Raw genomic sequence first — 72089 nt, 5'->3', positions numbered from 1 at the left:
GCTGAAGGAAATAGCTTCTAATTGGCGGCGCCCCATCAGCTCTGGATTCATCCATGCATACAGCGCCATTTACTGTCTGTTGGACAACGTGATAAAATTTTCCAGTACTAAACTTTTTCTGGACGATGAATATGAACATGTATGTGCAAATGGAGTTTCTGGTTTGGCTTCTTATCCTAAGTCATGTGGCAAGGGTCGATATCCACTGTTAGGATTGTCACATCCAATAGGAAAAAGTCTGTGTTTCGCTGTGTTGTCCAGGCTGCTCTACACTGGTTATTCACAGGCGCAGTCCCACTACTGATCTGCACGGGAGGTTTGACCTGCTCCGTTTCCGACCTGGGCCGATTCACCCCTCCTTAAGACAACCTGGTAGCTCTAAGCTCCCTCAAAGTCACCATATTGACACAGAACTTAGTGTGGACACCCGATCTACATAGCACAGGGTAGCCCAGAACTCCTGGACTCAAGCAATCCACCAGCCTCAGCCTCCCAGGAAGTTGGGATCACAGGTGTGCGCCACTACACCCAGCAATTGTCTGGTGCTCCACCTATTTACTTGATGCTGCAGAAGCTGGGATGTCATCGAGATTCGCAGCCCCATCTGGTGTCTGCTGAAGGAAATAGCTTCTAATTGGCGGCGCCCCATCAGCTCTGGATTCATCCATGCATACAGCGCCATTTACTGTCTGTTGGACAACGTGATAAAATTTTCCAGTACTAAACTTTTTCTGGACGATGAATATGAACATGTATGTGCAAATGGTGTTTCTGGTTTGGCTTCTTATCCTAAGTCATGTGGCAAGGGTCGATATCCACTGTTAGGATTGTCACATCCAATAAGAAAAAGTCTGTGTTTCGCTGTGTTGTCCAGGCTGCTCTACACTGGTTATTCACAGGCGCAGTCCCACTACTGATCTGCACGGGAGTTTTGACCTGCTCCGTTTCCGACCTGGGCCGATTCACCCCTCCTTAAGACAACCTGGTAGCTCTGAGCTCCCTCAAACTCACCATATTGACACGGAACTTAGTGTGGACACCCAATCTACATAGCACAGGGTAGCCCAGAACTCCTGGACTCAAGCAATCCACCAGCCTCAGCCTCCCAGGAAGCTGGGATCACAGGTGTGCGCCACTACACCCAGCAATTGTCTGGTGCTCCACCTATTTACTTGATGCTGCAGAAGCGGGGATGTCATCGAGATTCGCAGCCCCATCTGGTGTCTGCTGAAGGAAATAGCTTCTAATTGGCGGCGCCCCATCAGCTCTGGATTCATCCATGCATACAGCGCCATTTACTGTCTGTTGGACAACGTGATAAAATTTTCCAGTACTAAACTTTTTCTGGACGATGAATATGAACATGTATGTGCAAATGGAGTTTCTGGTTTGGCTTCTTATCCTAAGTCATGTGGCAAGGGTCGATATCCACTGTTAGGATTGTCACATCCAATAAGAAAAAGTCTGTGTTTCGCTGTGTTGTCCAGGCTGCTCTACACTGGTTATTCACAGGCGCAGTCCCACTACTGATCTGCACGGGAGTTTTGACCTGCTCCGTTTCCGACCTGGGCCGATTCACCCCTCCTTAAGACAACCTGGTAGCTCTGAGCTCCCTCAAAGTCACCATATTGACACAGAACTTAGTGTGGACACATGATCTACATAGCACAGGGTAGCCCAGAACTCCTGGACTCAAGCAATCCACCAGCCTCAGCCTCCCAGGAAGCTGGGATCACAGGTGTGCGCCACTACACCCAGCAATTGTCTTGTGCTCCACCTATTTACTTGATGCTGCAGAAGCGGGGATGTCATCGAGATTCGCAGCCCCATCTGGTGTCTGCTGAAGGAAATAGCTTCTAATTGGCGGCGCCCCATCAGCTCTGGATTCATCCATGCATACAGCGCCATTTACTGTCTGTTGGACAACGTGATAAAATTTTCCAGTACTAAACTTTTTCTGGACGATGAATATGAACATGTATGTGCAAATGGAGTTTCTGGTTTGGCTTCTTATCCTAAGTCATGTGGCAAGGGTCGATATCCACTGTTAGGATTGTCACATCCAATAGGAAAAAGTCTGTGTTTCGCTGTGTTGTCCAGGCTGCTCTACACTGGTTATTCACAGGCGCAGTCCCACTACTGATCTGCACGGGAGGTTTGACCTGCTCCGTTTCCGACCTGGGCCGATTCACCCCTCCTTAAGACAACCTGGTAGCTCTAAGCTCCCTCAAAGTCACCATATTGACACAGAACTTAGTGTGGACACCCGATCTACATAGCACAGGGTAGCCCAGAACTCCTGGACTCAAGCAATCCACCAGCCTCAGCCTCCCAGGAAGCTGGGATCACAGGTGTGCGCCACTACACCCAGCAATTGTCTGGTGCTCCACCTATTTACTTGATGCTGCAGAAGCGGGGATGTCATCGAGATTCGCAGCCCCATCTGGTGTCTGCTGAAGGAAATAGCTTCTAATTGGCGGCGCCCCATCAGCTCTGGATTCATCCATGCATACAGCGCCATTTACTGTCTGTTGGACAACGTGATAAAATTTTCCAGTACTAAACTTTTTCTGGACGATGAATATGAACATGTATGTGCAAATGGTGTTTCTGGTTTGGCTTCTTATCCTAAGTCATGTGGCAAGGGTCGATATCCACTGTTAGGATTGTCACATCCAATAAGAAAAAGTCTGTGTTTCGCTGTGTTGTCCAGGCTGCGCTACACTGGTTATTCACAGGCGCAGTCCCACTACTGATCTGCACGGGAGTTTTGACCTGCTCCGTTTCCGACCTGGGCCGATTCACCCCTCCTTAAGACAACCTGGTAGCTCTGAGCTCCCTCAAAGTCACCATATTGACACAGAACTTAGTGTGGGCACCTGATCTACATAGCACAGGGTAGCCCAGAACTCCTGGACTCAAGCAAACCACCAGCCTCAGCCTCCCAGGAAGCTGGGATCACAGGTGTGCGCCACTACACCCAGCAATTGTCTTGTGCTCCACCTATTTACTTGATGCTGCAGAAGCGGGGATGTCATCGAGATTCGTAGCCCCATCTGGTGTCTGCTGAAGGAAATAGCTTCTAATTGGCGGCGCCCCATCAGCTCTGGATTCATCCATGCATACAGCGCCATTTACTGTCTGTTGGACAACGTGATAAAATTTTCCAGTACTAAACTTTTTCTGGACGATGAATATGAACATGTATGTGCAAATGGAGTTTCTGGTTTGGCTTCTTATCCTAAGTCATGTGGCAAGGGTCGATATCCACTGTTAGGATTGTCACATCCAATAGGAAAAAGTCTGTGTTTCGCTGTGTTGTCCAGGCTGCTCTACACTGGTTATTCACAGGCGCAGTCCCACTACTGATCTGCACGGGAGTTTTGACCTGCTCCGTTTCCGACCTGGGCCGATTCACCCCTCCTTAAGACAACCTGGTAGCTCTGAGCTCCCTCAAAGTCACCATATTGACACAGAACTTAGTGTGGACACCCGATCTACGTAGCACAGGGTAGCCCAGAACTCCTGGACTCAAGCAATCCACCAGCCTCAGCCTCCCAGGAAGCTGGGATCACAGGTGTGCGCCACTACACCCAGCAATTGTCTGGTGCTCCACCTATTTACTTGATGCTGCAGAAACGGGGATGTCATCGAGATTCGCAGCCCCATCTGGTGTCTGCTGAAGGAAATAGCTTCTAATTGGCGGCGCCCAATCAGCTCTGGATTCATCCATGCATACAGCGCCATTTACTGTCTGTTGGACAACGTGATAAAATTTTCCAGTACTAAACTTTTTCTGGACGATGAATATGAACATGTATGTGCAAATGGAGTTTCTGGTTTGGCTTCTTATCCTAAGTCATGTGGCAAGGGTCGATATCCACTGTTAGGATTGTCACATCCAATAGGAAAAAGTCTGTGTTTTGCTGTGTTGTCCAGGCTGCTCTACACTGGTTATTCACAGGCGCAGTCCCACTACTGATCTGCACGGGAGTTTTGACCTGCTCCGTTTCCGACCTGGGCCGATTCACCCCTCCTTAAGACAACCTGGTAGCTCTGAGCTCCCTCAAAGTCACCATATTGACACGGAACTTAGTGTGGACACCTGATCTACATAGCACAGGGTAGCCCAGAACTCCTGGACTCAAGCAATCCACCAGCCTCAGCCTCCCAGGAAGCTGGGATCACAGGTGTGCGCCACTACACCCAGCAATTGTCTTGTGCTCCACCTATTTACTTGATGCTGCAGAAGCGGGGATGTCATCGAGATTCGCAGCCCCATCTGGTGTCTGCTGAAGGAAATAGCTTCTAATTGGCGGCGCCCCATCAGCTCTGGATTCATCCATGCATACAGCGCCATTTACTGTCTGTTGGACAACGTGATAAAATTTTCCAGTACTAAACTTTTTCTGGACGATGAATATGAACATGTATGTGCAAATGGAGTTTCTGGTTTGGCTTCTTATCCTAAGTCATGTGGCAAGGGTCGATATCCACTGTTAGGATTGTCACATCCAATAGGAAAAAGTCTGTGTTTCGCTGTGTTGTCCAGGCTGCTCTACACTGGTTATTCACAGGCACAGTCCCACTACTGATCTGCACGGGAGTTTTGACCTGCTCCGTTTCCGACCGGGGCCAATTCACCCCTCCTTAAGACAACCTGGTAGCTCTGAGCTCCCTCAAAGTCACCATATTGACACGGAACTTAGTGTGGACACCCGATCTACATAGCACAGGGTAGCCCAGAACTCCTAGACTCAAGCAATCCACCAGCCTCAGCCTCCCAGGAAGCTGGGATCACAGGTGTGCGCCACTACACCCAGCAATTGTCTGGTGCTCCACCTATTTACTTGATGCTGCAGAAACGGGGATGTCATCGAGATTCGCAGCCCCATCTGATGTCTGCTGAAGGAAATAGCTTCTAATTGGCGGCGCCCCATCAGCTCTGGATTCATGCATGCATACAGCGCCATTTACTGTCTGTTGGACAACGTGATAAAATTTTCCAGTACTAAACTTTTTCTGGACGATGAATATGAACATGTATGTGCAAATGGAGTTTCTGGTTTGGCTTCTTATCCTAAGTCATGTGGCAAGGGTCGATATCCACTGTTAGGATTGTCACATCCAATAAGAAAAAGTCTGCGTTTTTCTGTGTTGTCCAGGCTGCTCTACACTGGTTATTCACAGGCGCAGTCCCACTACTGATCTGCACGGGAGTTTTGACCTGCTCCGTTTCCGACCTGGGCCGATTCACCCCTCCTTAAGACAACCTGGTAGCTCTGAGCTCCCTCAAAGTCACCATATTGACACGGAACTTAGTGTGGACACCCGATCTACATAGCACAGGGTAGCCCAGAACTCCTGGACTCAAGCAATCCACCAGCCTCAGCCTCCCAGGAAGCTGGGATCACAGGTGTGCGCCACTACACCCAGCAATTGTCTGGTGCTCCACCTATTTACTTGATGCTGCAGAAGCGGGGATGTCAGCGAGATTCGCAGCCCCATCTGGTGTCTGCTGAAGGAAATAGCTTCTAATTGGCGGCGCCCCATCAGCTCTGGATTCATCCATGCATACAGCGCCATTTACTGTCTGTTGGACAACGTGATAAAATTTTCCAGTACTAAACTTTTTCTGGACGATGAATATGAACATGTATGTGCAAATGGAGTTTCTGGTTTGGCTTCTTATCCTAAGTCATGTGGCAAGGGTCGATATCCACTGTTAGGATTGTCACATCCAATAGGAAAAAGTCTGTGTTTCGCTGTGTTGTCCAGGCTGCTCTACACTGGTTATTCACAGGCGCAGTCCCACTACTGATCTGCACGGGAGTTTTGACCTGCTCCGTTTCCGACCTGGGCCGATTCACCCCACCTTAAGACAACCTGGTAGCTCTGCGCTCCCTCAAAGTCACCATATTGACACAGAACTTAGTGTGGACACCCGATCTACATAGCACTGGGTAGCCCAGAACTCCTGGACTCAAGCAATCCACCAGCCTCAGCCTCCCAGGAAGCTGGGATCACAGGTGTGCACCACTACACCCAGCAATTGTCTGGTGCTCCACCTATTTACTTGATGCTGCAGAAGCGGGGATGTCATCGAGATTCGCAGCCCCATCTGGTGTCTGCTGAAGGAAATAGCTTCTAATTGGCGGCGCCCCATCAGCTCTGGATTCATCCATGCATACAGCGCCATTTACTGTCTGTTGGACAACGTGATAAAATTTTCCAGTACTAAACTTTTTCTGGACGATGAATATGAACATGTATGTGCAAATGGAGTTTCTGGTTTGGCTTCTTATCCTAAGTCATGTGGCAAGGGTCGATATCCACTGTTAGGATTGTCACATCCAATAGGAAAAAGTCTGTGTTTCGCTGTGTTGTCCAGGCTGCTCTACACTGGTTATTCACAGGCACAGTCCCACTACTGATCTGCACGGGAGTTTTGACCTGCTCCGTTTCCGACCGGGGCCAATTCACCCCTCCTTAAGACAACCTGGTAGCTCTGAGCTCCCTCAAAGTCACCATATTGACACGGAACTTAGTGTGGACACCCGATCTACATAGCACAGGGTAGCCCAGAACTCCTAGACTCAAGCAATCCACCAGCCTCAGCCTCCCAGGAAGCTGGGATCACAGGTGTGCGCCACTACACCCAGCAATTGTCTGGTGCTCCACCTATTTACTTGATGCTGCAGAAACGGGGATGTCATCGAGATTCGCAGCCCCATCTGATGTCTGCTGAAGGAAATAGCTTCTAATTGGCGGCGCCCCATCAGCTCTGGATTCATGCATGCATACAGCGCCATTTACTGTCTGTTGGACAACGTGATAAAATTTTCCAGTACTAAACTTTTTCTGGACGATGAATATGAACATGTATGTGCAAATGGAGTTTCTGGTTTGGCTTCTTATCCTAAGTCATGTGGCAAGGGTCGATATCCACTGTTAGGATTGTCACATCCAATAAGAAAAAGTCTGCGTTTTTCTGTGTTGTCCAGGCTGCTCTACACTGGTTATTCACAGGCGCAGTCCCACTACTGATCTGCACGAGAGTTTTGACCTGCTCCGTTTCCGACCTGGGCCGATTCACCCCTCCTTAAGACAACCTGGTAGCTCTGAGCTCCCTCAAAGTCACCATATTGACACGGAACTTAGTGTGGACACCCGATCTACATAGCACAGGGTAGCCCAGAACTCCTGGACTCAAGCAATCCACCAGCCTCAGCCTCCCAGGAAGCTGGGATCACAGGTGTGCGCCACTACACCCAGCAATTGTCTGGTGCTCCACCTATTTACTTGATGCTGCAGAAGCGGGGATGTCAGCGAGATTCGCAGCCCCATCTGGTGTCTGCTGAAGGAAATAGCTTCTAATTGGCGGCGCCCCATCAGCTCTGGATTCATCCATGCATACAGCGCCATTTACTGTCTGTTGGACAACGTGATAAAATTTTCCAGTACTAAACTTTTTCTGGACGATGAATATGAACATGTATGTGCAAATGGAGTTTCTGGTTTGGCTTCTTATCCTAAGTCATGTGGCAAGGGTCGATATCCACTGTTAGGATTGTCACATCCAATAGGAAAAAGTCTGTGTTTCGCTGTGTTGTCCAGGCTGCTCTACACTGGTTATTCACAGGCGCAGTCCCACTACTGATCTGCACGGGAGTTTTGACCTGCTCCGTTTCCGACCTGGGCCGATTCACCCCACCTTAAGACAACCTGGTAGCTCTGAGCTCCCTCAAAGTCACCATATTGACACAGAACTTAGTGTGGACACCCGATCTACATAGCACAGGGTAGCCCAGAACTCCTGGACTCAAGCAATCCACCAGCCTCAGCCTCCCAGGAAGCTGGGATCACAGGTGTGCACCACTACACCCAGCAATTGTCTGGTGCTCCACCTATTTACTTGATGCTGCAGAAGCTGGGATGTCATCGAGATTCGCAGCCCCATCTGGTGTCTGCTGAAGGAAATAGCTTCTAATTGGCGGCGCCCCATCAGCTCTGGATTCATCCATGCATACAGCGCCATTTACTGTCTGTTGGACAACGTGATAAAATTTTCCAGTACTAAACTTTTTCTGGACGATGAATATGAACATGTATGTGCAAATGGAGTTTCTGGTTTGGCTTCTTATCCTAAGTCATGTGGCAAGGGTCGATATCCACTGTTAGGATTGTCACATCCAATAGGAAAAAGTCTGTGTTTCGCTGTGTTGTCCAGGCTGCTCTACACTGGTTATTCACAGGCGCAGTCCCACTACTGATCTGCACGGGAGTTTTGACCTGCTCCGTTTCCGACCTGGGCCGATTCACCCCTCCTTAAGACAACCTGGTAGCTCTGAGCTCCCTCAAAGTCAACATATTGACACAGAACTTAGTGTGGATACCCGATCTACATAGCACAGGGTAGCCCAGAACTCCTGGACTCAAGCAATCCACCAGCCTCAGCCTCCCAGGAAGCTGGGATCACAGGTGTGCGCCACTACACCCAGCAATTGTCTGGTGCTCCACCTATTTACTTGATGCTGCAGAAGCGGGGATGTCATCGAGATTCGCAGCCCCATCTGGTGTCTGCTGAAGGAAATAGCTTCTAATTGGCGGCGCCCCATCAGCTCTGGATTCATCCATGCATACAGCGCCATTTACTGTCTGTTGGACAACGTGATAAAATTTTCCAGTACTAAACTTTTTCTGGACGATGAATATGAACATGTATGTGCAAATGGAGTTTCTGGTTTGGCTTCTTATCCTAAGTCATGTGGCAAGGGTCGATATCCACTGTTAGGATTGTCACATCCAATAGGAAAAAGTCTGTGTTTCGCTGTGTTGTCCAGGATGCTCTACACTGGTTATTCACAGGCGCAGTCCCACTACTGATCTGCACGGGAGTTTTGACCTGCTCCGTTTCCGACCTGGGCCGATTCACCCCTCCTTAAGACAACCTGGTAGCTCTGAGCTCCCTCAAAGTCACCATATTGACACGGAACTTAGTGTGGACACCCGATCTACATAGCACAGGGTAGCCCAGAACTCCTGGACTCAAGCAATCCACCAGCCTCAGCCGCCCAGGAAGCTGGGATCACAGGTGTGCGCCACTACACCCAGCAATTGTCTGGTGCTCCACCTATTTACTTGATGCTGCAGAAGCGGGGATGTCATCGAGATTCGCAGCCCCATCTGGTGTCTGCTGAAGGAAATAGCTTCTAATTGGCGGCGCCCCATCAGCTCTGGATTTATCCATGCATACAGCGCCATTTACTGTCTGTTGGCCAACGTGATAAAATTTTCCAGTACTAAACTTTTTCTGGACGATGAATATGAACATGTATGTGGAAATGGAGTTTCTGGTTTGGCTTCTTATCCTAAGTCATGTGGCAAGGGTCGATATCCACTGTTAGGATTGTCACATCCAATAGGAAAAAGTCTGTGTTTCGCTGTGTTGTCCAGGCTGCTCTACACTGGTTATTCACAGGCGCAGTCCCACTACTGATCTGCACGGGAGTTTTGACCTGCTCCGTTTCCGACCTGGGCCGATTCACCCCTCCTTAAGACAACCTGGTAGCTCTGAGCTCCCTCAAAGTCACCATATTGACACGGAACTTAGTGTGGACACCCGATCTACATAGCACAGGGTAGCCCAGAACTCCTGGACTCAAGCAATCCACCAGCCTCAGCCTCCCAGGAAGCTGGGATCACAGGTGTGCGCCACTACACCCAGCAATTGTCTGGTGCTCCACCTATTTACTTGATGCTGCAGAAACGGGGATGTCATCGAGATTCGCAGCCCCATCTGGTGTCTGCTGAAGGAAATAGCTTCTAATTGGCGGCGCCCCATCAGCTCTGGATTCATCCATGCATACAGCGCCATTTACTGTCTGTTGGACAACGTGATAAAATTTTCCAGTACTAAACTTTTTCTGGACGATGAATATGAACATGTATGTGCAAATGGAGTTTCTGGTTTGGCTTCTTATCCTAAGTCATGTGGCAAGGGTCGATATCCACTGTTAGGATTGTCACATCCAATAAGAAAAAGTCTGCGTTTTGCTGTGTTGTCCAGGCTGCTCTACACTGGTTATTCACAGGCGCAGTCCCACTACTGATCTGCACGGGAGTTTTGACCTGCTCCGTTTCCGACCTGGGCCGATTCACCCCTCCTTAAGACAACCTGGTAGCTCTGAGCTCCCTCAAAGTCACCATATTGACACGGAACTTAGTGTGGACACCCGATCTACATAGCACAGGGTAGCCCAGAACTCCTGGACTCAAGCAATCCACCAGCCTCAGCCTCCCAGGAAGCTGGGATCACAGGTGTGCGCCACTACACCCAGCAATTGTCTGGTGCTCCACCTATTTACTTGATGCTGCAGAAGCGGGGATGTCAGCGAGATTCGCAGCCCCATCTGGTGTCTGCTGAAGGAAATAGCTTCTAATTGGCGGCGCCCCATGAGCTCTGGATTCATCCATGCATACAGCGCCATTTACTGTCTGTTGGACAACGTGATAAAATTATCCAGTACTAAACTTTTTCTGGACGATGAATATGAACATGTATGTGCAAATGGAGTTTCTGGTTTGGCTTCTTATCCTAAGTCATGTGGCAAGGGTCGATATCCACTGTTAGGATTGTCACATCCAATAGGAAAAAGTCTGTGTTTCGCTGTGTTGTCCAGGCTGCTCTACACTGGTTATTCACAGGCGCAGTCCCACTACTGATCTGCACGGGAGTTTTGACCTGCTCCGTTTCCGACCTGGGCCGATTCACCCCACCTTAAGACAACCTGGTAGCTCTGCGCTCCCTCAAAGTCACCATATTGACACAGAACTTAGTGTGGACACCCGATCTACATAGCACTGGGTAGCCCAGAACTCCTGGACTCAAGCAATCCACCAGCCTCAGCCTCCCAGGAAGCTGGGATCACAGGTGTGCACCACTACACCCAGCAATTGTCTGGTGCTCCACCTATTTACTTGATGCTGCAGAAGCGGGGATGTCATCGAGATTCGCAGCCCCATCTGGTGTCTGCTGAAGGAAATAGCTTCTAATTGGCGGCGCCCCATCAGCTCTGGATTCATCCATGCATACAGCGCCATTTACTGTCTGTTGGACAACGTGATAAAATTTTCCAGTACTAAACTTTTTCTGGACGATGAATATGAACATGTATGTGCAAATGGAGTTTCTGGTTTGGCTTCTTATCCTAAGTCATGTGGCAAGGGTCGATATCCACTGTTAGGATTGTCACATCCAATAGGAAAAAGTCTGTGTTTCGCTGTGTTGTCCAGGCTGCTCTACACTGGTTATTCACAGGCGCAGTCCCACTACCGATCTGCACGGGAGTTTTGACCTGCTCCGTTTCCGACCTGGGCCGATTCACCCCTCCTTAAGACAACCTGGTAGCTCTGAGCTCCCTCAAAGTCACCATATTGACACGGAACTTAGTGTGGACACCCGATCTACATAGCACAGGGTAGCCCAGAACTCCTGGACTCAAGCAATCCACCAGCCTCAGCCGCCCAGAAAGCTGGGATCACAGGTGTGCGCCACTACACCCAGCAATTGTCTGGTGCTCCACCTATTTACTTGATGCTGCAGAAGCGGGGATGTCATCGAGATTCGCAGCCCCATCTGGTGTCTGCTGAAGGAAATAGCTTCTAATTGGCGGCGCCCCATCAGCTCTGGATTTATCCATGCATACAGCGCCATTTACTGTCTGTTGGCCAACGTGATAAAATTTTCCAGTACTAAACTTTTTCTGGACGATGAATATGAACATGTATGTGGAAATGGAGTTTCTGGTTTGGCTTCTTATCCTAAGTCATGTGGCAAGGGTCGATATCCACTGTTAGGATTGTCACATCCAATAGGAAAAAGTCTGTGTTTCGCTGTGTTGTCCAGGCTGCTCTACACTGCTTATTTACAGGCGGAGTCCCACTACTGATCTGCACGGGAGTTTTGACCTGCTCCGTTTCCGACCTGGGCCGATTCACCCCTCCTTAAGACAACCTGGTAGCTCTGAGCTCCCTCAAAGTCACCATATTGACACAGAACTTAGTGTGGACACCCGATCTACATAGCACAGGGTAGCCCAGAACTCCTGGACTCAAGCAATTCACCAGCCGCAGCCTCCCAGGAAGCTGGGATCACAGGTGTGCGCCACTACACCCAGCAATTGTCTGGTGCTCCACCTATTTACTTGATGCTGCAGAAGCGGGGATGTCATCGAGATTCGCAGCCCCATCTGGTGTCTGCTGAAGGAAATAGCTTCTAATTGGCGGCGCCCCATCAGCTCTGGATTCATCCATGCATACAGCGCCATTTACTGTCTGTTGGACAACGTGATAAAATTTTCCAGTACTAAACTTTTTCTGGACGATAATTATGAACATGTATGTGGAAATGGAGTTTCTGGTTTGGCTTCTTATCCTAAGTCATGTGGCAAGGGTCGATATCCACTGTTAGGATTGTCACATCCAATAGGAAAAAGTCTGTGTTTCGCTGTGTTGTCCAGGCTGCTCTACACTGGTTATTCACAGGCGCAGTCCCACTACTGATCTGCACGGGAGTTTTGACCTGCTCCGTTTCCGACCTGGGCCGATTCACCCCTCCTTAAGACAACCTGGTAGCTCTGAGCTCCCTCAAAGTCACCATATTGACACGGAACTTAGTGTGGACACCCGATCTACATAGCACAGGGTAGCCCAGAACTCCTGGACTCAAGCAATCCACCAGCCTCAGCCTCCCAGGAAGCTGGGATCACAGGTGTGCGCCACTACATCCAGCAGTTGTCTGGTGCTCCACCTATTTACTTGATGCTGCAGAAGCGGGGATGTCATCGAGATTCGCAGCCCCATCTGGTGTCTGCTGAAGGAAATAGCTTCTAATTGGCGGCGCCCCATCAGCTCTGGATTCATCCATGCATACAGCGCCAATTACTGTCTGTTGGACAACGTGATAAAATTTTCCAGTACTAAACTTTTTCTGCACGATGAATATGAACATGTATGTGCAAATGGAGTTTCTGGTTTGGCTTCTTATCCTAAGTCATGTGGCAAGGGTCGATATCCACTGTTAGGATTGTTACATCCAATAGGAAAAAGTCTTTGTTTCGCTGTGTTGTCCAGGCTGCTCTACACTGGTTATTCACAGGCGCAGTCCCACTACTGATCTGCACGGGAGTTTTGACCTGCTCCGTTTCCGACCTGGGCCGATTCACCCCTCCTTAGGACAACCTGGTAGCTCTGAGCTCCCTCAAAGTCACCATATTGACACGGAACGTAGTGTGGACACCCGATCTACATAGCACAGGGTAGCCCAGAACTCCTGGACTCAAGCAATCCACCAGCCTCAGCCTCCCAGGAAGCTGGGATCACAGGTGTGCGCCACTACACCCAGCAATTGTCTGGTGCTCCACCTATTTACTTGATGCTGCAGAAGCGGGGATGTCATCGAGATTCGAAGCCCCATCTGGTGTCTGCTGAAGGAAATAGCTTCTAATTGGCGGCGCCCCATCAGCTCTGGATTCATCCATGCATACAGCGCCATTTACTGTCTGTTGGACAACGTGATAAAATTTTCCAGTACTAAACTTTTTCTGGACGATGAATATGAACATGTATGTGCAAATGGAGTTTCTGGTTTGGCTTCTTATCCTAAGTCATGTGGCAAGGGTCGATATCCACTGTTAGGATTGTCACATCCAATAGGAAAAAAGTCTGTGTTTCGCTGTGTTGTCCAGGCTGCTCTACACTGGTTATTCACAGGCGCAGTCCCACTACTGATCTGCACGGGAGTTTTGACCTGCTCCGTTTCCGACCTGGGCCGATTCACCCCTTCTTAAGACAACCTGGTAGCTCTGAGCTCCCTCAAAGTCACCATATTGACACGGAACTTAGTGTGGACACCCGATCTACATAGCACAGGGTAGCCCAGAACTCCAAAACTCAAGCAATTCACCAGCCTCAGCCTCCCAGGAAGCTGGGATCACAGGTGTGCGCCACTACACCCAGCAATTGTCTGGTGCTCCACCTATTTACTTGATGCTGCAGAAGCGGGGATGTCATCGAGATTCGCAGCCCCATCTGGTGTCTGCTGAAGGAAATAGCTTCTAATTGGCGGCGCCCCATCAGCTCTGGATTTATCCATGCATACAGCGCCATTTACTGTCTGTTGGCCAACGTGATAAAATTTTCCAGTACTAAACTTTTTCTGGACGATGAATATGAACATGTATGTGGAAATGGAGTTTCTGGTTTGGCTTCTTATCCTAAGTCATGTGGCAAGGGTCGATATCCACTGTTAGGATTGTCACATCCAATAGGAAAAAGTCTGTGTTTCGCTGTGTTGTCCAGGCTGCTCTACACTGCTTATTTACAGGCGGAGTCCCACTACTGATCTGCACGGGAGTTTTGACCTGCTCCGTTTCCGACCTGGGCCGATTCACCCCTCCTTAAGACAACCTGGTAGCTCTGAGCTCCCTCAAAGTCACCATATTGACACAGAACTTAGTGTGGACACCCGATCTACATAGCACAGGGTAGCCCAGAACTCCTGGACTCAAGCAATTCACCAGCCGCAGCCTCCCAGGAAGCTGGGATCACAGGTGTGCGCCACTACACCCAGCAATTGTCTGGTGCTCCACCTATTTACTTGATGCTGCAGAAGCGGGGATGTCATCGAGATTCGCAGCCCCATCTGGTGTCTGCTGAAGGAAATAGCTTCTAATTGGCGGCGCCCCATCAGCTCTGGATTCATCCATGCATACAGCGCCATTTACTGTCTGTTGGACAACGTGATAAAATTTTCCAGTACTAAACTTTTTCTGGACGATAATTATGAACATGTATGTGGAAATGGAGTTTCTGGTTTGGCTTCTTATCCTAAGTCATGTGGCAAGGGTCGATATCCACTGTTAGGATTGTCACATCCAATAGGAAAAAGTCTGTGTTTCGCTGTGTTGTCCAGGCTGCTCTACACTGGTTATTCACAGGCGCAGTCCCACTACTGATCTGCACGGGAGTTTTGACCTGCTCCGTTTCCGACCTGGGCCGATTCACCCCTCCTTAAGACAACCTGGTAGCTCTGAGCTCCCTCAAAGTCACCATATTGACACGGAACTTAGTGTGGACACCCGATCTACATAGCACAGGGTAGCCCAGAACTCCTGGACTCAAGCAATCCACCAGCCTCAGCCTCCCAGGAAGCTGGGATCACAGGTGTGCGCCACTACATCCAGCAGTTGTCTGGTGCTCCACCTATTTACTTGATGCTGCAGAAGCGGGGATGTCATCGAGATTCGCAGCCCCATCTGGTGTCTGCTGAAGGAAATAGCTTCTAATTGGCGGCGCCCCATCAGCTCTGGATTCATCCATGCATACAGCGCCAATTACTGTCTGTTGGACAACGTGATAAAATTTTCCAGTACTAAACTTTTTCTGCACGATGAATATGAACATGTATGTGCAAATGGAGTTTCTGGTTTGGCTTCTTATCCTAAGTCATGTGGCAAGGGTCGATATCCACTGTTAGGATTGTTACATCCAATAGGAAAAAGTCTTTGTTTCGCTGTGTTGTCCAGGCTGCTCTACACTGGTTATTCACAGGCGCAGTCCCACTACTGATCTGCACGGGAGTTTTGACCTGCTCCGTTTCCGACCTGGGCCGATTCACCCCTCCTTAAGACAACCTGGTAGCTCTGAGCTCCCTCAAAGTCACCATATTGACACGGAACTTAGTGTGGACACCCGATCTACATAGCACAGGGTAGCCCAGAACTCCTGGACTCAAGCAATCCACCAGCCTCAGCCTCCCAGGAAGCTGGGATCACAGGTGTGCGCCACTACACCCAGCAATTGTCTGGTGCTCCACCTATTTACTTGATGCTGCAGAAGCGGGGATGTCATCGAGATTCGAAGCCCCATCTGGTGTCTGCTGAAGGAAATAGCTTCTAATTGGCGGCGCCCCATCAGCTCTGGATTCATCCATGCATACAGCGCCATTTACTGTCTGTTGGACAACGTGATAAAATTTTCCAGTACTAAACTTTTTCTGGACGATGAATATGAACATGTATGTGCAAATGGAGTTTCTGGTTTGGCTTCTTATCCTAAGTCATGTGGCAAGGGTCGATATCCACTGTTAGGATTGTCACATCCAATAGGAAAAAAGTCTGTGTTTCGCTGTGTTGTCCAGGCTGCTCTACACTGGTTATTCACAGGCGCAGTCCCACTACTGATCTGCACGGGAGTTTTGACCTGCTCCGTTTCCGACCTGGGCCGATTCACCCCTTCTTAAGACAACCTGGTAGCTCTGAGCTCCCTCAAAGTCACCATATTGACACGGAACTTAGTGTGGACACCCGATCTACATAGCACAGGGTAGCCCAGAACTCCAAAACTCAAGCAATTCACCAGCCTCAGCCTCCCAGGAAGCTAGGATCACAGGTGTGCGCCACTACACCCAGCAATTGTCTGGTGCTCCACCTATTGACTTGATGCTGCAGAAGCGGGGATGTCATCGAGATTCGCAGCCCCATCTGGTGTCTGCTGAAGGAAATAGCTTCTAATTGGCGGCGCCCCATCAGCTCTGGATTCATCCATGCATACAGCGCCATTTACTGTCTGTTGGACAACGTGATAAAATTTTCCAGTACTAAACTTTTTCTGGACGATGAATATGAACATGTATGTGCAAATGGAGTTTCTGGTTTGGCTTCTTATCCTAAGTCATGTGGCAAGGGTCGATATCCACTGTTAGGATTGTCACATCCAATAGGAAAAAGTCTGTGTTTCGCTGTGTTGTCCAGGCTGCTCTACACTGGTTATTCACAGGCGCAGTCCCACTACTGATCTGCACGGGAGGTTTGACCTGCTCCGTTTCCGACCTGGGCCGATTCACCCCTCCTTAAGACAACCTGGTAGCTCTGAGCTCCCTCAAAGTCACCATATTGACACGGAACTTAGTGTGGACACCCGATCTACATAGCACAGGGTAGCCCAGAACTCCTAGACTCAAGCAATCCACCAGCCTCAGCCTCCCAGGAAGCTGGGATCACAGGTGTGCGCCACTACACCCAGCAATCGTCTGGTGCTCCACCTATTGACTTGATGCTGCAGAAGCGGGGATGTCATCGAGATTCGCAGCAACATCTGGTGTCTGCTGAAGGAAATAGCTTCTAATTGGCGGCGCCCCATCAGCTCTGGATTAATCCTTGCATACAGCGCCATTTACTGTCTGTTGGACAACGTGATAAAATTTTCCAGTACTAAACTTTTTCTGGACGATGAATATGAACATGTATGTGCAAATGTAGTTTCTGGTTTGGCTTCTTATCCTAAGTCATGTGGCAAGGGTCGATATCCACTGTTAGGATTGTCACATCCAATAGGAAAAAGTCTGTGTTTCGCTGTGTTGTCCAGGCTGCTCTACACTGGTTATTCACAGGCGCAGTCCCACTACTGATCTGCACGGGAGTTTTGACCTGCTCCGTTTCCGACCTGGGCCGATTCACCCCTCCTTAAGACAACCTGGTAGCTCTGAGCTCCCTCAAAGTCACCATATTGACACAGAACTTAGTGTGGACACCCGATCTACATAGCACAGGGAAGGCCAGAACTCCTGGACTCAAGCAATCCACCAGCCTCAGCCTCCCAGGAAGTTGGGATCACAGGTGCGCGCCACTACACCCAGCAATTGTCTGGTGCTCCACCTATTGACTTGATGCTGCAGAAGCGGGGATGTCATCGAGATTCGCAGCCCCATCTGGTGTCTGCTGAAGGAAATAGCTTCTAATTGGCGGCGCCCCATCAGCTCTGGATTCATCCATGCATACAGCGCCATTTACTGTCTGTTGGACAACATGATAACATTTTCCAGTACTAAACTTTTTCTGGACGATGAATATGAACATGTATGTGCAAATGGAGTTTCTGGTTTGGCTTCTTATCCTAAGTCATGTGGCAAGGGTCGATATCCACTGTTAGTATTGTCACATCTAATAGGAAAAAGTCTGTGTTTCACTGTGTTGTCCAGGCTGCTCTACACTGGTTATTCACAGGCGCAGTCCCACTACTGATCTGCACGGGAGTTTTGACCTGCTCCGTTTCCGACCTGGGCCAATTCACCCTTCCTTAAGACAACCTGGTAGCTCTGAGCTCCCTCAAAGTCACCATATTGACACGGAACTTAGTGTGGACACCCGATCTACATAGCACAGGGTAGCCCAGAACTCCTGGACTCTAGCAATCCACCAGCCTCAGCCTCCCAGGAAGCTGGGATCACAGGTGCGCGCCACTACACCCAGAAATTGTCTGGTGCTCCACCTATTGACTTGATGCTGCAGAAGCGGGGATGTCATCAAGATTCGCAGCCCCATCTGGTGTCTGCTGAAGGAAATAGCTTCTAATTGGCAGCGCCCCATCAGCTCTGGATTCATCCATGCATACAGCGCCATTTACTGTCTGTTGGACAACGTGATAAAATTTTCCAGTACTAAACTTTTTCTGGACGATGAATATGAACATGTATGTGCAAATGGAGTTTCTGGTTTGGCTTCTTATCCTAAGTCATGTGGCAAGGGCCGATATCCACTGTTAGGATTGTCACATCCAATAGGAAAAAGTCTGTGTTTCGCTGTGTTGTCCAGGTTGCTCTACACTGGTTATTCACAGGCGCAGTCCCACTACTGATCTGCACGGGAGTTTTGACCTGCTCCGTTTCCGACCTGGGCCGATTCACCCCTCCTTAAGACAACCTGGTAGCTCTGAGCTCCCTCAAAGTCACCATATTGACACGGAACTTAGTGTGGACACCCGATCTACATAGCACAGGGTAGCCCAGAACTCCTGGACTCAAGCAATCCACCAGCCTCAGCCTCCCAGGAAGCTGGGATCACAGGTGTGCGCCACTACACCCAGCAGTTGTCTGGTGCTCCACCTATTTACTTGATGCTGCAGAAGCGGGGATGTCATCGAGATTCGCAGCCCCATCTGGTGTCTGCTGAAGGAAATAGCTTCTAATTGGCGGCGCCCCATCAGCTCTGGATTCATCCATGCATACAGCGCCAATTACTGTCTGTTGGACAACGTGATAAAATTTTCCAGTACTAAACTTTTTCTGGACGATGAATATGAACATGTATGTGCAAATGGAGTTTCTGGTTTGGCTTCTTATCCTAAGTCATGTGGCAAGGGTCGATATCCACTGTTAGGATTGTTACATCCAATAGGAAAAAGTCTGTGTTTCGCTGTGTTGTCCAGGCTGCTCTACACTGGTTATTCACAGGCGCAGTCCCACTACTGATCTGCACGGGAGTTTTGACCTGCTCCGTTTCCGACCTGGGCCGATTCACCCCTCCTTAAGACAACCTGGTAGCTCTGAGCTCCCTCAAAGTCACCATATTGACACGGAACTTAGTGTGGACACCCGATCTACATAGCACAGGGTAGCCCAGAACTCCTAGACTCAAGCAATCCACCAGCCTCAGCCTCCCAGGAAGCTGGAATCACAGGTGTGCGCCACTACACCCAGCGATTGTCTGGTGCTCCACCTATTTACTTGATGCTGCAGAAACAGGGATGTCATCGAGATTCGCAGCCCCATCTGGTGTCTGCTGAAGGAAATAGCTTCTAATTGGCGGCGCCCCATCAGCTCTGGATTCATCCATGCATACAGCGCCATTTACTGTCTGTTGGACAACGTGATAAAATTTTCCAGTACTAAACTTTTTCTGGACGATGAATATGAACATGTATGTGCAAATGGAGTTTCTGGTTTGGCTTCTTATCCTAAGTCATGTGGCAAGGGTCGATATCCACTGTTAGGATTGTCACATCCAATAAGAAAAAGTCTGCGTTTTGCTGTGTTGTCGAGGATGCTCTACACTGGTTATTCACAGGCGCAGTCCCACTACTGATCTGCACGGGAGTTTTGACCTGCTCCGTTTCCGACCTGGGCCGATTCACTCCTCCTTAAGACAACCTGGTAGCTCTGAGCTCCCTCAAAGTCACCATATTGACACGGAACTTAGTGTGGACACCCGATCTACATAGCACAGGGTAGCCCAGAACTCCTGGACTCAAGCAATCCACCAGCCTCAGCCTCCCAAGAAGCTGGGATCACAGGTGTGCGCCACTACACCCAGCAATTGTCTGGTGCTCCACCTATTTACTTGATGCTGCAGAAGCGGGGATGTCATCGAGATTCGAAGCCCCATCTGGTGTCTGCTGAAGGAAATAGCTTCTAATTGGCGGCGCCCCATCAGCTCTGGATTCATCCATGCATACAGCGCCATTTACTGTCTGTTGGACAACGTGATAAAATTTTCCAGTACTAAACTTTTTCTGGACGATGAATATGAACATGTACGTGCAAATGGAGTTTCTGGTTTGGCTTCTTATCCTAAGTCATGTGGCAAGGGTCGATATCCACTGTTAGGATTGTCACATCCAATAGGAAAAAAAGTATGTGTTTCGCTGTGTTGTCCAGGCTGCTCTACACTGGTTATTCACAGGCGCAGTCCCACTACTGATCTGCACGGGAGTTTTGACCTGCTCCGTTTCCGACCTGGGCCGATTCACCCCTTCTTAAGACAACCTGGTAGCTCTGAGCTCCCTCAAAGTCACCATATTGACACGGAACTTAGTGTGGACACCCGATCTACATAGCACAGGGTAGCCCAGAACTCCTGGACTCAAGCAATCCACCAGCCTCAGCCTCCCAGGAAGCTGGGATCACAGGTGTGCGCCACTACACCCAGCAATTGTCTGGTGCTCCACCTATTGACTTGATGCTGCAGAAGCGGGGATGTCATCGAGATTCGCAGCCCCATCTGGTGTCTGCTGAAGGAAATAGCTTCTAATTGGCGGCGCCCCATCAGCTCTGGATTCATCCATGCATACAGCGCCATTTACTGTCTGTTGGACAACGTGATAAAATTTTCCAGTACTAAACTTTTTCTGGACGATGAATATGAACATGTATGTGCAAATGGAGTTTCTGGTTTGGCTTCTTATCCTAAGTCATGTGGCAAGGGTCGATATCCACTGTTAGGATTGTCACATCCAATAGGAAAAAGTCTGTGTTTCGCTGTGTTGTCCAGGCTGCTCTACACTGGTTATTCACAGGCGCAGTCCCACTACTGATCTGCACGGGAGTTTTGACCTGCTCCGTTTCCGACCTGGGCCGATTCACCCCTCCTTAAGACAACCTGGTAGCTCTGAGCTCCCTCAAAGTCACCATATTGACACGGAACTTAGTGTGGACACCCGATCTACATAGCACAGGGTAGCCCAGAACTCCTGGACTCTAGCAATCCACCAGCCTCAGCCTCCCAGGAAGCTGGGATCACAGGTGCGCGCCACTACACCCAGAAATTGTCTGGTGCTCCACCTATTGACTTGATGCTGCAGAAGCGGGGATGTCATCAAGATTCGCAGCCCCATCTGGTGTCTGCTGAAGGAAATAGCTTCTAATTGGCAGCGCCCCATCAGCTCTGGATTCATCCATGCATACAGCGCCATTTACTGTCTGTTGGACAACGTGATAAAATTTTCCAGTACTAAACTTTTTCTGGACGATGAATATGAACATGTATGTGCAAATGGAGTTTCTGGTTTGGCTTCTTATCCTAAGTCATGTGGCAAGGGCCGATATCCACGGTTAGGATTGTCACATCCAATAGGAAAAAGTCTGTGTTTCGCTGTGTTGTCCAGGCTGCTCTACACTGGTTATTCACAGGCGCAGTCCCACTACTGATCTGCACGGGAGTTTTGACCTGCTCCGTTTCCGACCTGGGCCGATTCACCCCTCCTTAAGACAACCTGGTAGCTCTGAGCTCCCTCAAAGTCACCATATTGACACGGAACTTAGTGTGGACACCCGATCTACATAGCACAGGGTAGCCCAGAACTCCTGGACTCAAGCAATCCACCAGCCTCAGCCTCCCAGGAAGCTGGGATCACAGGTGTGCGCCACTACACCCAGCAGTTGTCTGGTGCTCCACCTATTTACTTGATGCTGCAGAAGCGGGGATGTCATCGAGATTCGCAGCCCCATCTGGTGTCTGCTGAAGGAAATAGCTTCTAATTGGCGGCGCCCCATCAGCTCTGGATTCATCCATGCATACAGCGCCAATTACTGTCTGTTGGACAACGTGATAAAATTTTCCAGTACTAAACTTTTTCTGGACGATGAATATGAACATGTATGTGCAAATGGAGTTTCTGGTTTGGCTTCTTATCCTAAGTCATGTGGCAAGGGTCGATATCCACTGTTAGGATTGTTACATCCAATAGGAAAAAGTCTGTGTTTCGCTGTGTTGTCCAGGCTGCTCTACACTGGTTATTCACAGGCGCAGTCCCACTACTGATCTGCACGGGAGTTTTGACCTGCTCCGTTTCCGACCTGGGCCGATTCACCCCTCCTTAAGACAACCTGGTAGCTCTGAGCTCCCTCAAAGTCACCATATTGACACGGAACTTAGTGTGGACACCCGATCTACATAGCACAGGGTAGCCCAGAACTCCTAGACTCAAGCAATCCACCAGCCTCAGCCTCCCAGGAAGCTGGAATCACAGGTGTGCGCCACTACACCCAGCGATTGTCTGGTGCTCCACCTATTTACTTGATGCTGCAGAAACAGGGATGTCATCGAGATTCGCAGCCCCATCTGGTGTCTGCTGAAGGAAATAGCTTCTAATTGGCGGCGCCCCATCAGCTCTGGATTCATCCATGCATACAGCGCCATTTACTGTCTGTTGGACAACGTGATAAAATTTTCCAGTACTAAACTTTTTCTGGACGATGAATATGAACATGTATGTGCAAATGGAGTTTCTGGTTTGGCTTCTTATCCTAAGTCATGTGGCAAGGGTCGATATCCACTGTTAGGATTGTCACATCCAATAAGAAAAAGTCTGCGTTTTGCTGTGTTGTCGAGGATGCTCTACACTGGTTATTCACAGGCGCAGTCCCACTACTGATCTGCACGGGAGTTTTGACCTGCTCCGTTTCCGACCTGGGCCGATTCACTCCTCCTTAAGACAACCTGGTAGCTCTGAGCTCCCTCAAAGTCACCATATTGACACGGAACTTAGTGTGGACACCCGATCTACATAGCACAGGGTAGCCCAGAACTCCTGGACTCAAGCAATCCACCAGCCTCAGCCTCCCAGGAAGCTGGGATCACAGGTGTGCGCCACTACACCCAGCAATTGTCTGGTGCTCCACCTATTTACTTGATGCTGCAGAAGCGGGGATGTCATCGAGATTCGAAGCCCCATCTGGTGTCTGCTGAAGGAAATAGCTTCTAATTGGCGGCGCCCCATCAGCTCTGGATTCATCCATGCATACAGCGCCATTTACTGTCTGTTGGACAACGTGATAAAATTTTCCAGTACTAAACTTTTTCTGGACGATGAATATGAACATGTACGTGCAAATGGAGTTTCTGGTTTGGCTTCTTATCCTAAGTCATGTGGCAAGGGTCGATATCCACTGTTAGGATTGTCACATCCAATAGGAAAAAAAGTATGTGTTTCGCTGTGTTGTCCAGGCTGCTCTACACTGGTTATTCACAGGCGCAGTCCCACTACTGATCTGCACGGGAGTTTTGACCTGCTCCGTTTCCGACCTGGGCCGATTCACCCCTTCTTAAGACAACCTGGTAGCTCTGAGCTCCCTCAAAGTCACCATATTGACACGGAACTTAGTGTGGACACCCGATCTACATAGCACAGGGTAGCCCAGAACTCCAAAACTCAAGCAATTCACCAGCCTCAACCTCCCAGGAAGCTAGGATCACAGGTGTGCTCCACTACACCCAGCAATTGTCTGGTGCTCCACCTATTGACTTGATGCTGCAGAAGCGGGGATGTCATCGAGATTCGCAGCCCCATCTGGTGTCTGCTGAAGGAAATAGCTTCTAATTGGCGGCGCCCCATCAGCTCTGGATTCATCCATGCATACAGCGCCATTTACTGTCTGTTGGACAACGTGATAAAATTTTCCAGTACTAAACTTTTTCTGGACGATGAATATGAACATGTATGTGCAAATGGAGTTTCTGGTTTGGCTTCTTATCCTAAGTCATGTGGCAAGGGTCGATATCCACTGTTAGGATTGTCACATCCAATAGGAAAAAGTCTGTGTTTCGCTGTGTTGTCCAGGCTGCTCTACACTGGTTATTCACAGGCGCAGTCCCACTACTGATCTGCACGGGAGTTTTGACCTGCTCCGTTTCCGACCTGGGCCGATTCACCCCTCCTTAAGACAACCTGGTAGCTCTGAGCTCCCTCAAAGTCACCATATTGACACGGAACTTAGTGTGGACACCCGATCTACATAGCACAGGGTAGCCCAGAACTCCTAGACTCAAGCAATCCACCAGCCTCAGCCTCCCAGGAAGCTGGGATCACAGGTGTGCGCCACTACACCCAGCAATCGTCTGGTGCTCCACCTATTGACTTGATGCTGCAGAAGCGGGAATGTCATCGAGATTCGCAGCAACATCTGGTGTCTGCTGAAGGAAATAGCTTCTAATTGGCGGCGCCCCATCAGCCCTGGATTCATCCATGCATACAGCGCCATTTACTGTCTGTTGGACAACGTGATAAAATTTTCCAGTACTAAACTTTTTCTGGACGATGAATATGAACATGTATGTGCAAATGGAGTTTCTGGTTTGGCTTCTTATCCTAAGTCATGTGGCAAGGGTCGATATCCACTGTTAGGATTGTCACATCCAATAGGAAAAAGTCTGTGTTTCGCTGTGTTGTCCAGGCTGCTCTACACTGGTTATTCACAGGCGCAGTTCCACTACTGATCTGCACGGGAGTTTTGACCTGCTCTGTTTCCGACCTGGGCCGATTCACCCCTCCTTAAGACAACCTGGTAGCTCTGAGCTCCCTCAAAGTCACCATATTGACACAGAACTTAGTGTGGACACCCAATCTACATAGCACAGGGTAGCCCAGAACTCCTGGACTCAAGCAATCCACCAGCCTCAGCCTCCCAGGAAGCTGGGATCACAGGTGCGCGCCACTACACCCAGCAATTGTCTGGTGCTCCACCTATTGACTTGATGCTGCAGAAGCGGGGATGTCATCAAGATTCGCAGCCCCATCTGGTGTCTGCTGAAGGAAATAGCTTCTAATTGGCGGCGCCCCATCAGCTCTGGATTCATCCATGCATACAGCGCCATTTACTGTCTGTTGGACAACGTGATAAAATTTTCCAGTACTAAACTTTTTCTGGACGATGAATATGAACATGTATGTGCAAATGGAGTTTCTGGTTTGGCTTCTTATCCTAAGTCATGTGGCAAGGGTCGATATCCACTGTTAGGATTGTCACATCCAATAGGAAAAAGTCTGTGTTTCGCTGTGTTGTCCAGGCTGCTCTACACTGGTTATTCACAGGCGCAGTCCCACTACTGATCTGCACGGGAGTTTTGACCTGCTCCGTTTCCGACCTGGGCCGATTCACCCCTCCTTAAGACAACCTGGTACCTCTGAGCTCCCTCAAAGTCACCATATTGACACGGAACTTAGTGTGGACACCTGATCTACATAGCACAGGGTAGCCCAAAACTCCTGGACTCAAGCAATCCACCAGCCTCAGCCTCCCAGGAAGCTGGGATCACAGGTGCGCGCCACTACACCCAGCAATTGTCTGGTCCTCCACCTATTGACTTGATGCTGCAGAAGCGGGGATGTCATCGAGATTCGCAGCCCCATATGGTGTCTGCTGAAGGAAATAGCTTCTAATTGGCGGCGCCCCATCAGCTCTGGATTCATCCATGCATACAGCGCCATTTACAGTCTGTTGGACGTGATAAAATTTTCCAGTACTAAACTTTTTCTGGACGATGAATATAAACATGTATGTGCAAATGGAGTTTCTGGTTTGGCTTCTTATCCTAAGTCATGTGGCAAGGGTCGATATCCACTGTTAAGATTGTCACATCCAATAGGAAAAAGTCTGTGTTTCGTTGTGTTGTCCAGGCTGCTCTACACTGGTTATTCACAAGCGCAGTTCCACTACTGATCTGCACGGGAGTTTTGACCTGCTCCGTTTCTGACCTGGGCCGATTCACCCCTCCTTAAGACAACCTGGTAGCTCTGAGCTCCCTCAAAGTCACCATATTGACACAGAACTTAGTGTGGACACTCGATCTACATAGCACAGGGTAGCCCAGAACTCCTAGACTCAAGAAATCCACCAGCCTCAGCCTCCCAGGAAGCTGGGATCACAGGTGCGCGCCACTACACCCAGCAATTGTCTGGTGCTCCACCTATTGACTTGATGCTGCAGAAGCGGGGATGTCATCGAGATTCGCAGCCCCATCTGGTGTCTGCTGAAGGAAATAGCTTCTAATTGGCGGCGCCCCATCAGCTCTGGATTTATCCATGCATACAGCGCCATTTACTGTCTGTTGGACAACGTGATAAAATTTTCCAGTACTAAACTTTTTCTGGACCATGAATATGAACATGTATGTGCAAATGGAGTTTCTGGTTTGGCTTCTTATCCTAAGTCATGTGGCAAGGGTCGATAGCCACTGTTAGGATTGTCACATCCAATAGGAAAAAGTCTGTGTTTCGCTGTGTTGTCCAGGCTGCTCTACACTGGTTATTCACAGGTGCAGTCCCACTACTGATCTGCACGGGAGTTTTGACCTGCGCCGTTTCCGACCTGGGCCGATTCACCCCTTCTTAAGACAACCTGGTAGCTCTGAGCTCCCTCAAAGTCACCATATTGACACGGAACTTAGTGTGGACACCCGATCTACATAGCACAGGGTAGCCCAGAACTCCTGGACTCAAGCAATCCACCAGCCTCAGCCTCCCAGGAAGCTGGGATCACAGGTGCGCGCCACTACAACCAGCAATTGTCTGGTGCTCCACCTATTGACTTGATGCTGCAGAAGCGGGGATGTCATCGAGATTCGCAGCCCCATCTGGTGTCTGCTGAAGGAAATAGCTTCTAATTGGCGGCGCCCCATCAGCTCTGGATTCATCCATGCATACAGCGCCATTTACTGTCTGTTGGACAACGTGATAACATTTTCCAGTACTAAACTTTTTCTGGACGATGAATATGAACATGTATGTGCAAATGGAGTTTCTGGTTTGGCTTCTTATCCTAAGTCATGTGGCAAGGGTCGATATCCACTGTTAGGATTGTCACATCCAATAGGAAAAAGTCTGTGTTTCGCTGTGTTGTCCAGGCTGCTCTACACTGGTTATTCACAGGCGCAGTCCCACTACTGATCTGCACGGGAGTTTTGACCTGCTCCGTTTCCGACCTGGGCCAATTCACCCCTCCTTAAGACAACCTGGTAGCTCTGAGCTCCCTCAATGTCACCATATTGATACGGAACTTAGTGTGGACACCCGATCTACATAGCACAGAACTCCTAGACTCAAGCAATCCACCAGCCTCAGCCTCCCAGGAAGCTGGGATCACAGGTGTGCGCCACTACACCCAGCAATCGTCTGGTGCTCCACCTATTGACTTGATGCTGCAGAAGCGGGGATGTCATCGAGATTCGCAGCAACATCTGATGTCTGCTGAAGGAAATAGCTTCTAATTGGCGGCGCCCCATCAGCTCTGGATTAATCCTTGCATACAGCGCCATTTACTGTCTGTTGGACAACGTGATAAAATTTTCCAGTACTAAACTTTTTCTGGACGATGAATATGAACATGTATGTGCAAATGGAGTTTCTGGTTTGGCTTCTTATCCTAAGTCATGTGGCAAGGGTCGATATCCACTGTTAGGATTGTCACATCCAATAGGAAAAAGTCTGTGTTTCTCTGTGTTGTCCAGGCTGCTCTACACTGGTTATTCACAGGCGCAGTCCCACTACTGATCTGCACGGGAGTTTTGACCTGCTCCGTTTCCGACCTGGGCCGATTCACCCCTCCTTAAGACAACCTGGTAGCTCTGAGCTCCCTCAAAGTCACCATATTGACACGGAACTTAGTGTGGACACCCGATCTACATAGCACAGGGTAGCCCAGAACTCCTGGACTCAAGCAATCCACCAGTCTCAGCCTCCCAGGAAGCTGGGATCACAGGTGTGCGCCACTACACCCAGCAATTGTCTGGTGCTCCACCTATTGACTTGATGCTGCAGAAGCGGGGATGTCATCGAGATTCGCAGCCCCATCTGGTGTCTGCTGAAGGAAATAGCTTCTAATTGGCGGCGCCCCATCAGCTCTGGATTCATCCATGCATACAGCGCCATTTACTGTCTGTTGGACAGCGTGATAAAATTTTCCAGTACTAAACTTTTTCTGGACGATGAATATGAACATGTATGTGCAAATGGAGTTTCTGGTTTGGCTTCTTATCCTAAGTCATGTGGCAAGGGTCGATATCCACTGTTAGGATTGTCACATCCAATAGGAAAAAGTCTGTGTTTCACTGTGTTGTCCAGGCTGCTCTACACTGGTTATTCACAGGCGCAGTCCCACTACTGATCTGCACGGGAGTTTTGACCTGCTCCGTTTCCGACCTGGGCCAATTCACCCCTCCTTAAGACAACCTGGTAGCTCTGAGCTCCCTCAAAGTCACCATATTGACACAGAACTTAGTGTGGACACCCAATCTACATAGCACAGGGTAGCCCAGAACTCCTGGACTCTAGCAATCCACCAGCCTCAGCCTCCCAGGAAGCTGGGATCACAGGTGCGCGCCACTACACCCAGCAATTGTCTGGTGCTCCACCTATTGACTTGATGCTGCAGAAGCGGGGATGTCATCAAGATTCGCAGCCCCATCTGGTGTCTGCTGAAGGAAATAGCTTCTAATTGGCGGCGCCCCATCAGCTCTGGATTCATCCATGCATACAGCGCCATTTACTGTCTGTTGGACAACGTGATAAAATTTTCCAGTACTAAACTTTTTCTGGACGATGAATATGAACATGTATGTGCAAATGGAGTTTCTGGTTTGGCTTCTTATCCTAAGTCATGTGGCAAGGGTCGATATCCACTGTTAGGATTGTCACATCCAATAGGAAAAAGTCTGTGTTTCGCTGTGTTGTCCAGGCTGCTCTACACTGGTTATTCACAGGCGCAGTCCCACTACTGATCTGCACGGGAGTTTTGACCTGCTCCGTTTCCGACCTGGGCCGATTCACCCCTCCTTAAGACAACCTGGTACCTCTGAGCTCCCTCAAAGTCACCATATTGACACGGAACTTAGTGTGGACACCTGATCTACATAGCACAGGGTAGCCCAAAACTCCTGGACTCAAGCAATCCACCAGCCTCAGCCTCCCAGGAAGCTGGGATCACAGGTGCGCGCCACTACACCCAGCAATTGTCTGGTCCTCCACCTATTGACTTGATGCTGCAGAAGCGGGGATGTCATCGAGATTCGCAGCCCCATATGGTGTCTGCTGAAGGAAATAGCTTCTAATTGGCGGCGCCCCATCAGCTCTGGATTCATCCATGCATACAGCGCCATTTACAGTCTGTTGGACGTGATAAAATTTTCCAGTACTAAACTTTTTCTGGACGATGAATATAAACATGTATGTGCAAATGGAGTTTCTGGTTTGGCTTCTTATCCTAAGTCATGTGGCAAGGGTCGATATCCACTGTTAAGATTGTCACATCCAATAGGAAAAAGTCTGTGTTTCGTTGTGTTGTCCAGGCTGCTCTACACTGGTTATTCACAAGCGCAGTTCCACTACTGATCTGCACGGGAGTTTTGACCTGCTCCGTTTCTGACCTGGGCCGATTCACCCCTCCTTAAGACAACCTGGTAGCTCTGAGCTCCCTCAAAGTCACCATATTGACACAGAACTTAGTGTGGACACTCGATCTACATAGCACAGGGTAGCCCAGAACTCCTAGACTCAAGAAATCCACCAGCCTCAGCCTCCCAGGAAGCTGGGATCACAGGTGCGCGCCACTACACCCAGCAATTGTCTGGTGCTCCACCTATTGACTTGATGCTGCAGAAGCGGAGATGTCATCGAGATTCGCAGCCCCATCTGGTGTCTGCTGAAGGAAATAGCTTCTAATTGGCGGCGCCCCATCAGCTCTGGATTTATCCATGCATACAGCGCCATTTACTGTCTGTTGGACAACGTGATAAAATTTTCCAGTACTAAACTTTTTCTGGACCATGAATATGAACATGTATGTGCAAATGGAGTTTCTGGTTTGGCTTCTTATCCTAAGTCATGTGGCAAGGGTCGATAGCCACTGTTAGGATTGTCACATCCAATAGGAAAAAGTCTGTGTTTCGCTGTGTTGTCCAGGCTGCTCTACACTGGTTATTCACAGGTGCAGTCCCACTACTGATCTGCACGGGAGTTTTGACCTGCGCCGTTTCCGACCTGGGCCGATTCACCCCTTCTTAAGACAACCTGGTAGCTCTGAGCTCCCTCAAAGTCACCATATTGACACGGAACTTAGTGTGGACACCCGATCTACATAGCACAGGGTAGCCCAGAACTCCTGGACTCAAGCAATCCACCAGCCTCAGCCTCCCAGGAAGCTGGGATCACAGGTGCGCGCCACTACACCCAGCAATTGTCTGGTGCTCCACCTATTGACTTGATGCTGCAGAAGCGGGGATGTCATCGAGATTCGCAGCCCCATCTGGTGTCTGCTGAAGGAAATAGCTTCTAATTGGCGGCGCCCCATCAGCTCTGGATTCATCCATGCATACAGCGCCATTTACTGTCTGTTGGACAACGTGATAACATTTTCCAGTACTAAACTTTTTCTGGACGATGAATATGAACATGTATGTGCAAATGGAGTTTCTGGTTTGGCTTCTTATCCTAAGTCATGTGGCAAGGGTCGATATCCACTGTTAGGATTGTCACATCCAATAGGAAAAAGTCTGTGTTTCGCTGTGTTGTCCAGGCTGCTCTACACTGGTTATTCACAGGCGCAGTCCCACTACTGATCTGCACGGGAGTTTTGACCTGCTCCGTTTCCGACCTGGGCCGATTCACCCCTCCTTAAGACAACCTGGTAGCTCTGAGCTCCCTCAATGTCACCATATTGATACGGAACTTAGTGTGGACACCCGATCTACATAGCACAGAACTCCTAGACTCAAGCAATCCACCAGCCTCAGCCTCCCAGGAAGCTGGGATCACAGGTGTGCGCCACTACACCCAGCAATCGTCTGGTGCTCCACCTATTGACTTGATGCTGCAGAAGCGGGGATGTCATCGAGATTCGCAGCAACATCTGATGTCTGCTGAAGGAAATAGCTTCTAATTGGCGGCGCCCCATCAGCTCTGGATTAATCCTTGCATACAGCGCCATTTACTGTCTGTTGGACAACGTGATAAAATTTTCCAGTACTAAACTTTTTCTGGACGATGAATATGAACATGTATGTGCAAATGGAGTTTCTGGTTTGGCTTCTTATCCTAAGTCATGTGGCAAGGGTCGATATCCACTGTTAGGATTGTCACATCCAATAGGAAAAAGTCTGTGTTTCTCTGTGTTGTCCAGGCTGCTCTACACTGGTTATTCACAGGCGCAGTCCCACTACTGATCTGCACGGGAGTTTTGACCTGCCTTGTTTCCGACCTGGGCCGATTCACCCCTCCTTAAGACAACCTGGTAGCTCTGAGCTCCCTCAAAGTCACCATATTGACACGGAACTTAGTGTGGACACCCGATCTACATAGCACAGGGTAGCCCAGAACTCCTGGACTCAAGCAATCCACCAGTCTCAGCCTCCCAGGAAGCTGGGATCACAGGTGTGCGCCACTACACCCAGCAATTGTCTGGTGCTCCACCTATTGACTTGATGCTGCAGAAGCGGGGATGTCATCGAGATTCGCAGCCCCATCTGGTGTCTGCTGAAGGAAATAGCTTCTAATTGGCGGCGCCCCATCAGCTCTGGATTCATCCATGCATACAGCGCCATTTACTGTCTGTTGGACAGCGTGATAAAATTTTCCAGTACTAAACTTTTTCTGGACGATGAATATGAACATGTATGTGCAAATGGAGTTTCTGGTTTGGCTTCTTATCCTAAGTCATGTGGCAAGGGTCGATATCCACTGTTAGGATTGTCACATCCAATAGGAAAAAGTCTGTGTTTCACTGTGTTGTCCAGGCTGCTCTACACTGGTTATTCACAGGTGCAGTCCCACTACTGATCTGCACGGGAGTTTTGACCTGCTCCGTTTCCGACCTGGGCCAATTCACCCCTCCTTAAGACAACCTGGTAGCTCTGAGCTCCCTCAAAGTCACCATATTGACACGGAACTTAGTGTGGACACCCGATCTACATAGCACAGGGTAGCCCAGAACTCCTGTACTCAAGCAATCCACCAGCCTCAGCCTCCAAGGAAGCTGGGATCACAGGTGCGCGCCACTACACCCAGCAATTAACTGGTGCTCCACCTATTGACTTGATGCTGCAGAAGCGGAGATGTCATCGAGATTCGCAGCCCCATCTGGTGTCTGCTGAAGGAAATAGCTTCTAATTGGCGGCGCCCCATCAGCTCTGGATTCATCCATGCATACAGCGCCATTTACTGTCTGTTGGACAACGTGATAAAATTTTCCAGTACTAAACTTTTTCTGGACGATGAATATGAACATATATGTGCAAATGGAGTTTCTGGTTTGGCTTCTTATCCTAAGTCATGTGGCAAGGGTCGATATCCACTGTTAGGATTGTCACATCCAATAGGAAAAAATCTGTGTTTCGCTGTGTTGTCCAGGCTGCTCTACACTGGTTATTCACAGGCGCAGTCCCACTACTGATCTGCACGGGAGTTTTGACCTGCTCCGTTTCCGACCTGGGCCGATTCACCCCTCCTTAAGACAACCTGGTAGCTCTGAGCTCCCTCAAAGTCACCACATTGACACGGAACTTAGTGTGGACACCTGATCTACATAGCACAGGGTAGCCCAGAACTCATGGACTCAAGCAATCCACCAGCCTCAGCCTCCCAGAAAGCTGGGATCACAGGTGCGCGCCACTACACCCAGCAATTGTCTGGTGCTCCACCTATTGACTTGATGCTGCAGAAGCGGGGATGTCATCGAGATTCGCAGCCCCATCTGGTGTCTGCTGAAGGAAATAGCTTCTAATTGGCGGCGCCCCATCAGCTCTGGATTCATCCATGCATACAGCGCCATTTACTGTCTGTTGGACAACGTGATAAAATTTTCCAGTACTAAACTTTTTCTGGACGATGAATATGAACATGTATGTGCAAATGGAGTTTCTGGTTTGGCTTCTTATCCTAAGTCATGTGGCAAGGGTCGATATCCACTGTTAGGATTGTCACATCCAATAGGAAAAAGTCTGTGTTTCGCTGTGTTGTCCAGGCTGCTCTACACTGGTTATTCACAGGCGCAGTCCCACTACTGATCTGCACGGGAGTTTTGACCTGCTCCGTTTCCGACCTGGGCCGGTTCACCCCTCCTTAAGACAACCTGATAGCTCTGAGCTCCCTCAAAGTCACCATATTGACACGGAACTTAGTGTGGACACTTGATCTACATAGCACAGGGTAGCATAGAAGTCCTGGACTCAAGCAATCCACCAGCCTCAGCCTCCCAGGAAGCTGGGATCACAGGTGCGCGCCACTACACCCAGCAATTGTCTGGTGCTCCACCTATTGACTTGATGCTGCAGAAGCGGGGATGTCATCGAGATTCGCAGCCCCATCTGGTGTCTGCTGAAGGAAATAGCTTCTAATTGGCGGCGCCCCATCAGCTCTGGATTCATCCATGCATACAGCGCCATTTACTGTCTGTTGGACAACGTGATAAAATTTTCCAGTACTTAACTTTTTCTGGACGATGAATATGAACATGTATGTGCAAATGGAGTTTCTGGTTTGGCTTCTTATCCTAAGTCATGTGGCAAGGGTCGATATCCACTGTTAGGATTGTCACATCCAATAGGAAAAAGTCTGTGTTTCGCTGTGTTGTCCAGGATGCTCTACACTGGTTATTCACAGGCGCAGTCCCACTACTGATCTGCACGGGAGTTTTGACCTGCTCCGTTTCCGACCTGGGCCGATTCACCCCTCCTTAAGACAACCTGGTAGCTCTGAGCTCCCTCAAAGTCACCATATTGACACGGAACTTAGTGTGGACACTTGATCTACATAGCACAGGGTAGCCCAGAACTCCTGGACTCAAGCAATCCACCAGCCTCAGTCTCCCAGGAAGCTGGGATCACAGGTGCGCGCCACTACACCCAGCAATTGTCTGGTGCTCCACCTATTGACTTGATGCTGCAGAAGCGGGGATGTCATCGAGATTCGCAGCCCCATCTGGTGTCTGCTGAAGGAAATAGCTTCTAATTGGCGGCGCCCCATCAGCTCTGGATTCATCCATGCATACAGCGCCATTTACTGTCTGTTGGACAACGTGATAAAATTTTCCAGTACTAAACTTTTTCTGGACGATGAATATGAACATGTATGTGCAAATGGAGTTTCTGGTTTGGCTTCTTATCCTAAGTCATGTGGCAAGGGTCGATATCCACTGTTAGGATTGTCACATCCAATAGGAAAAAGTCTGTGTTTCGCTGTGTTGTCCAGGCTGCTCTACACTGGTTATTCACAGGCGCAGTCCCACTACTGATCTGCACGGGAGTTTTGACCTGCTCCGTTTCCGACCTGGGCCAATTCACCCCTCCTTAAGTCAACCTGGTAGCTCTGAGCTCCCTCAAAGTCACCATATTGACACGGAACTTAGTGTGGACACCCGATCTAAATAGCACAGGGTAGCCCAGAACTCCTGGACTCAAGCAATCCACCAGCCTCAGCCTCCCAGGAAGCTGGGATCACAGGTGCGCGCCACTACACCCAGCAATTGTCTGATGCTCCACCTATTGACTAGATGCTGCAGAAGCGGGGATAGATTCGCAGCCCCATCTGGTGTCTGCTGAAGGAAATAGCTTCTAATTGGCGGCGCCCCATCAGCTCTGGATTCATCCATGCATACAGCGCCATTTACTGTCTGTTGGACAACGTGATAAAATTTTCCAGTACTAAACTTTTTCTGGACGATGAATATGAACATGTATGTGCAAATGGAGTTTCTGGTTTGGCTTCTTATCCTAAGTCATGTGGCAAGGGTCGATATCCACTGTTAGGATTGTCACATCCAATAGGAAAAAGTCTGTGTTTCGTTGTGTTGTCCAGGCTGCTCTACACTGGTTATTCACAGGCGCAGTCCCACTACTGATCTGCACGGGAGTTTTGAGCTGCTCCGTTTCCGACCTGGGCCGATTCACCCCTCCTTAAGACAACCTGGTAGCTCTGAGCTCCCTCAAAGTCACCATATTGACACGGAACTTAGTGTGGACACCCGATTTACATAGCACTGGGTAGCCCAGAACTCCTGGACTCAAGCAATCCACCAGCCTCAGCCTCCCAGGAAGCTGGGATCACAGGTGTGCGCCACTACACCCAGCAATTGTCTGGTGCTCCACCTATTGACTTGATGCTGCAGAAGCGGGGATGTCATCGAGATTCGCAGCCCCATCTGGTGTCTGCTGAAGGAAATAGCTTCTAATTGGCGGCGCCCCATCAGCTCTGGATTCATCCATGCATACAGCTCCATTTACTGTCTGTTGGACAACGTGATAAAATTTTCCAGTACTAAACTTTTTCTGGACGATGAATATGAACATGTATGTGCAAATGGAGTTTCTGGTTTGGCTTCTTATCCTAAGTCATGTGGCAAGGGTCGATATCCACTGTTAGGATTGTCACATCCAATAGGAAAAAGTCTGTGTTTCGCTGTGTTGTCCAGGCTGCTCTACACTGGTTATTCACAGGCGCAGTCCCACTACTGATCTGCATGGAAATTTTGACCTGCTCCGTTTCTGACCTGCGCCAATTCACCCCTCCTTAAGACAACCTGGTAGCTCTGAGCTCCCTCAAAGTCACCATATTGACACGGAACTTAGTGTGGACACCCGATCTACATAGCACAGGGTAGCCCAGAACTCCTGGACTCAAGCAATCCACCAGCCTCAGCCTCCCAGGAAGCTGGGATCACAGGTGCGCACCACTACACCCAGCAATTGGCTGGTGCTCCACCTATTGACTTGATGCTGCAGAAGCGGGGATGTCATCGAGATTCGCAGCCCCATCTGGTGTCTGCTGAAGGAAATAGCTTCTAATTGGCGGCGCCCCATCAGCTCTGGATTCATCCATGCATACAGCGCCATTTACTGTCTGTTGGACAACGTGATAAAATTTTCCAGTACTAAACTTTTTCTGGACGATGAATATGAACATGTATGTGCAAATGGAGTTTCTGGTTTGGCTTCTTATCCTAAGTCATGTGGCAAGGGTCGATATCCACAGTTAGGATTGTCACATCCAATAGGAAAAAGTCTGTGTTTCGCTGTGTTATCCAGGCTGCTCTACACTGGTTATTCACAGGCGCAGTCCCACTACTGATCTGCACGGGAGTTTTGACCTGCTCCGTTTCCGACCTGGGCCGATTCACCCCTCCTTAAGACAACCTGGTAGCTCTGAGCTCCCTCAAAGTCACCATATTGACACGGAACTTAGTGTGGACACCCGATCTACATAGCACAGGGTAGCCCAGAACTCTTGGACTCAAGCAATCCACCAGCCTCAGCCTCCCAGGAAGCTGGGATCACAGGTGTGCGCCACTACACCCAGCAATTGTCTGGTGATCCACCTATTGACTTGATGCTGCAGAAGCGGGGATGTCATCGAGATTCGCAGCCCCATCTGGTGTCTGCTGAAGGAAATAGCTTCTAATTGGCGGCGCCCCATCAGCTCTGGATTCATCCATGCATACAGCGCCATTTACTGTCTGTTGGACAACGTGATAAAATTTTCCAGTACTAAACTTTTTCTGGACGATGAATATGAACATGTATGTGCAAATGGAGTTTCTGGTTTGGCTTCTTATCCTAAGTCATGTGGCAAGGGTCGATATCCACTGTTAGGATTGTCACATCCAATAGGAAAAAGTCTGTGTTTCGCTGTGTTGTCCAGGCTGCTCTACACTGGTTATTCACAGGCGCAGTCCCACTACTGATCTGCACGGGAGTTTTGACCTGCTCCGTTTCCAACCTGGGCCAATTCACCCCTCCTTAAGACAACCTGGTAGCTCTGAGCTCCCTCAAAGTCACCATATTGACACGGAACTTAGTGTGGACACCCGATCTAAATAGCACAGGGTAGCCCAGAACTCCTGGACTCAAGCAATCCACCAGCCTCAGCCTCCCAGGAAGCTGGGATCACAGGTGCGCGCCACTACACCCAGCAATTGTCTGGTGCTCCACCTATTGACTAGATGCTGCAGAAGCGGGGATAGATTCGCAGCCCCATCTGGTGTCTGCTGAAGGAAATAGCTTCTAATTGGCGGCGCCCCATCAGCTCTGGATTCATCCATGCATACAGCGCCATTTACTGTCTGTTGGACAACGTGATAAAATTTTCCAGTACTAAACTTTTTCTGGACGATGAATATGAACATGTATGTGCAAATTGAGTTTCTGGTTTGGCTTCTTATCCTAAGTCATGTGGCAAGGGTCGATATCCACTGTTAGGATTGTCACATCCAATAGGAAAAAGTCTGTGTTTCGTTGTGTTGTCCAGGCTGCTCTACACTGGTTATTCACAGGCGCAGTCCCACTACTGATCTGCACGGGAGTTTTGACCTGCTCCGTTTCCGACCTGGGCCGATTCACCCCTCCTTAAGACAACCTGGTAGCTCTGAGCTCCCTCAAAGTCACCATATTGACACGGAACTTAGTGTGGACACCCGATTTACATAGCACTGGGTAGCCCAGAACTCCTAGACTCAAGCAATCCACCAGCCTCAGCCTCCCAGGAAGCTGGGATCACAGGTGTGCGCCACTACACCCAGCAATTGTCTGGTGCTCCACCTATTGACTTGATGCTGCAGAAGCGGGGATGTCATCGAGATTCGCAGCCCCATCTGGTGTCTGCTGAAGGAAATAGCTTCTAATTGGCGGCGCCCCATCAGCTCTGGATTCATCCATGCATACAGCGCCATTTACTGTCTGTTGGACAACGTGATAAAATTTTCCAGTACTAAACTTTTTCTGGACGATGAATATGAACATGTATGTGCAAATGGAGTTTCTGGTTTGGCTTCTTATCCTAAGTCATGTGGCAAGGGTCGATATCCACTGTTAGGATTGTCACATCCAATAGGAAAAAGTCTGTGTTTCGCTGTGTTGTCCAGGCTGCTCTACACTGGTTATTCACAGGCGCAGTCCCACTACTGATCTGCACGGGAATTTTGACCTGCTCCGTTTCCGACCTGGGCTGATTCACCCCTCCTTAAGACAACCTGGTAGCTCTAAGCTCCCTCAAAGTCACCATATTGACACGGAACTTAGTGTGGACACCAGATCTACATAGCACAGGGTAGCCCAGAACTCCTGGACTCAAGCAATCCACCAGCCTCAGCCTCCCAGGAAGCTGGGATCACAGGTGCGCACCACTACACCCAGCAATTGTCTGGTGCTCCACCTATTGACTTGATGCTGCAGAAGCGGGGATGTCATCGAGATTCGCAGCCCCATCTGGTGTCTGCTGAAGGAAATAGCTTCTAATTGGCGGCGCCCCATCAGCTCTGGATTCATCCATGCATACAGCGCCATTTACTGTCTGTTGGACAACGTGATAAAATTTTCCAGTACTAAACTTTTTCTGGACGATGAATATGAACATGTATGTGCAAATGGAGTTTCTGGTTTGGCTTCTTATCCTAAGTCATGTGGCAAGGGTCGATATCCACTGTTAGGATTGTCACATCCAATAGGAAAAAGTCTGTGTTTCGCTGTGTTGTCCAGGCTGCTCTACACTGGTTATTTACAGGCGCAGTCCCACTACTGACCTGCACGGGAGTTTTGACCTGCTCCGTTTCCGACCTGAGCTGATTCACCCCTCCTTAAGACAACCTGGTAGCTCTGAGCTCCCTCAAAGTCACCATATTGACACGGAACTTAGTGTGGACACCCGATCTACATAGCACAGGGTAGCCCAGAACTCCTGGACTCTAGCAATCCACCAGCCTCAGCCTCCCAGGAAGCTGGGATCACAGGTGCGCGCCACTACACCCAGCAACTGTTTGGTGCTCCACCTATTGACTTGATGCTGCAGAAGCGGGGATGTCATCGAGATTCGCAGCCCCATCTGGTGTCTGCTGAAGGAAATAGCTTCTAATTGGCGGCGCCCCATCAGCTCTGGATTCATCCATGCATACAGCGCCATTTACTGTCTGTTGGACAACGTGATAAAATTTTCCAGTACTAAACTTTTTCTGGACGATGAATATGAACATGTATGTGCAAATGGAGTTTCTGGTTTGGCTTCTTATCCTAAGTCATGTGGCAAGGGTCGATATCCACTGTTAGGATTGTCACATCCAATAGGAAAAAGTCTGTGTTTCGCTGTGTTGTCCAGGCTGCTCTACACTGGTTATTCACAGGCGCAGTCCCACTACTGATCTGCACGGGAGTTTTGACCTGCTCCGTTTCCGACCTGGGCCGATTCACCCCTCCTTAAGACAACCTGGTAGCTCTGAGCTCCCTCAAAGTCACCATATTGACATGAAACTTAGTGTGGACACCTGATCTACATAGCACAGGGTAGCCCAGAAATCCTAGACTCAAGCAATCCACCAGCCTCAGCCTCCCAGGAAGCTGGGATCACAGGTGTGCGCCACTACACCCAGCAATTGTCTGGTGCTCCACCTATTGACTTGATGCTGCAGAAGCGGGGATGTCATCGAGATTCGCAGCCCCATCTGGTGTCTGCTGAAGGAAATAGCTTCTAATTGGCGGCGCCCAATCAGCTCTGGATTCATCCATGCATACAGCGCCATTTACTGTCTGTTGGACAACGTGATAAAATTTTCCAGTACTAAACTTTTTCTGGACGATGAATATGAACATGTATGTGCAAATGGAGTTTCTGGTTTGGCTTCTTATCCTAAGTCATGTGGCAAGGGTCGATATCCACTGTTAGGATTGTCACATCCAATAGGAAAAAGTCTGTGTTTCGCTGTGTTGTCCAGGCTGCTCTACACTGGTTATTCACAGGCGCAGTCCCACTACTGATCTGCACGGGAGTTTTGACCTGCTCTGTTTCCGACCTGGGACGACTCACCCCTCCTTAAGACAACCTGGGAGCTCTGAGCTCCCTCAAAGTCACCATATTGACACGGAACTTAGTGTGGACACCCGATCTACATAGCACAGGGTAGCCCAGAACTCCTGGATTCAAGCAATCCACCAGCCTCAGCCTTCCAGGAAGCTGGGATTACAGGTGCGCACCACTACACCCAGCAATTGTCTGGTGCTCCACCTATTGACTTGATGCTGCAGAAGCGGGGATGTCATCGAGATTCGCAGCCCCATCTGGTGTCTGCTGAAGGAAATAGCTTCTAATTGGCGGCGCCCCATCAGCTCTGGATTCATCCATGCATACAGCGCCATTTACTGTCTGTTGGACAACGTGATAAAATTTTCCAGTACTAAACTTTTTCTGGACGATGAATATGAACATGTATGTGCAAATGGAGTTTCTGGTTTGGCTTCTTATCCTAAGTCATGTGGCAAGGGTCGATATCCACTGTTAGGATTGTCACATCCAATAGGAAAAAGTCTGTGTTTCGCTGTGTTGTCTAGGCTGCTCTACACTGGTTATTCACAGGCGCAGTCCCACTACTGATCTGCACGGGAGTTTTGACCTGCTCCGTTTCCGACCTGGGCCGATTCACCCCTCCTTAAGACAACCTGGTAGCTCTGAGCTCCCTCAAAGTCACCATATTGACACGGAACTTAGTGTGGACACCCGATCTACATAGCACAGGGTAGCCCAGAACTCTTGGACTCAAGCAATCCACCAGCCTCAGCCTCCCAGGAAGCTGGGATCACAGGTGTGCGCCACTACACCCAGCAATTGTCTGGTGATCCACCTATTGACTTGATGCTGCAGAAGCGGGGATGTCATCGAGATTCGCAGCCCCATCTGGTGTCTGCTGAAGGAAATAGCATCTAATTGGCGGCGCCCCATCAGCTCTGGATTCATCCATGCATACAGCGCCATTTACTGTCTGTTGGACAACGTGATAAAATTTTCCAGTACTAAACTTTTTCTGGACGATGAATATGAACATGTATGTGCAAATGGAGTTTCTGGTTTGGCTTCTTATCCTAAGTCATGTGGCAAGGGTCGATATCCACTGTTAGGATTGTCACATCCAATAGGAAAAAGTCTGTGTTTCGCTGTGTTGTCCAGGCTGCTCTACACTGGTTATTCACAGGCGCAGTCCCACTACTGATCTGCACGGGAATTTTGACCTGCTCCGTTTCCGACCTGGGCCGATTCACCCCTCCTTAAGACAACCTGGTAGCTCTGAGCTCCCTCAAAGTCACCATATTGACACGGAACTTAGTGTGGACACCCGATCTACATAGCACAGGGTAGCCCAGAACTCCTGGACTCAAGCAATCCACCAGCCTCAGCCTCCCAGGAAGCTGGGATCACAGGTGCGCACCACTACACCCAGCAATTGTCTGGTGCTCCACCTATTGACTTGATGCTGCAGAAGCGGGGATGTCATCGAGATTCGCAGCCCCATCTGGTGTCTGCTGAAGGAAATAGCTTCTAATTGGCGGCGCCCCATCAGCTCTGGATTCATCCATGCATACAGCGCCATTTACTGTCTGTTGGACAACGTGATAAAATTTTCCAGTACTAAACTTTTTCTGGACGATGAATATGAACATGTATGTGCAAATGGAGTTTCTGGTTTGGCTTCTTATCCTAAGTCATGTGGCAAGGGTCGATATCCACTGTTAGGATTGTCACATCCACTAGGAAAAAGTCTGTGTTTCGCTGTGTTGTCCAGGCTGCTCTACACTGGTTATTTACAGGCGCAGTCCCACTACTGATCTGCACGGGAGTTTTGACCTGCTCCGTTTCCGACCTGAGCCGATTCACCCCTCCTTAAGACAACCTGGTAGCTCTGAGCTCCCTCAAAGTCACCATATTGACATGAAACTTAGTGTGGACACCTGATCTACATAGCACAGGGTAGCCCAGAAATCCTAGACTCAAGCAATCCACCAGCCTCAGCCTCCCAGGAAGCTGGGATCACAGGTGTGCGCCACTACACCCAGCAATTGTCTGGTGCTCCACCTATTGACTTGATGCTGCAGAAGCGGGGATGTCATCGAGATTCGCAGCCCCATCTGGTGTCTGCTGAAGGAAATAGCTTCTAATTGGCGGCGCCCCATCAGCTCTGGATTCATCCATGCATACAGCGCCATTTACTGTCTGTTGGACAACGTGATAAAATTTTCCAGTACTAAACTTTTTCTGGACGATGAATATGAACATGTATGTGCAAATGGAGTTTCTGGTTTGGCTTCTTATCCTAAGTCATGTGGCAAGGGTCGATATCCACTGTTAGGATTGTCACATCCAATAGGAAAAAGTCTGTGTTTCGCTGTGTTGTCCAGGCTGCTCTACACTGGTTATTCACAGGCGCAGTCCCACTACTGATCTGCACGGGAGTTTTGACCTGCTCTGTTTCCGACCTGGGACGATTCACCCCTCCTTAAGACAACCTGGGAGCTCTGAGCTCCCTCAAAGTCACCATATTGACACGGAACTTAGTGTGGACACCCGATCTACATAGCACAGGGTAGCCCAGAACTCCTGGATTCAAGCAATCCACCAGCCTCAGCCTTCCAGGAAGCTGGGATCACAGGTGTGCGCCACTACACCCAGCAATTGTCTGGTGATCCACCTATTGACTTGATGCTGCAGAAGCGGGGATGTCATCGAGATTCGCAGCCCCATCTGGTGTCTGCTGAAGGAAATAGCATCTAATTGGCGGCGCCCCATCAGCTCTGGATTCATCCATGCATACAGCGCCATTTACTGTCTGTTGGACAACGTGATAAAATTTTCCAGTACTAAACTTTTTCTGGACGATGAATATGAACATGTATGTGCAAATGGAGTTTCTGGTTTGGCTTCTTATCCTAAGTCATGTGGCAAGGGTCGATATCCACTGTTAGGATTGTCACATCCAATAGGAAAAAGTCTGTGTTTCGCTGTGTTGTCCAGGCTGCTCTACACTGGTTATTCACAGGCGCAGTCCCACTACTGATCTGCACGGGAATTTTGACCTGCTCCGTTTCCGACCTGGGCCGATTCACCCCTCCTTAAGACAACCTGGTAGCTCTGAGCTCCCTCAAAGTCACCATATTGACACGGAACTTAGTGTGGACACCCGATCTACATAGCACAGGGTATCCCAGAACTCCTGGACTCAAGCAATCCACCAGCCTCAGCCTCCCAGGAAGCTGGGATCACAGGTGCGCACCACTACACCCAGCAATTGACTGGTGCTCCACCTATTGACTTGATGCTGCAGAAGCGGGGATGTCATCGAGATTCGCAGCCCCATCTGGTGTCTGCTGAAGGAAATAGCTTCTAATTGGCGGCGCCCCATCAGCTCTGGATTCATCCATGCATACAGCGCCATTTACTGTCTGTTGGACAACGTGATAAAATTTTCCAGTACTAAACTTTTTCTGGACGATGAATATGAACATGTATGTGCAAATGGAGTTTCTGGTTTGGCTTCTTATCCTAAGTCATGTGGCAAGGGTCGATATCCACTGTTAGGATTGTCACATCCAATAGGAAAAAGTCTGTGTTTCGCTGTGTTGTCCAGGCTGCTCTACACTGGTTATTTACAGGCGCAGTCCCACTACTGATCTGCACGGGAGTTTTGACCTGCTCCGTTTCCGACCTGAGCTGATTCACCCCTTCTTAAGACAACCTGGTAGCTCTGAGCTCCCTCAAATTCACCATATTGACACGGAACTTAGTGTGGACACCTGATCTACATAGCACAGGGTAGCCCAGAACTCCTGGACTCAAGCAATCCACCAGCCTCAGCCTCCCAGGAAGCTGGGATCACAGGTGCGTGCCACTACACCCAGCAATTGTCTGGTGCTCCACCTATTGACTTGATGCTGCAGAAGCCGGGATGTCATCGAGATTCGCAGCCCCATCTGGTGTCTGCTGAAGGAAATAGCTTCTAATTGGCGGCGCCCCATCAGCTCTGGATTCATCCATGCATACAGCGCCATTTACTGTCTGTTGGACAACGTGATAAAATTTTCCAGTACTAAACTTTTTCTGGACGATGAATATGAACATGTATGTGCAAATGGAGTTTCTGGTTTGGCTTCTTATCCTAAGTCATGTGGCAAGGGTCGATATCCACTGTTAGGATTGTCACATCCAATAGGAAAAAGTCTGTGTTTCGCTGTGTTGTCCAGGCTGCTCTACACTGGTTATTCACAGGCGCAGTCCCACTACTGATCTGCACGGGAGTTTTGACCTGCTCCGTTTCCGACCTGGGCCGATTCACCCCTCCTTAAGTCAACCTGGTAGCACTGAGCTCCCTCAAAGTCACCATATTGACACAGAACTTAGTGTGGACACCCGATCTACATAGCACAGGGTAGCCCAGAACTCCTAGACTCAAGCAATCCACCAGCCTCAGCTTCCCAGGAAGCTGGGATCACAGGTGTGCACCACTACACCCAGCAATTGTCTGGTGCTCCACCTATTGACTTGATGCTGCAGAAGCGGGGATGTCATCGAGATTCGCAGCCCCATCTGGTGTCTGCTGAAGGAAATAGCTTCTAATTGGCGGCGCCCCATCAGCTCTGGATTCATCCATGCATACAGCGCCATTTACTGTCTGTTGGACAACGTGATAAAATTTTCCAGTACTAAACTTTTTCTGGACGATGAATATGAACATGTATGTGCAAATGGAGTTTCTGGTTTGGCTTCTTATCCTAAGTCATGTGGCAAGGGTCGATATCCACTGTTAGGATTGTCACATCCAATAGGAAAAAGTCTGTGTTTCGCTGTGTTGTCCAGGCTGCTCTACACTGGTTATTCACAGGCGCAGTCCCACTACTGATCTGCACGGGAGTTTTGACCTGCTCCGTTTCCGACCTGGGCCGATTCACCCCTCCTTAAGACAACCTGGTAGCTCTGAGCTCCCTCAAAGTCACCATATTGACACGGAACTTAGTGTGGACACCCGATCTACATAGCACAGGGTAGCCCAGAACTCTTGGACTCAAGCAATCCACCAGCCTCAGCCTCCCAGGAAGCTGGGATCACAGGTGTGCGCCACTACACCCAGCAATTGTCTGGTGATCCACCTATTGACTTGATGCTGCAGAAGCGGGGATGTCATCGAGATTCGCAGCCCCATCTGGTGTCTGCTGAAGGAAATAGCTTCTAATTGGCGGCGCCCCATCAGCTCTGGATTCATCCATGCATACAGCGCCATTTACTGTCTGTTGGACAACGTGATAAAATTTTCCAGTACTAAACTTTTTCTGGACGATGAATATGAACATGTATGTGCAAATGGAGTTTCTGGTTTGGCTTCTTATCCTAAGTCATGTGGCAAGGGTCGATATCCACTGTTAGGATTGTCACATCCACTAGGAAAAAGTCTGTGTTTCGCTGTGTTGTCCAGGCTGCTCTACACTGGTTATTTACAGGCGCAGTCCCACTACTGATCTGCACGGGAGTTTTGACCTGCTCCGTTTCCGACCTGAGCCGATTCACCCCTCCTTAAGACAACCTGGTAGCTCTGAGCTCCCTCAAAGTCACCATATTGACATGAAACTTAGTGTGGACACCTGATCTACATAGCACAGGGTAGCCCAGAAATCCTAGACTCAAGCAATCCACCAGCCTCAGCCTCCCAGGAAGCTGGGATCACAGGTGTGCGCCACTACACCCAGCAATTGTCTGGTGCTCCACCTATTGACTTGATGCTGCAGAAGCGGGGATGTCATCGAGATTCGCAGCCCCATCTGGTGTCTGCTGAAGGAAATAGCTTCTAATTGGCGGCGCCCCATCAGCTCTGGATTCATCCATGCATACAGCGCCATTTACTGTCTGTTGGACAACGTGATAAAATTTTCCAGTACTAAACTTTTTCTGGACGATGAATATGAACATGTATGTGCAAATGGAGTTTCTGGTTTGGCTTCTTATCCTAAGTCATGTGGCAAGGGTCGATATCCACTGTTAGGATTGTCACATCCAATAGGAAAAAGTCTGTGTTTCGCTGTGTTGTCCAGGCTGCTCTACACTGGTTATTCACAGGCGCAGTCCCACTACTGATCTGCACGGGAGTTTTGACCTGCTCTGTTTCCGACCTGGGACGATTCACCCCTCCTTAAGACAACCTGGGAGCTCTGAGCTCCCTCAAAGTCACCATATTGACACGGAACTTAGTGTGGACACCCGATCTACATAGCACAGGGTAGCCCAGAACTCCTGGATTCAAGCAATCCACCAGCCTCAGCCTTCCAGGAAGCTGGGATTACAGGTGCGCACCACTACACCCAGCAATTGTCTGGTGCTCCACCTATTGACTTGATGCTGCAGAAGCGGGGATGTCATCGAGATTCGCAGCCCCATCTGGTGTCTGCTGAAGGAAATAGCTTCTAATTGGCGGCGCCCCATCAGCTCTGGATTCATCCATGCATACAGCGCCATTTACTGTCTGTTGGACAACGTGATAAAATTTTCCAGTACTAAACTTTTTCTGGACGATGAATATGAACATGTATGTGCAAATGGAGTTTCTGGTTTGGCTTCTTATCCTAAGTCATGTGGCAAGGGTCGATATCCACTGTTAGGATTGTCACATCCAATAGGAAAAAGTCTGTGTTTCGCTGTGTTGTCTAGGCTGCTCTACACTGGTTATTCACAGGCGCAGTCCCACTACTGATCTGCACGGGAGTTTTGACCTGCTCCGTTTCCGACCTGGGCCGATTCACCCCTCCTTAAGACAACCTGGTAGCTCTGAGCTCCCTCAAAGTCACCATATTGACACGGAACTTAGTGTGGACACCCGATCTACATAGCACAGGGTAGCCCAGAACTCTTGGACTCAAGCAATCCACCAACCTCAGCCTCCCAGGAAGCTGGGATCACAGGTGTGCGCCACTACACCCAGCAATTGTCTGGTGATCCACCTATTGACTTGATGCTGCAGAAGCGGGGATGTCATCGAGATTCGCAGCCCCATCTGGTGTCTGCTGAAGGAAATAGCATCTAATTGGCGGCGCCCCATCAGCTCTGGATTCATCCATGCATACAGCGCCATTTACTGTCTGTTGGACAACGTGATAAAATTTTCCAGTACTAAACTTTTTCTGGACGATGAATATGAACATGTATGTGCAAATGGAGTTTCTGGTTTGGCTTCTTATCCTAAGTCATGTGGCAAGGGTCGATATCCACTGTTAGGATTGTCACATCCAATAGGAAAAAGTCTGTGTTTCGCTGTGTTGTCCAGGCTGCTCTACACTGGTTATTCACAGGCGCAGTCCCACTACTGATCTGCACGGGAATTTTGACCTGCTCCGTTTCCGACCTGGGCCGATTCACCCCTCCTTAAGACAACCTGGTAGCTCTGAGCTCCCTCAAAGTCACCATATTGACACGGAACTTAGTGTGGACACCCGATCTACATAGCACAGGGTAGCCCAGAACTCCTGGACTCAAGCAATCCACCAGCCTCAGCCTCCCAGGAAGCTGGGATCACAGGTGCGCACCACTACACCCAGCAATTGACTGGTGCTCCACCTATTGACTTGATGCTGCAGAAGCGGGGATGTCATCGAGATTCGCAGCCCCATCTGGTGTCTGCTGAAGGAAATAGCTTCTAATTGGCGGCGCCCCATCAGCTCTGGATTCATCCATGCATACAGCGCCATTTACTGTCTGTTGGACAACGTGATAAAATTTTCCAGTACTAAACTTTTTCTGGACGATGAATATGAACATGTATGTGCAAATGGAGTTTCTGGTTTGGCTTCTTATCCTAAGTCATGTGGCAAGGGTCGATATCCACTGTTAGGATTGTCACATCCAATAGGAAAAAGTCTGTGTTTCGCTGTGTTGTCCAGGCTGCTCTACACTGGTTATTTACAGGCGCAGTCCCACTACTGATCTGCACGGGAGTTTTGACCTGCTCCGTTTCCGACCTGAGCTGATTCACCCCTTCTTAAGACAACCTGGTAGCTCTGAGCTCCCTCAAATTCACCATATTGACACGGAACTTAGTGTGGACACCTGATCTACATAGCACAGGGTAGCCCAGAACTCCTGGACTCAAGCAATCCACCAGCCTCAGCCTCCCAGGAAGCTGGGATCACAGGTGCGTGCCACTACACCCAGCAATTGTCTGGTGCTCCACCTATTGACTTGATGCTGCAGAAGCCGGGATGTCATCGAGATTCGCAGCCCCATCTGGTGTCTGCTGAAGGAAATAGCTTCTAATTGGCGGCGCCCCATCAGCTCTGGATTCATCCATGCATACAGCGCCATTTACTGTCTGTTGGACAACGTGATAAAATTTTCCAGTACTAAACTTTTTCTGGACGATGAATATGAACATGTATGTGCAAATGGAGTTTCTGGTTTGGCTTCTTATCCTAAGTCATGTGGCAAGGGTCGATATCCACTGTTAGGATTGTCACATCCAATAGGAAAAAGTCTGTGTTTCGCTGTGTTGTCCAGGCTGCTCTACACTGGTTATTCACAGGCGCAGTCCCACTACTGATCTGCACGGGAGTTTTGACCTGCTCCGTTTCCGACCTGGGCCGATTCACCCCTCCTTAAGTCAACCTGGTAGCACTGAGCTCCCTCAAAGTCACCATATTGACACAGAACTTAGTGTGGACACCCGATCTACATAGCACAGGGTAGCCCAGAACTCCTAGACTCAAGCAATCCACCAGCCTCAGCTTCCCAGGAAGCTGGGATCACAGGTGTGCACCACTACACCCAGCAATTGTCTGGTGCTCCACCTATTGACTTGATGCTGCAGAAGCGGGGATGTCATCGAGATTCGCAGCCCCATCTGGTGTCTGCTGAAGGAAATAGCTTCTAATTGGCGGCGCCCCATCAGCTCTGGATTCATCCATGCATACAGCGCCATTTACTGTCTGTTGGACAACGTGATAAAATTTTCCAGTACTAAACTTTTTCTGGACGATGAATATGAACATGTATGTGCAAATGGAGTTTCTGGTTTGGCTTCTTATCCTAAGTCATGTGGCAAGGGTCGATATCCACTGTTAGGATTGTCACATCCAATAGGAAAAAGTCTGTGTTTCGCTGTGTTGTCCAGGCTGCTCTACACTGGTTATTCACAGGCGCAGTCCCACTACTGATCTGCACGGGAATTTTGACCTGCTCCGTTTCCGACCTGGGCCGATTCACCCCTCCTTAAGACAACCTGGTAGCTCTGAGCTCCCTCAAAGTCACCATATTGACACGGAACTTAGTGTGGACACCCGATCTACATAGCACAGGGTAGCCCAGAACTCCTGGACTCAAGCAATCCACCAGCCTCAGCCTCCCAGGAAGCTGGGATCACAGGTGCGCACCACTACACCCAGCGATTGTCTGGTGCTCCACCTATTGACTTGATGCTGCAGAAGCGGGGATGTCATCGAGATTCGCAGCCCCATCTGGTGTCTGCTGAAGGAAATAGCTTCTAATTGGCGGCGCCCCATCAGCTCTGGATTCATCCATGCATACAGCGCCATTTACTGTCTGTTGGACAACGTGATAAAATTTTCCAGTACTAAACTTTTTCTGGACGATGAATATGAACATGTATGTGCAAATGGAGTTTCTGGTTTGGCTTCTTATCCTAAGTCATGTGGCAAGGGTCGATATCCACTGTTAGGATTGTCACATCCAATAGGAAAAAGTCTGTGTTTCGCTGTGTTGTCCAGGCTGCTCTACACTGGTTATTTACAGGCGCAGTCCCACTACTGATCTGCACGGGAGTTTTGACCTGCTCCGTTTCCGACCTGAGCTGATTCACCCCTCCTTAAGACAACCTGGTAGCTCTGAGCTCCCTTAAAGTCACCATATTGACACGGAACTTAGTGTGGACACCCGATCTACATAGCACAGGGTAGCCCAGAACTCCTGGACTCTAGCAATCCACCAGCCTCAGCCTCCCAGGAAGCTGGGATCACAGGTGCGCGCCACTACACCCAGAAACTGTCTGGTGCTCCACCTATTGACTTGATGCTGCAGAAGCGGGGATGTCATCGAGATTCGCAGCCCCATCTGGTGTCTGCTGAAGGAAATAGCTTCTAATTGGCGGCGCCCCATCAGCTCTGGATTCATCCATGCATACAGCGCCATTTACTGTCTGTTGGACAACGTGATAAAATTTTCCAGTACTAAACTTTTTCTGGACGATGAATATGAACATGTATGTGCAAATGGAGTTTCTGGTTTGGCTTCTTATCCTAAGTCATGTGGCAAGGGTCGATATCCACTGTTAGGATTGTCACATCCAATAGGAAAAAGTCTGTGTTTCGCTGTGTTGTCCAGGCTGCTCTACACTGGTTATTCACAGGCGCAGTCCCACTACTGATCTGCACGGGAGTTTTGACCTGCTCCGTTTCCGACCTGGGCCGGTTCACCCCTCCTTAAGACAACCTGGTAGCTCTGAGCTCCCTCATATTCACCATATTGACACGGAACTTAGTGTGGACACCTGATCTACATAGCACAGGGTAGCCCAGAACTCCTGGACTCAAGCAATCCACCAGCCTCAGCCTCCCAGGAAGCTGGGATCACAGGTGCGTGCCACTACACCCAGCAATTGTCTGGTGCTCCACCTATTGACTTGATGCTGCAGAAGCGGGGATGTCATCGAGATTCGCAGCCCCATCTGGTGTCTGCTGAAGGAAATAGCTTCTAATTGGCGGCGCCCCATCAGCTCTGGATTCATCCATGCATACAGCGCCATTTACTGTCTGTTGGACAACGTGATAAAATTTTCCAGTACTAAACTTTTTCTGGACGATGAATATGAACATGTATGTGCAAATGGAGTTTCTGGTTTGGCTTCTTATCCTAAGTCATGTGGCAAGGGTCGATATCCACTGTTAGGATTGTCACATCCAATAGGAAAAAGTCTGTGTTTCGCTGTGTTGTCCAGGCTGCTCTACCCTGGTTATTCACAGGCGCAGTCCCACTACTGATCTGCACGGTAGTTTTGACCTGCTCCGTTTCCGACCTGGGCCGATTCACCCCTCCTTAAGACAACCTGGTAGCTCTGAGCTCCCTCAAAGTCACCATATTGACACGGAACTTAGTGTGGACACCCGATTTACATAGCACAGGGTAGCCCAGAACTCCTAGACTCAAGCAATCCACCAGCCTCAGCCTCCAAGGAAGCTGGGATTACAGGTGTGCGCCACTACACCCAGCAATTGTCTGGTGCTCCACCTATTGACTTGATGCTGCAGAAGCGGGGATGTCATCGAGATTCTCAGCCCCATCTGGTGTCTGCTGAAGGAAATAGCTTCTAATTGGCGGTGTCCCATCAGCTCTGGATTCATCCATGCATACAGCTCCATTTACTGTCTGTTGGACAACGTGATAAAATTTTTCAGTACTAAACTTTTTCTGGACGATGAATATGAACATGTATGTGCAAATGGAGTTTCTGGTTTGGCTTCTTATCCTAAGTCATGTGGCAAGGGTCGATATCCACTGTTAGGATTGTCACATCCAATAGGAAAAAGTCTGTGTTTCGCTGTGTTGTCCAGGCTGCTCTACACTGGTTATTCACAGGCGCAGTCCCACTACTGATCTGCACGGGAATTTTGACCTGCTCCGTTTCCGACCTGCGCCGATTCACCCCTCCTTAAGACAACCTGGTAGCTCTGAGCTCCCTCAAAGTCACCATATTGACACGGAACTTAGTGTGGACACCCGATCTACATAGCACAGGGTAGCCCAGAACTCCTGGACTCAAGCAATCCACCAGCCTCAGCCTCCCAGGAAGCTGGGATCACAGGTGCGCACCACTACACCCAGCAATTTTCTGGTGCTCCACCTATTGACTTGATGCTGCAGAAGCGGGGATGTCATCGAGATTCGCAGCCCCATCTGGTGTCTGCTGAAGGAAATAGCTTCTAATTGGCGGCGCCCCATCAGCTCTGGATTCATCCATGCATACAGCGCCATTTACTGTCTGTTGGACAACGTGATAAAATTTTCCAGTACTAAACTTTTTCTGGACGATGAATATGAACATGTATGTGCAAATGGAGTTTCTGGTTTGGCTTCTTATCCTAAGTCATGTGGCAAGGGTCGATATCCACTGTTAGGATTGTCACATCCAATAGGAAAAAGTCTGTGTTTCGCTGTGTTGTCCAGGCTGCTCTACACTGGTTATTCACAGGCGCAGTCCCACTACTGATCTGCACGGGAGTTTTGACCTGCTCCGTTTCCGATCTGGGCCGATTCACCCCTCCTTAAGACAACCTGGTAGCTCTGAGCTCCCTCAAAGTCACCATATTGACACGGAACTTAGTGTGGACACCCGATCTACATAGCACAGGGTAGCCCAGAACTCTTGGACTCAAGCAATCCACCAGCCTCAGCCTCCCAGGAAGCTGGGATCACAGGTGTGCGCCACTACACCCAGCAATTGTCTGGTGATCCACCTATTGACTTGATGCTGCAGAAGCGGGGATGTCATCGAGATTCGCAGCCCCATCTGGTGTCTGCTGAAGGAAATAGCTTCTAATTGGCGGCGCCCCATCAGCTCTGGATTCATCCATGCATACAGCGCCATTTACTGTCTGTTGGACAACGTGATAAAATTTTCCAGTACTAAACTTTTTCTGGACGATGAATATGAACATGTATGTGCAAATGGAGTTTCTGGTTTGGCTTCTTATCCTAAGTCATGTGGCAAGGGTCGATATCCACTGTTAGGATTGTCACATCCAATAGGAAAAAGTCTGTGTTTCACTGTGTTGTCCAGGCTGCTCTACACTTGTTATTCACAGGCGCAGTCCCACTACTGATCTGCACAGGAGTTTTGACCTGCTCCGTTTCCGACCTGGGCCGATTCACCCCTCCTTAAGACAACCTGGTAGCTCTGAGCTCCCTCAAAGTCACCATATTGACACGGAACTTAGCGTGGACACCCGATCTACATAGCACAGGGTAGTCCAGAACTCCTGGACTCAAGCAATCCACCAGCCTCAGCCTCCCAGGAAGCTGGGATCACAGGTGCGCGCCACTACACCCAGCAATTGTCTGGTGCTCCACCTATAGACTTGATGCTGCAGAAGCGGGGATGTCATCGAGATTCGCAGCCCCATCTGGTGTCTGCTGAAGGAAATAGCTTCTAATTGGCGGCGCCCCATCAGCTCTGGATTCATCCATGCATACAGCGCCATTTACTGTCTGTTGGACAACGTGATAAAATTTTCCAGTACTAAACTTTTTCTGGACGATGAATATGAACATGTATGTGCAAATGGAGTTTCTGGTTTGGCTTCTTATCCTAAGTCATGTGGCAAGGGTCGATATCCACTGTTAGGATTGTCACATCCAATAGGAAAAAGTCTGTGTTTCGCTGTGTTGTCCAGGCTGCTCTACACTGGTTATTCACAGGCGCAGTCCCACTACTGATCTGCACGGGAGTTTTGACCTGCTCTGTTTCCAACCTGGGCCGATTCACCCCTCCTTAAGACAACCTGGTAGCTCTGAGCTCCATCAAAGTCACCATATTGACATGGAACTAAGTGTGGACACCCGATCTACATAGCACAGGGTAGCCCAGAACTCCTGGACTCAAGCAATCCACCAGCCTCAGCCTCCAAAGAAGCTGGGAAAACAGGTGCGCGCCACTACACCCAGCAATTGTCTGGTGCTCCACCTATTGACTTGATGCTGCAGAAGCGGGGATGTCATCGAGATTCGCAGCCCCATCTGATGTCTGCTGAAGGAAATAGCTTCTAATTGGCGGCGCCCCATCAGCTCTGGATTCATCCATGCATACAGCGCCATTTACTGTCTGTTGGACAACGTGATAAAATTTTCCAGTACTAAACTTTTTCTGGACGATGAATATGAACATGTATGTGCAAATGGAGTTTCTGGTTTGGCTTCTTATCCTAAGTCATGTGGCAAGGGTCGATATCCACTGTTAGGATTGTCACATCCAATAGGAAAAAGTCTGTGTTTCGCTGTGTTGTCCAGGCTGCTCTACACTGGTTATTTACAGGCGCAGTTCCACTACTGATCTGCACGGGAGTTTTGACCTGCTCCGTTTCCGACCTGGGCCGATTCACCCCTCCTTAAGACAACCTGGTAGCTCTGAGCTCCCTCAAAGTCACCATATTGACACGGAACTTAGTGTGGACACCCGATCTACATAGCACCGGGTAGCCCAGAACTCCTGGACTCAAGCAATCCACCAGCCTCAGCCTCCCAGGAAGCTGGGATCACAGGTGCGCGCCACTACACCCAGCAATTGTCTGGTGCTCCACCTATTGACTTGATGCTGCAGAAGCGGGGATGTCATCGAGATTCGCAGCCCCATCTGGTGTCTGCTGAAGGAAATAGCTTCTAATTGGCGGTGCCCCATCAGCTCTGGATTCATCCATGCATACAGCGCCATTTACTGTCTGTTGGACAACGTGATAAAATTTTCCAGTACTAAACTTTTTCTGGACGATGAATATGAACATGTATGTGCAAATGGAGTTTCTGGTTTGGCTTCTTATCCTAAGTCATGTGGCAAGGGTCGATATCCACTGTTAGGATTGTCACATCCAATAGGAAAAAGTCTGTGTTTCGCTGTGTTGTCCAGGCTGCTCTACACTGGTTATTCACAGGTGCAGTCCCACTACTGATCTGCACGGGAGTTTTGACCTGCTCCGTTTCCGACCTGGGCCGATTCACCCCTCCTTAAGACAACCTGGTAGCTCTGAGCTCCCTCAAAGTCACCATATTGACACGGAACTTAGCGTGGACACCCGATCTACATAGCACAGGGTAGCCCAGAACTCCTGGACTCAAGCAATCCACCAGCCTCAGCCTCCCAGGAAGCTGGGATCACAGGTGCGCGCCACTACACCCAGCAATTGTCTGGTGCTCCACCTATTGACTTGATGCTGCAGAAGCGGGGATGTCATCGAGATTCGCAGCCCCATCTGGTGTCTGCTGAAGGAAATAGCTTCTAATTGGCGGCGCCCCATCAGCTCTGGATTCATCCATGCATACAGCGCCATTTACTGTCTGTTGGACAACGTGATAACATTTTCCAGTACTAAACTTTTTCTGGACGATGAATATGAACATGTATGTGCAAATGGAGTTTCTGGTTTGGCTTCTTATCCTAAGTCATGTGGCAAGGGTCGATATCCACTGTTAGGATTGTCACATCCAATAGGAAAAAGTCTGTGTTTCGCTGTGTTGTCCAGGCTGCTCTACACTGGTTATTCACAGGCGCAGTCCCACTACTGATCTGCACAGGAGTTTTGACCTGCTCCGTTTCCGACCTGGGCCGATTCACCCCTCCTTAAGACAACCTGGTAGCTCTGAGCTCCCTCAAAGTCACCATATTGACACGGAACTTAGCGTGGACACCCGATCTACATAGCACAGGGTAGTCCAGAACTCCTGGACTCAAGCAATCCACCAGCCTCAGCCTCCCAGGAAGCTGGGATCACAGGTGCGCGCCACTACACCCAGCAATTGTCTGGTGCTCCACCTATTGACTTGATGCTGCAGAAGCGGGGATGTCATCGAGATTCGCAGCCCCATCTGGTGTCTGCTGAAGGAAATAGCTTCTAATTGGCGGCGCCCCATCAGCTCTGGATTCATCCATGCATACAGCGCCATTTACTGTCTGTTGGACAACGTGATAAAATTTTCCAGTACTAAACTTTTTCTGGACGATGAATATGAACATGTATGTGCAAATGGAGTTTCTGGTTTGGCTTCTTATCCTAAGTCATGTGGCAAGGGTCGATATCCACTGTTAGGATTGTCACATCCAATAGGAAAAAGTCTGTGTTTCGCTGTGTTGTCCAGGCTGCTCTACACTGGTTATTCACAGGCGCAGTCCCACTACTGATCTGCACGGGAGTTTTGACCTGCTCCGTTTCCGACCTGGGCCGGTTCACCCCTTCTTAAGACAACCTGGTAGCTCTGAGCTCCCTCAAATTCACCATATTGACACGGAACTTAGTGTGGACACCTGATCTACATAGCACAGGGTAGCCCAGAACTCCTGGACTCAAGCAATCCACCAGCCTCAGCCTCCCAGGAAGCTGGGATCACAGGTGCGTGCCACTACACCCAGCAATTGTCTGGTGCTCCACCTATTGACTTGATGCTGCAGAAGCGGGGATGTCATCGAGATTCGCAGCCCCATCTGGTGTCTGCTGAAGGAAATAGCTTCTAATTGGCGGCGCCCCATCAGCTCTGGATTCATCCATGCATACAGCGCCATTTACTGTCTGTTGGACAACGTGATAAAATTTTCCAGTACTAAACTTTTTCTGGACGATGAATATGAACATGTATGTGCAAATGGAGTTTCTGGTTTGGCTTCTTATCCTAAGTCATGTGGCAAGGGTCGATATCCACTGATAGGATTGTCACATCCAATAGGAAAAAGTCTGTGTTTCGCTGTGTTGTCCAGGCTGCTCTACACTGGTTATTCACAGGCGCAGTCCCACTACTGATCTGCACAGGAGTTTTGACCTGCTCCGTTTCCGACCTGGGCCGATTCACCCCTCCTTAAGACAACCTGGTAGCTCTGAGCTCCCTCAAAGTCACCATATTGACATGAAACTTAGTGTGGACACCTGATCTACATAGCACAGGGTAGCCCAGAACTCCTAGACTCAAGCAATCCACCAGCCTCAGCCTCCCAGGAAGCTGGGATCACAGGTGTGCGCCACTACACCCAGCAATTGTCTGGTGCTCCACCTATTGACTTGATGCTGCAGAAGCGGGGATATCATCGAGATTCGCAGCCCCATCTGGTGTCTGCTGAAGGAAATAGCTTCTAATTGGCGGCGCCCCATCAGCTCTGGATTCATCCATGCATACAGCGCCATTTACTGTCTGTTGGACAACGTGATAAAATTTTCCAGTACTAAACTTTTTCTGGACGATGAATATGAACATGTATGTGCAAATGGAGTTTCTGGTTTGGCTTCTTATCCTAAGTCATGTGGCAAGGGTCGATATCCACTGTTAGGATTGTCACATCCAATAGGAAAAAGTCTGTGTTTCGCTGTGTTGTCCAGGCTGCTCTACACTGGTTATTCACAGGCGCAGTCCCTCTACTGATCTGCACGGGAGTTTTGACCTGCTCCGTTTCCGACCTGGGCCGATTCACCCCTCCTTAAGACAACCTGGTAGCTCTGAGCTCCCTCAAAGTCACCATATTGACACGGAACTTAGTGTGGACACCCGATCTACATAGCACAGGGTAGCCCAGAACTCTTGGACTCAAGCAATCCACCAGCCTCAGCCTCCCAGGAAGCTGGGATCACAGGTGTGCGCCACTACACCCAGCAATTGTCTGGTGATCCACCTATTGACTTGATGCTGCAGAAGCGGGGATGTCATCGAGATTCGCAGCCCCATCTGGTGTCTGCTGAAGGAAATAGCTTCTAATTGGCGGCGCCCCATCAGCTCTGGATTCATCCATGCATACAGCGCCATTTACTGTCTGTTGGACAACGTGATAAAATTTTCCAGTACTAAACTTTTTCTGGACGATGAATGTGAACATGTATGTGCAAATGGAGTTTCTGGTTTGGCTTCTTATCCTAAGTCATGTGGCAAGGGTCGATATCCACTGTTAGGATTGTCACATCCAATAGGAAAAAGTCTGTGTTTCGCTGTGTTGTCCAGGCTGCTCTACACTGGTTATTCACAGGCGCAGTCCCACTACTGATCTGCACGGGAGTTTTGACCTGCTCTGTTTCCAACCTGGGCCGATTCACCCCTCCTTAAGACAACCTGGTAGCTCTGAGCTCCATCAAAGTCACCATATTGACATGGAACTAAGTGTGGACACCCGATCTACATAGCACAGGGTAGCCCAGAACTCCTGGACTCAAGCAATCCACCAGCCTCAGCCTCCAAAGAAGCTGGGAAAACAGGTGCGCGCCACTACACCCAGCAATTGTCTGGTGCTCCACCTATTGACTTGATGCTGCAGAAGCGGGGATGTCATCGAGATTCGCAGCCCCATCTGATGTCTGCTGAAGGAAATAGCTTCTAATTGGCGGCGCCCCATCAGCTCTGGATTCATCCATGCATACAGCGCCATTTACTGTCTGTTGGACAACGTGATAAAATTTTCCAGTACTAAACTTTTTCTGGACGATGAATATGAACATGTATGTGCAAATGGAGTTTCTGGTTTGGCTTCTTATCCTAAGTCATGTGGCAAGGGTCGATATCCACTGTTAGGATTGTCACATCCAATAGGAAAAAGTCTGTGTTTCGCTGTGTTGTCCAGGCTGCTCTACACTGGTTATTTACAGGTGCAGTTCCACTACTGATCTGCACGGGAGTTTTGACCTGCTCCGTTTCCGACCTGGGCCGATTCACCCCTCCTTAAGACAACCTGGTAGCTCTGAGCTCCCTCAAAGTCACCATATTGACACGGAACTTAGTGTGGACACCCGATCTACATAGCACAGGGTAGCCCAGAACTCCTGGACTCAAGCAATCCACCAGCCTCAGCCTCCCAGAAAGCTGGGATCACAGGTGCGCGCCACTACACCCAGCAATTGGCTGGTGCTCCACCTATTGACTTGATGCTGCAGAAGCGGGGATGTCATCGAGATTCGCAGCCCCATCTGGTGTCTGCTGAAGGAAATAGCTTCTAATTGGCGGCGCCCCATCAGCTCTGGATTCATCCATGCATACAGCGCCATTTACTGTCTGTTGGACAACGTGATAAAATTTTCCAGTACTAAACTTTTTCTGGACGATGAATATGAACATGTATGTGCAAATGGAGTTTCTGGTTTGGCTTCTTATCCTAAGTCATGTGGCAAGGGTCGATATCCACTGTTAGGATTGTCACATCCAATAGGAAAAAGTCTGTGTTTCGCTGTGTTGTCCAGGATGCTCTACACTGGTTATTCACAGGCGCAGTCCCACTACTGATCTGCACAGGAGTTTTGACCTGCTCCGTTTCCGACCTGGCCCGATTCACCCCTCCTTAAGACAACCTGGTAGCTCTGAGCTCCCTCAAAGTCACCATATTGACACGGAACTTAGTGTGGACACCCGATCTACATAGCACAGGGTAGCCCAGAACTCCTGGACTCACGCAATCCACCAGCCTCAGCCTCCCAGGAAGCTGGGATCACAGGTGCGCGCCACTACACCCAGCAATTGTCTGGTGCTCCACCTATTTACTTGATGCTGCAGAAGCGGGGATGTCATCGAGATTCGCAGCCCCATCTGGTGTCTGCTGAAGGAAATAGCTTCTAATTGGCGGCGCCCCATCAGCTCTGGATTCATCCATGCATACAGCGCCATTTACTGTCTGTTGGACAACGTGATAAAATTTTCCAGTACTAAACTTTTTCTGGACGATGAATATGAACATGTATGTGCAAATGGAGTTTCTGGTTTGGCTTCTTATCCTAAGTCATGTGGCAAGGGTCGATATCCACTGTTAGGATTGTCACATCCAATAGGAAAAAGTCTGTGTTTCGCTGTGTTGTCCAGGCTGCTCTACACTGGTTATTCACAGGCGCAGTCCCACTACTGATCTGCACGGGAGTTTTGACCTGCTCCGTTTCCGACCTGGGCCGATTCACCCCTCCTTAAGACAACCTGGTAGCTCTGAGCTCCCTCAAAGTCACCATATTGACACGGAACTTAGTGTGGACACCTGATCTACATAGCACAGGGTAGCCCAGAAGTCCTAGACTCAAGCAATCCACCAGCCTCAGCCTCCCAGGAAGCTGGGATCACAGGTGTGCGCCACTACACCCAGCAATTGTCTGGTGCTCCACCTATTGACTTGATACTGCAGAAGCGGGGATGTCATCGAGATTCGCAGTCCCATCTGGTGTCTGCTGAAGGAAATAGCTTCTAATTGGCGGCGCCCCATCAGCTCTGGATTCATCCATGTATACAGCGCCATTTACTGTCTGTTGGACAACGTGATAAAATTTTCCAGTACTAAACTTTTTCTGGACGATGAATATGAACATGTATGTGCAAATGGAGTTTCTGGTTTGGCTTCTTATCCTAAGTCATGTGGCAAGGGTCGATATCCACTTTTAGGATTGTCACATCCAATAGGAAAAAGTCTGTGTTTCGCTGTGTTGTCCAGGCTGCTCTACACTGGTTATTAACAGGTGCAGTCCCACTACTGATCTGCACGGGAGTTTTGACCTGCTCCGTTTCCGACCTGGGCCGATTCACCCCTCCTTAAGACAACCTGGTAGCTCTGAGCTCCCTCAAAGTCACCATATTGACATGAAACTTAGTGTGGACACCTGATCTACATAGCACAGGGAAGCCCAGAACTCTTAGACTCAATCAATCCACCAGCCTCAGCCTCCCAGGAAGCTGGGATCACAGGTGTGCGCCACTACACCCAGCAATTGTCTGGTGCTCCACCTATTGACTTGATGCTGCAGAAGCGGGGATGTCATCGAGATTCGCAGCCCCATCTGGTGTCTGCTGAAGGAAATAGCTTCTAATTGGCGGCGCCCCATCAGCTCTGGATTCATCCATGCATACAGCGCCATTTACTGTCTGTTGGACAACGTGATAAAATTTTCCAGTACTAAACCTTTTCTGGACGATGAATATGAACATGTATGTGCAAATGGAGTTTCTGGTTTGGCTTCTTATCCTAAGTCATGTGGCAAGGGTCGATATCCACTGTTAGGATTGTCACATCCAATAGGAAAAAGTCTGTGTTTCGCTGTGTTGTCCAGGCTGCTCTACACTGGTTATTCACAGGCGCAGTCCCACTACTGATCTGCACGGGAGTTTTGACCTGCTCTGTTTCCGACCTGGGACGATTCACCCCTCCTTAAGACAACCTGGTAGCTCTGAGCTCCCTCAAAGTCACCATATTGACACGGAACTTAGTGTGGACACCCGATTTACATAGCACAGGGTAGCCCAGAACTCCTAGACTCAAGCAATCCACCAGCCTCAGCCTCCCAGGAAGCTGGGATTACAGGTGTGCGCCACTACACCCAGCAATTGTCTGGTGCTCCACCTATTGACTTGATGCTGCAGAAGCGGGGATGTCATCGAGATTCGCAGCCCCATCTGGTGTCTGCTGAAGGAAATAGCTTCTAATTGGTGGTGTCCCATCAGCTCTGGATTCATCCATGCATACAGCTCCATTTACTGTCTGTTGGACAACGTGATAAAATTTTCCAGTACTAAACTTTTTCTGGACGATGAATATGAACATGTATGTGCAAATGGAGTTTCTGGTTTGGCTTCTTATCCTAAGTCATGTGGCAAGGGTCGATATCCACTGTTAGGATTGTCACATCCAATAGGAAAAAGTCTGTGTTTCGCTGTGTTGTCCAGGCTGCTCTACACTGGTTATTCACAGGCGCAGTCCCACTACTGATCTGCACGGGAATTTTGACCTGCTCCGTTTCCGACCTGCGCCGATTCACCCCTCCTTAAGACAACCTGGTAGCTCTGAGCTCCCTCAAAGTCACCATATTGACACGGAACTTAGTGTGGACACCCGATCTACATAGCACAGGGTAGCCCAGAACTCCTGGACTCAAGCAATCCACCAGCCTCAGCCTCCCAGGAAGCTGGGATCACAGGTGCGCACCACTACACCCAGCGATTGTCTGGTGCTCCACCTATTGACTTGATGCTGCAGAAGCGGGGATGTCATCGAGATTCGCAGCCCCATCTGGTGTCTGCTGAAGGAAATAGCTTCTAATTGGCGGCGCCCCATCAGCTCTGGATTCATCCATGCATACAGCGCCATTTACTGTCTGTTGGACAACGTGATAAAATTTTCCAGTACTAAACTTTTTCTGGACGATGAATATGAACATGTATGTGCAAATGGAGTTTCTGGTTTGGCTTCTTATCCTAAGTCATGTGGCAAGGGTCGATATCCACTGTTAGGATTGTCACATCCAATAGGAAAAAGTCTGTGTTTCGCTGTGTTGTCCAGGCTGCTCTACACTGGTTATTCACAGGCGCAGTCCCACTACTGATCTGCACGGGAGTTTTGACCTGCTCCGTTTCCGACCTGGGCCGATTCACCCCTCCTTAAGACAACCTGGTAGCTCTGAGCTCCCTCAAAGTCACCATATTGACACGGAACTTAGTGTGGACACCCGATCTACATAGCACAGGGTAGCCCAGAACTCCTAGACTCAAGCAATCCACCAGCCTCAGCCTCCCAGGAAGCTGGGATCACAGGTGTGCGCCACTACACCCAGCAATTGTCTGGTGATCCACCTATTGACTTGATGCTGCAGAAGCGGGGATGTCATCGAGATTCGCAGCCCCATCTGGTGTCTGCTGAAGGAAATAGCTTCTAATTGGCGGCGCCCCATCAGCTCTGGATTCATCCATGCATACAGCGCCATTTACTGTCTGTTGGACAACGTGATAAAATTTTCCAGTACTAAACTTTTTCTGGACGATGAATATGAACATGTATGTGCAAATGGAGTTTCTGGTTTGGCTTCTTATCCTAAGTCATGTGGCAAGGGTCGATATCCACTGTTAGGATTGTCACATCCAATAGGAAAAAGTCTGTGTTTCGCTGTGTTGTCCAGGCTGCTCTACACTGGTTATTCACAGGCGCAGTCCCACTACTGATCTGCACGGGAATTTTGACCTGCTCCGTTTCCGACCTGGGCCGATTCACCCCTCCTTAAGACAACCTGGTAGCTCTGAGCTCCCTCAAAGTCACCATATTGACACGGAACTTAGTGTGGACACCTGATCTACATAGCACAGGGTAGCCCAGAACTCCTGGACTCAAGCAATCCACCAGCCTCAGCCTCCCAGGAAGCTGGGATCACAGGTGCGCGCCACTACACCCAGCAACTGTCTGGTGCTCCACCTATTGACTTGATGCTGCAGAAGCGGGGATGTCATCGAGATTCGCAGCCCCATCTGGTGTCTGCTGAAGGAAATAGCTTCTAATTGGCGGCGCCCCATCAGCTCTGGATTCATCCATGCATACAGCGCCATTTACTGTCTGTTGGACAACGTGATAACATTTTCCAGTACTAAACTTTTTCTGGACGATGAATATGAACATGTATGTGCAAATGGAGTTTCTGGTTTGGCTTCTTATCCTAAGTCATGTGGCAAGGGTCGATATCCACTGTTAGGATTGTCACATCCAATAGGAAAAAGTCTGTGTTTCGCTGTGTTGTCCAGGCTGCTCTACACTGGTTATTCACAGGCGCAGTCCCACTACTGATCTGCACGGGAGTTTTGACCTGCTCCGTTTCCGACCTGGGCCGATTCACCCCTCCTTAAGACAACCTGGTAGCTCTGAGCTCCATCAAAGTCACCATATTGACACGGAACTAAGTGTGGACACCCGATCTACATAGCACAGGGTAGCCCAGAACTCCTGGACTCAAGCAATCCACCAGCCTCAGCCTCCCAAGAAGCTGGGATCACAGGTGCGCGCCACTACACCCAGCAATTGTCTGGTGCTCCACCTATTGACTTGATGCTGCAGAAGCGGGGATGTCATCGAGATTCGCAGCCCCATCTGATGTCTGCTGAAGGAAATAGCTTCTAATTGGCGGCGCCCCATCAGCTCTGGATTCATCCATGCATACAGCGCCATTTACTGTCTGTTGGACAACGTGATAAAATTTTCCAGTACTAAACTTTTTCTGGACGATGAATATGAACATGTATGTGGAAATGGAGTTTCTGGTTTGGCTTCTTATCCTAAGTCATGTGGCAAGGGTCGATATCCACTGTTAGGATTGTCACATCCAATAGGAAAAAGTCTGTTTTTCGCTGTGTTGTCCAGGCTGCTCTACACTGGTTATTCACAGGCGCAGTCCCACTACTGAGCTGCACGGGAGTTTTGACCTGCTCCGTTTCCGACCTGGGCCGATTCACCCCTCCTTAAGACAACCTGGTAGCTCTGAGCTCCCTCAAAGTCACCATATTGACACGGAACTTAGTGTGGACACCCGATCTACATAGCACAGGGTAGCCCAGAACTCCTGGACTCACGCAATCCACCAGCCTCAGCCTCCCAGGAAGCTGGGATCACAGGTGCGCGCCACTACACCCAGCAATTGTCTGGTGCTCCACCTATTGACTTGATGCTGCAGAAGCGGGGATGTCATCGAGATTCGCAGCCCCATCTGGTGTCTGCTGAAGGAAATAGCTTCTAATTGGCGGCGCCCCATCAGCTCTGGATTCATCCATGCATACAGCGCCATTTACTGTCTGTTGGACAACGTGATAAAATTTTCCAGTACTAAACTTTTTCTGGACGATGAATATGAACATGTATGTGCAAATGGAGTTTCTGGTTTGGCTTCTTATCCTAAGTCATGTGGCAAGGGTCGATATCCACTGTTAGGATTGTCACATCCAATAGGAAAAAGTCTGTGTTTCGCTGTGTTGTCCAGGCTGCTCTACACTGGTTATTCACAGGCGCAGTCCCACTACTGATCTGCACGGGAGTTTTGACCTGCTCCGTTTCCGACCTGGGCCGATTCACCCCTCCTTAAGACAACCTGGTAGCTCTGAGCTCCCTCAAAGTCACCATATTGACACGGAACTTAGTGTGGACACCCGATCTACATAGCACAGGGTAGCCCAGAACTCCTAGACTCAAGCAATCCACCAGCCTCAGCCTCCCAGGAAGCTGGGATCACAGGTTTGCGCCACTACACCCAGCAATTGTCTGGTGCTCCACCTATTGACTTGATGCTGCAGAAGCGGGGATGTCATCGAGATTCGCAGCCCCATCTGGTGTCTGCTGAAGGAAATAGCTTCTAATTGGCGGCGCCCCATCAGCTCTGGATTCATCCATGCATACAGCGCCATTTACTGTCTGTTGGACAACGTGATAAAATTTTCCAGTACTAAACTTTTTCTGGACGATGAATATGAACATGTATGTGCAAATGGAGTTTCTGGTTTGGCTTCTTATCCTAAGTCATGTGGCAAGGGTCGATATCCACTGTTAGGATTGTCACATCCAATAGGAAAAAGTCTGTGTTTTGCTGTGTTGTGTGTTGTCCAGGCTGCTCTACACTGGTTATTCACAGGCGCAGTCCCACTACTGATCTGCACGGGAGTTTTGACCTGCTCCGTTTCCGACCTAGGCCGATTCACCCCTCCTTAAGACAACCTGGTAGCTCTGAGCTCCCTCAAAGTCACCATATTGACACGGAACTTAGTGTGGACACCCGATCTACATAGCACAGGGTAGCCCAGAACTCCTGGACTCAAGCAATCCACCAGCCTCAGCCTCCCAGGAAGCTGGGATCACAGGTGCGCGCCACTACACCCAGCAATTGTCTGGTGCTCCACCTATTGACTTGATGCTGCAGAAGCGGGGATGTCATCGAGATTCGCAGCCCCATCTGGTGTCTGCTGAAGGAAATAGCTTCTAATTGGCGGCGCCCCATCAGCTCTGGATTCATCCATGCATACAGCGCCATTTACTGTCTGTTGGACAACGTGATAAAATTTTCCAGTACTAAACTTTTTCTGGACGATGAATATGAACATGTATGTGCAAATGGAGTTTCTGGTTTGGCTTCTTATCCTAAGTCATGTGGCAAGGGTCGATATCCACTGTTAGGATTGTCACATCCAATAGGAAAAAGTCTGTGTTTCGCTGTGTTGTCCAGGCTGCTCTACACTGGTTATTCACAGGCGCAGTCCCACTACTGATCTGCACGGGAGTTTTGACCTGCTCCGTTTCCGACCTGGGCCGATTCACCCCTCCTTAAGACAACCTGGTAGCTCTGAGCTCCCTCAAAGTCACCATATTGACACGGAACTTAGTGTGGACACCCGATCTACATAGCACAGGGTAGCCCAGAACTCCTGGACTCAAGCAATCCACCAGCCTCAGCCTCCCAGGAAGCTGGGATCACAGGTGCGCGCCACTACACCCAGCAATTGTCTGGTGCTCCACCTATTGACTTGATGCTGCAGAAGCGGGGATGTCATCGAGATTCGCAGCCCCATCTGGTGTCTGCTGAAGGAAATAGCTTCTAATTGGCGACGCCCCATCAGCTCTGGATTCATCCATGCATACAGCGCCATTTACTGTCTGTTGGACAACGTGATAAAATTTTCCAGTACTAAACTTTTTCTGGACGATGAATATGAACATGTATGTGCAAATGGAGTTTCTGGTTTGGCTTCTTATCCTAAGTCATGTGGCAAGGGTCGATATCCACTGTTAGGATTGTCACATCCAATAGGAAAAAGTCTGTGTTTCGCTGTGTTGTCCAGGCTGCTCTACACTGGTTATTCACAGGCGCAGTCCCACTACTGATCTGCACGGGAGTTTTGACCTGCTCCGTTTCCGACCTGGGCCGATTCACCCCTTCTTAAGACAACCTGGTAGCTCTGAGCTCCCTCAAAGTCACCATATTGACACGGAACTTAGTGTGGACACCCGATCTACATAGCACAGGGTAGCCCAGAACTCCTAGACTCAAGCAATCCACCAGCCTCAGCCTCCCAGGATGCTGGGATCGCAGGTGTGCGCCACTACACCCAGCAATTGTCTGGTGCTCCACCTATTGACTTGATGCTGCAGAAGCGGGGATGTCATCGAGATTCGCAGCCCCATCTGGTGTCTGCTGAAGGAAATAGCTTCTAATTGGCGGCGCCCCATCAGCTCTGGATTCATCCATGCATACAGCGCCATTTACTGTCTGTTGGACAACGTGATAAAATTTTCCAGTACTAAACTTTTTCTGGACGATGAATATGAACATGTATGTGCAAATGGAGTTTCTGGTTTGGCTTCTTATCCTAAGTCATGTGGCAAGGGTCGATATCCACTGTTAGGATTGTCACATCCAATAGGAAAAAGTCTGTGTTTTGCTGTGTTGTGTGTTGTCCAGGCTGCTCTACACTGGTTATTCACAGGCGCAGTCCCACTACTGATCTGCACGGGAGTTTTGACCTGCTCCGTTTCCGACCTGGGCCGATTCACCCCTCCTTAAGACAACCTGGTAGCTCTGAGCTCTCTCAAAGTCACCATATTGACACGGAACTTAGTGTGGACACCCGATCTACATAGCACAGGGTAGCCCAGAACTCCTGGACTCAAGCAATCCACCAGCCTCAGCCTCCCAGGAAGCTGGGATCACAGGTGCGCGCCACTACACCCAGCAATTGTCTGGTGCTCCACCTATTGACTTGATGCTGCAGAAGCGGGGATGTCATCGAGATTCGCAGCCCCATCTGGTGTCTGCTGAAGGAAATAGCTTCTAATTGGCGGCGCCCCATCAGCTCTGGATTCATCCATGCATACAGCGCCATTTACTGTCTGTTGGACAACGTGATAACATTTTCCAGTACTAAACTTTTTCTGGACGATGAATATGAACATGTATGTGCAAATGGAGTTTCTGGTTTGGCTTCTTATCCTAAGTCATGTGGCAAGGGTCGATATCCACTGTTAGGATTGTCACATCCAATAGGAAAAAGTCTGTGTTAGGCTGTGTTGTCCAGGCTGCTCTACACTGGTTATTCACAGGCGCAGTCCCACTACTGATCTGCACGGGAGTTTTGACCTGCTCCGTTTCCGACCTGGGCCGATTCACCCCACCTTAAGACAACCTGGTAGCTCTGAGCTCCCTCAAAGTCACCATATTGACACGGAACTTAGTGTAGACACCCGATCTACATAGCACAGGGTAGCCCAGAACTCCTAGACTCAAGCAATCCACCAGCCTCAGCCTCCCAGGAAGCTGGGATCACAGGTGTGCGCCACTACACCCAGCAATTGTCTGGTGCTCCACCTATTGACTTGATACTGCAGAAGCGGGGATGTCATCGAGATTCGCAGTCCCATCTGGTGTCTGCTGAAGGAAATAGCTTCTAATTGGCGGCGCCCCATCAGCTCTGGATTCATCCATGTATACAGCGCCATTTACTGTCTGTTGGACAACGTGATAAAATTTTCCAGTACTAAACTTTTTCTGGACGATGAATATGAACATGTATGTGCAAATGGAGTTGCTGGTTTGGCTTCTTATCCTAAGTCATGTGGCAAGGGTCGATATCCACTGTTAGGATTGTCACATCCAATAGGAAAAAGTCTGTGTTTCGCTGTGTTGTCCAGGCTGCTCTACACTGGTTATTAACAGGTGCAGTCCCACTACTGATCTGCACGGGAGTTTTGACCTGCTCCGTTTCCGACCTGGGCCGATTCACCCCTCCTTAAGACAACCTGGTAGCTCTGAGCTCCCTCAAAGTCACCATATTGACACGGAACTTAGTGTGGACACCCGATCTACATAGCACAGAGTAGCCCAGAACTCCTGGACTCAAGCAATCCACCAGTCTCAGCCTCCCTGGAAGCTGGGATCCCAGGTGCGCGCCACTACACCCAGCAATTGTCTGGTGCTCCACCTATTGACTTGATGCTGCAGAAGCGGGGATGTCATCGAGATTCGCAGCCCCATCTGGTGTCTGCTGAAGGAAATAGCTTCTAATTGGCGGCGCCCCATCAGCTCTGGATTCATCCATGCATACAGCGCCATTTACTGTCTGTTGGACAACGTGATAAAATTTTCCAGTACTAAACTTTTTCTGGACGATGAATATGAACATGTATGTGCAAATGGAGTTTCTGGTTTGGCTTCTTATCCTAAGTCATGTGGCAAGGGTCGATATCCACTGTTAGGATTGTCACATCCAATAGGAAAAAGTCTGTGTTTCGCTGTGTTGTCCAGGCTGCTCTACACTGGTTATTCACAGGCGCAGTCCCACTACTGATCTATACGGGAGTTTTGACCTGCTCCGTTTCCGACCTGGGCCGATTCACCCCTCCTTAAGACAACCTGGTAGCTCTGAGCTCCCTCAAAGTCACCATATTGACATGGAACTTAGTGTGGACACCCGATCTACATAGCACAGGGTAGCCCAGAACTCCTAGACTCAAGCAATCCACCAGCCTCAGCCTCCCAGGAAGCTGGGATCACAGGTGTGCGCCACTACACCCAGCAATTGTCTGGTGCTCCACCTATTGACTTGATGCTGCAGAAGCGGGGATGTCATCGAGATTCGCAGCCCCATCCGGTGTCTCCTGAAGGAAATAGCTTCTAATTGGCGGCGCCCCATCAGCTCTGGATTCATCCATGCATACAGCGCCATTTACTGTCTGTTGGACAACGTGATAAAATTTTCCAGTACTAAACTTTTTCTGGACGATGAATATGAACATGTATGTGCAAATGGAGTTTCTGGTTTGGCTTCTTATCCTAAGTCATGTGGCAAGGGTCGATATCCACTGTTAGGATTGTCACATCCAATAGGAAAAAGTCTGTGTTTCGCTGTGTTGTCCAGGCTGCTCTACACTGGTTATTCACAGGCGCAGTCCCACTACTGATCTGCACGGGAGTTTTGACCTGCTCCGTTTCCGACCTGGGCCGATTCACCCCTCCTTAAGACAACCTGGTAGCTCTGAGCTCCCTCAAAGTCACCATATTGACACGGAACTTAGTGTGGACACCCGATCTACATAGCACAGGGTAGCCCAGAACTCCTGGACTCAAGCAATCCACCAGCCTCAGCCTCCCAGGAAGCTTGGATCACAGGTGCGCGCCACTACACCCAGCAATTGTCTGGTGCTCCACCTATTGACTTGATGCTGCAGAAGCGGGGATGTCATCGAGATTCGCAGCCCCATCTGGTGTCTGCTGAAGGAAATAGCTTCTAATTGGCGACGCCCCATCAGCTCTGGATTCATCCATGCATACAGCGCCATTTACTGTCTGTTGGACAACGTGATAAAATTTTCCAGTACTAAACTTTTTCTGGACGATGAATATGAACATGTATGTGCAAATGGAGTTTCTGGTTTGGCTTCTTATCCTAAGTCATGTGGCAAGGGTCGATATCCACTGTTAGGATTGTCACATCCAATAGGAAAAAGTCTGTGTTTCGCTGTGTTGTCCAGGCTGCTCTACACTGGTTATTCACAGGCGCAGTCCCACTACTGATCTGCACGGGAGTTTTGACCTGCTCCGTTTCCGACCTGGGCCGATTCACCCCTTCTTAAGACAACCTGGTAGCTCTGAGCTCCCTCAAAGTCACCATATTGACACGGAACTTAGTGTGGACACCCGATCTACATAGCACAGGGTAGCCCAGAACTCCTAGACTCAAGCAATCCACCAGCCTCAGCCTCCCAGGATGCTGGGATCGCAGGTGTGCGCCACTACACCCAGCAATTGTCTGGTGCTCCACCTATTGACTTGATGCTGCAGAAGCGGGGATGTCATCGAGATTCGCAGCCCCATCTGGTGTCTGCTGAAGGAAATAGCTTCTAATTGGCGGCGCCCCATCAGCTCTGGATTCATCCATGCATACAGCGCCATTTACTGTCTGTTGGACAACGTGATAAAATTTTCCAGTACTAAACTTTTTCTGGACGATGAATATGAACATGTATGTGCAAATGGAGTTTCTGGTTTGGCTTCTTATCCTAAGTCATGTGGCAAGGGTCGATATCCACTGTTAGGATTGTCACATCCAATAGGAAAAAGTCTGTGTTTTGCGTTGTCCAGGCTGCTCTACACTGGTTATTCACAGGCGCAGTCCCACTACTGATCTGCACGGGAGTTTTGACCTGCTCCGTTTCCGACCTGGGCCGATTCACCCCTCCTTAAGACAACCTGGTAGCTCTGAGCTCTCTCAAAGTCACCATATTGACACGGAACTTAGTGTGGACACCCGATCTACATAGCACAGGGTAGCCCAGAACTCCTGGACTCAAGCAATCCACCAGCCTCAGCCTCCCAGGAAGCTGGGATCACAGGTGCGCGCCACTACACCCAGCAATTGTCTGGTGCTCCACCTATTGACTTGATGCTGCAGAAGCGGGGATGTCATCGAGATTCGCAGCCCCATCTGGTGTCTGCTGAAGGAAATAGCTTCTAATTGGCGGCGCCCCATCAGCTCTGGATTCATCCATGCATACAGCGCCATTTACTGTCTGTTGGACAACGTGATAAAATTTTCCAGTACTAAACTTTTTCTGGACGATGAATATGAACATGTATGTGCAAATGGAGTTTCTGGTTTGGCTTCTTATCCTAAGTCATGTGGCAAGGGTCGATATCCACTGTTAGGATTGTCACATCCAATAGGAAAAAGTCTGTGTTAGGCTGTGTTGTCCAGGCTGCTCTACACTGGTTATTCACAGGCGCAGTCCCACTACTGATCTGCACGGGAGTTTTGACCTGCTCCGTTTCCGACCTGGGCCGATTCACCCCACCTTAAGACAACCTGGTAGCTCTGAGCTCCCTCAAAGTCACCATATTGACACGGAACTTAGTGTAGACACCCGATCTACATAGCACAGGGTAGCCCAGAACTCCTAGACTCAAGCAATCCACCAGCCTCAGCCTCCCAGGAAGCTGGGATCACAGGTGTGCGCCACTACACCCAGCAATTGTCTGGTGCTCCACCTATTGACTTGATACTGCAGAAGCGGGGATGTCATCGAGATTCGCAGTCCCATCTGGTGTCTGCTGAAGGAAATAGCTTCTAATTGGCGGCGCCCCATCAGCTCTGGATTCATCCATGTATACAGCGCCATTTACTGTCTGTTGGACAACGTGATAAAATTTTCCAGTACTAAACTTTTTCTGGACGATGAATATGAACATGTATGTGCAAATGGAGTTGCTGGTTTGGCTTCTTATCCTAAGTCATGTGGCAAGGGTCGATATCCACTGTTAGGATTGTCACATCCAATAGGAAAAAGTCTGTGTTTCGCTGTGTTGTCCAGGCTGCTCTACACTGGTTATTAACAGGTGCAGTCCCACTACTGATCTGCACGGGAGTTTTGACCTGCTCCGTTTCCGACCTGGGCCGATTCACCCCTCCTTAAGACAACCTGGTAGCTCTGAGCTCCCTCA

The sequence above is a fragment of the Anomaloglossus baeobatrachus genome, chromosome 12 (assembly GCF_048569485.1).
Source record: "Anomaloglossus baeobatrachus isolate aAnoBae1 chromosome 12, aAnoBae1.hap1, whole genome shotgun sequence".
NCBI lineage: Eukaryota > Metazoa > Chordata > Amphibia > Anura > Aromobatidae > Anomaloglossus > Anomaloglossus baeobatrachus.
Note: the sequence above shows the minus strand (reverse complement) of the source record.